Below are 69210 nucleotides of genomic sequence, written 5' to 3' on the forward strand. Positions count from 1 at the left end.
TGCAGTCCCAGCCAGCGCCAAGGAAGCACAGAAATTTGAACATCCGATGAATAGCGCCCATACCGGTTTTCTCTTGCTAGTTGCTACAGATGAGACTGCACTGAAAACGTAAATTATTTTGAAAGTCAATTTGTAAAGAGCAGTCTTTCCTCTTTTTCATGTTTGTTTAAAAATTAAAATTGTAATAATTTATAATTGAAACTTGATAATTTAGTTACTAGGAGTTGGCAATGCTGTTATTTTCCGCTTTCGAATGTTTGTGTTTTGTTTTGACAGTAAATAAGCAATAAGCATAACAATTTACACCCTGTGTCAGTGGTTTGTACCTTGCATTTTTCCGTAAGGTAAGCATTTGAGAAAAAAATTGACTTGTCAAAAATGTGAGTGCGTAATTAACTGCATAACGATGAATGTTCTGGTACACTACTTCATAATGTAAACAGTTGGCAAGGAGGAAGTTAGCTATGGAATTGTCACACCTTTGAAGGCAGTTGCACGAATACCTAACTCTGTAATGGAATCCTATTATTCTGAGCTTATTGTAATAGCGTAAGCAGTGGATAATTGGAATATCAACTACAGTTGTAATAATTTGTACCAGTTTGTAAACGTTTTTTTAAAATTTTTAAGAGTACTTTAGGAATTAACAAGAATGCTATATTCAATGCATCTATTGACGTATGTTCTTCAAGAGTAGGGGTAGAAAAATACAGGGCGCTTGAATTTTTAATTTTTTTTTTGTGTTTCCTTACAGAAATGCCATTCCGTTCACGTAAGGGGGGGGGGGTCAACTTTTGGTATGATTAGGATTGCTATATTTCATAAGTGAAAATCCAGGACAATGCTGACCGGAAGCTTGTTAGTGAGAAGGGGGGGATTGCTGGACCCGGCAAAGTTGTGTATATACATATCCATTGTCATGTTCTATACACTTCTTTAAAAAAAAAAAAAAAGAAATCCACTTCGAAGTGTATCATTAATCTTGCAATTCCTTTCAGGTGTCATAATGAACTAAGCTGCTATGTCACAATGTCGAAAATTTATTTGAGAACTGCAGACTGAACAGTATGGGCACTCAAGCACTGACTTTACAGTATAACAGCTTACTATGCAATAGAAGAAATTTGCAACTGAAATTCAGTGCTGCCGCCGCCAGACAGCGGCGCTATCGTCAAGTCAAATATCTTTGCTGCACGAACATTGCAGCATCATCTTGTAACTCGATAACTCTTGTATTATCGAGAGGGAGCTGTTCAATGTACAGCTAGATTGCTTAGTAAAATGAGCATTTTAATATTACACATTTAAATATAAATAAGGGTCGGGAAAGTATAGTCTTAATCATTTCTTCTTTCCCACCCGATTCCGGGACGAATAGGAAGCCTAGATATGATCAGGCTATCAAAATCCAACCTATCAACCAGGCCATTTAACATTTTGACACACTGTTCCAATAAATGAGGGACAGCCATTTCACATTTTTGGAATAAGTTGTAATTTTGCAATGTGTTGACTGTGTTCAGAGAAACGTAAAGTTTCTACAATCAGTTAATACAATTCCACAAGTCACGCTACTTAGTATTGATACTTTTCTGTCCATCTTTTGTCAAACAACTTGAGAATGTTACGGTGTTTCCCTGGTTTTCTTGCACTGTGCTTTTAAAAACCAAATTCCTTTAAGAAGACTCAAGGGGAAAAAATATATAACGACTTGACAGCTCCATTCTTATCGCAGAAATTCCTAAACTATCAGGAAATTGCAGACATTTGGTCTGCAGTCCCATCTGGTATGTGGGATTACGTAATTTCCTTCTCATCCTATACGTCTCCAATTTAGGAGAAAAAAATAAGTTCAAAGAATCTTTTATGAACAAGCCGATAGAACAGGTAATCTGGTAATTTTACTGAACCAAAAGGCCCCCCCCCCTTAAATATTCCCATGATCATATTGCTAAATCAGAATTATACATTCCATTGTAAAATTTTACACTGTTGCTAGCCAAATGTTGAAATTTGCAGCAATATCGTAGAGTCAGCTATATAATAGACTGTATTCATGCCCGTACCAACTGAGCCTTCTGAAGGCCACTGTAATGAAAGAATTAATTACTTGTAATCCAATCTTGTATTAATAAAATGTGTTAAGGTCGTATTTCATAGCGTATCTTTTTGGATTCATGGCTTTATTAGTCCATATTTTTTTTAAAAAGAAATGGCTCCTGTGAATATTTTTAGTTTTGTCTACCTCTGTTCACAAGTATTTTGTTGTACCTATATATAAGCACATAAGCACAACATATAAAAATTTTATATTTACATTAAATTTGCTTCACCATTATACAGGTTCACTTTTTGATGTTGCTTTCATTCATTTCAGGGTTTGGTTATAGTTATCATTCCTGTTGGATACATTGCTGGGGACTCCATGCCCTATGTCATAGTGAGAGGAAATTTAACATCTCTGGATAACAGTTCAATCCCTTTCAAAGTGTCAGTATCTGGCTTAAAAGGTATGATTTGCTGTTTGATAAATGTAGCATGTAATCAAAGTTACTGATCCAGTAACCCAACTATCAGCATTTCAATTAGAGGATACATATTTATTTCACACATTTTATTTTAAAGGACACAGCTGGGAAGTCATGTAATGGGAGTAATGTGCAATGGTTTCCCCAATCAGTTGAGATTTCGGTAAATGTTCGATCTCGCACAAACACCTATGACTTGTTTATTTCGTCATTTTTTACATTCGTACTTACCGGTTATGCATTGCAAAAGATTCTGTAAGGTGTTCTTTTGCTTTTTTCAAGAAAATAACTTCAATTTTTCACATTACGAGTATTTATTTTTCTTCTTTTTTTCGCTTTGGTAAGACACAATGTGGCGGGCACAGCTTGACTCGTCGTGGATCATGAGTGGGTATGCAGTGTTTCCAACCTTCTTAACCGAAAAATGCCTCACAAACCATTCAAAAAACCCAAACACTATCATGCATAGCCCCAGAATCCATTCACGGTAAGGTTAGGTTAGCTTATGTTAGGCAAACATAGTTAAAATTTGGGATCTTAACCTAAATATGCCCCAAAAACCATTCATGCATAGCCCCAGAAACAATTCTCGGAAGGTTAGGTTAGGCAAACATAGTTACAATTTGGGGTCGTATTTAGTTTTTCATCTTCTTGCAAAACAACGGCGTGGTTGGAAACACTGACAGGTGCAACATTCGGTTCACGTAAAGAAAGCTAATAACATCAACGGAAATTGTGAGTCGGAAAGATACTACATACATGAATTTGCCGTCAAATAGATTGCACAAGGAAAAAAATACATCCACAACCTTTAAACAATCTATAGAAACTCAATTTGGTAAGTACTTTCTCCTGTAAAAATGAAGAAATCTGTTTGTGCTAGATCGAACATTTACCGGGATTTCTTTGTGGAAATTACAGTACTAACTATAATATAATGCCTTACTTACAATCACTTACTGAAATCTCGAATGTTGTTAAAAGTTCACATAACCGTTTTATATATACACACTGAAGTGCCAAAAGTCATGCGATACCTATGTAATATCATGTGGGACCTACATTAGCCTGACGAAGTGCAGCAACTGAACATGGCAAGGACTCTACCAGATGGCTGAAGTATCCTGAAGAAATGTTCAGCCATGCAGTCTCCCTTAGTTCAGGATCTTGTGCATGAATGAATTTTTAGATCATATCCCAAATGTGTTCCACGGGTTCATGTCTGGTGATCTAGGTGGCCAAATCATTCATTAGAATTGCCCAGAATGCTCCTCAAACCAATCACAAACAATTTTGGTCCGGTGATTTGGCACATTGTCATCCTGGAAAATCCCATCATCGTTAGGGTACGTGAAGTCCATGGAGGGCTGCAAATGGTCACGAAGCAGCTGAACATAGCGATTCCTAGTCAATGACTGGTTCAATTTGACCAGAGGACTCAAACTATGCCACGTAAATGTGCCTCACAACATTATGGCACCGCCACCAGCATGCACGGTGCCTTGTCGACAACTTGGACCCATGACCTCATGGTGTTTGCACAACACCTGAACCCTTCCATCAGCTTGTACCAACTGGAATCGTGACTCGTGTGTCCAAGCTACATTTTTCCAGTCATCTAGAGTAAAATCTATTGGTGCACGAGCCCAAGTGAAGTGCTGCTTCTGGTGGCATGATGTTAGTAAAGGCACTCTAGTCGGTCTTCTGCTGCCATATCCCATTAAATTTCACTGAACTGACCTCACATACACATCTCTCGTACATGCCTCATTGACTGTTGATGTGATTTCATGCAATGTCACTTGTCTGTTAGCATAGACGATTCTGCTCAGACGTCGCTGGTCACAGTCACGGCCACTTAGGGTGTCTACCAGTCTGCAAATGCTGGAAAGTCAGGGAATTTACTTTTTCTGGTAAAGTGATGGAAATGTCAGGGAAATTTACTGTTTTTCTGGGAAAATCAATGTGGTAGTTCACTAAAAGTAGGTTTTTGAGCAAAGAAAAAAGGACAAGCAAGATTTTTTTTAAAAAATTAAATTTGTTGTGGACAAACTATATTTCGGTTTGGTATATTGAGTATTACCGGTAGTTAACAGTAGAAATTGCATGTTAAATTAGAGTTGGAAGTGGTCGGGGAAAAAATGGCGTTTTTGGGGAAAAAACAAGTTTTTTCCATGCCTATTTTGGTTGGGCTTTTTTCAGCTTTTTTTCACAAAAGTGTCTCAAAGCAATGACAATACAAGAGTTGGCAGTATTTCTCCTGTTCCATGGTTTTTGTTTATCTCCCTACTGTAAACTAGACACTCATTTCAAAATATAAAACAATTTACAATATGAAATTCATAGCTAGACATAAACAGTGTTTTCAAAGAAGCTGGCTTTTTTTAATAGGCAGTTCTTTCCGAGTGTTATTTTCATATCTTCCAATTTAGTTTTTGCATCTCTGGGTAATTCCATGTCAAATCAACCAAGAAAAAATAAATTTTGAAATTTGATGTCATGAATTTGACTAATTTTTGGTATACACGTTTCTTATCATCTGAATTATAGAAAATATTTTTTTTATTTTTCATGTTGCTAGTTTTTAAGTTATTGAATTTTGAAAATTGACAAAATTGCGCAAAAACCGCTCGCTGCTGAAACTTTAAATACAACTTGCAAGAGATCTGTTTCAACTACAGGGCTGGGCATGGTCTCATTTTAAAGCTTATGAAGAGGGCTTTCATTTGATATACAACATGCTTGGTTTTTTGCAAAAAAAAAAAACAAATTTTGAAAGTTTTTCAAAATTTTATTTTAGAATTTCCAAAAAACGAAATTTTCAAAAAAATTACACATATTGGTAAATATCTACTGAAGGTTCAATCAAAATTCCAAGGTGTTGTCTCTTTGGCATCATATGAAAAGTGAATTTCTTTCAAGACCATGCGATGATTTAAGTTAACATATTTTACATACCTAACCACATTATAAATACAGAAGCATGCATACCAAGAAACTCCTTAGTGATACAGAAAGTCTTTCTTTGATAAAATGTATCATGCTTGTGTCATCTCCTCTTGCTTCAGCTGGTATGTTCTACTAGTGGCTGTTACAGAGTCCACTTTGCAAAGGACTGCGTGTCTTATGATTTTAAGAATATCTTGTCGCCTGGGATAACTAAATGACTGTGGTGGACCACAAGGATTGAAGAAAAACACCTGCACTTCATGTTGTGCATCATCTTTCGAAAGTACACATCCCACCCACCAATTGGCATCATACGCACATGCTACAAAATCTGTGATGTGTTCAAAGGGTACATTTTCAACATCTGCATTAACTTTAACACAATGTACCAAAGTTTCTTCAGATGCAGAAAACAATTTAGTCTGCACTTTTTCTGTGCTTACTGGTATGAATGCATGAAACCTCTTGAGTCCCTGTTACAGCTACAGCTTCAACAAACCGTGTCTGTTAAAGTCTCTCTCCTTCCAAATATTTGTCATTTGTCACATAAAAGAAAGTTATTGATGGAATGTTCTCATGTCCCCACCCAAATAGCTGGAGTGGTGTCATGATTTGGTTTGAAAGAGGATTCTGGTGGCTTTGGCTGCCAGCATCTATACTGTCCCTCCAACACCATCACACACACCTTTACCATGTGCTTACATAAAAATGCCACAATGCCATCAAAATCTATGATGGTTGCACAAATTTGCAAAGTTTTCTTATATTGTGCTGCTGAACCATCAGGTCTACCAGGGAACACCTAGTTGACGGGAAGATCAATTCTCTAGACCTATTCATTACCAAAACTGACCAAGGAATTGCAACCGGGGTTTATCATAAACCGTTGGCAGCAGTAGCGGCTAGTGCCTAAAATAACAGGTGAAGAAGTACATTTATAGGCAATGAAAAACAAATAGTAAGTTGAACTGAATCATGCTTGACTCACCTACGTTTTGTAGATCAAATCGATCCTTCTATCTTTCAGGGCTGCAAATCTATCGATAATGTCTTCATGAAAGGGGTGACGTTCAATAAGTTCGTTCAAGAGCTCCTTTTGGATTGAAACGTTCGCCAAAGATGAAAGTCGGTTCTGTGATGTAGCGCTTCTTGAGTAGGTTTTTATTCTCTTGAGGCACGAAAAACTCCTTTCCACTGATGCACTGGTTGAGGGTATTGTTTCTACCAGGGAGAAGAGTTTGTAAGTTTCCTCGAATACATCTCGATTTGCCCTCAAAGAATGAAGAACTTCTTCAGGTGTGCAATTTTTGTACTTTAAATGATCATTGTAAAAAAGAGACAGCTCATTTTTAAGGCGCTGAGGCTTATTGAATATTTGGGGATAACACTGTTGTAGCTGGCATAGTGCATCGGAGGGGAAATTAATGGAATGTGTCTGAAATTTCGATGTGTCTACAAGACAGAGGAACTTCAATTTGTCACAGTCTTGAAAACGAACACTTATTTGCATCAAAATATTATCAAGTATTTCAAAGTAGAGGATTCTATAATTAAGGAAAACTTCTGATTGTTCTCTTCCTGTAGTCACACTCGTGAGTTTGGCTGTGTTTTCAAACAATGTACCGAAATATTGTTCGTTCCTTCTTGCCGTTAGAATATCAGTCGTACTCTTGATTTTAGCCACGCAGAAACTGATGTCCAACGATCTTTTCTGAAGAACATCGAAAAGAACGTCAGTCATACTAAAAATGTCATTGAAAACTACGGCCAGGAAAGTGAACTGAAAACTGTTATGAAGAAAACCTTTGCTTGATCGAATGGCCTTTTCATCAGATTCTGGATCGTCCATAATTATTTCAAATACATGTTTCAGCCTGTCCCAGTCTTCAATGATCACACGAAACAGTCTGGAATGGGAACTCCACCTCGTCTCAGTTAAAGTTGGAATTCTTTTGGCCAAAACTGAATCAAGAACATGCGTTCGTTTGGCAGATTTGTGAAAAAAATTTGGAAAACCACTGATACTCGCAAAAAATATGCGGAATTTTGAATTGCTATTGCAACTTTGTTTCAGAACTACGTATATTTAGCTGATGGGCTAAACAATGGACAAACATTGCTTGAGGTGCTTTATCCTTAATTCTTTTCTGCAGTCCGTTTAAGTGCCCTGACATTACACTTGCCCCATCGTAGCATTGCGCAACTAATTTATGTTCATAATCAAACTCTTTCAATACACCGTCTAACAAATGAAAGAGTGTTTCTGCAGACCTATCAGCACTTACGTCAAAAAAACCTAAAAATCGTTCAACCAGTTTCCCCTCTTCATTAACATATCTCACAATAATGGAGCACTGTGAATATCTGACAAATATCTGTGGTGTCATCCACTTGAACAGAAAAAAAAACCTGAAGCTTTAATTTCATTCCTAACATATTCCTGTAAGTACTCAGAAATGCATGCAATGAGTTCGTTTTGTAATGTCTTAGAGTCACCACTGAACACGTTTTTTATTTTCTTGTAATGGTTCTGTATTTCTAACGAACTTCTCGATATTAATAATGCAACAAGTTCTTTGAAATTCCCACGATTAAGCGAAGACACGCTTTCGTCGTGACCCCTGAACGCAAGTTCTTGTTTACATAAATACAGCGTTGCGTCAACTATTAATTGTAGGAAAAGCCTATTTAATCTTACATTTTCATTGAACCGTACATTTAAGAGCCTACTATTTTCTTGAAGGGCATCTGCTATGGCATTCCTGATTTTTTCAAAAACTTTGAATTGTAATTTACACTTTAAATGTTCCACCAAATCATTGTGCTTATGCAGAGAACGCGTTATATTGACAAGATCGTTATACCCTTCTTTATTCCACACATTGTATTTGTTGCTAAACAGTAAACAAGGCCAGCAGAACAACGATTGCAAATATCGACTACTACACAACCAAGGAAAGTCGACAAACCAGGAACTTTTAAATTTAATGTTGTTCGATTTCCCTGCCTTTTTGTTCTCTCGCTTAACTGATATTTGAAGAATATCAGTGGGTCGCCCACAATTTAAAACGTCTTTTTTATCTTGATCCGTCCATCTGGAAAATGGTGTCTGCAACAAATTACACACTAAGTCATTTACTGGGTTCATTGTACAAACCACAGCTCAACACATGAACACAACACACGATAGGAAACGCAAAACACACACGCGGAACAAGATCTCGCGAGAACGCAAAGATTTTGCCACAACCACTGGATGCAATGTTTTCTCCGACGAGAGAACTGCTTCACGTAGAAGGCGACACCCGTTCAAGGCCAACGCCGTAGCCGACGGCCAACGCTAGGTGACGTCACCATTGCCATGACAACCGGCTAAGTTTTTCGCACCCTGGCGGCGTTTGCTCTACGACGAACTCTTCACGTGCGTAGCACCGAGCGGCGTATTATTTGAGTATTATCGTGTGCGTTCTGCTGGGAAATAGTTTAATTTAACAAGCAAATGAAAAATGTCAATAAAGTAAAGTGTTCCCCTGTGCATAGCACCAAGCCATGAAGGCGTATAGGGGGTGTGAGGGTAACGCCCCACACTTTCTTGATCCGGTCGTGAGTGGGGGTGATGTGATCAGCATCACGCCCCTGACCGCCTTTACCCCCCAGGGTTTCCCCCAGGTACCCATGTTATTCGACGCTGGGTGGGCGCCGGGGCCGCTTTCACCGTTAGAAAAGTTCCCGGATTTGAACCGGCCGGGGATCGAACCCGGGACCTTGAGCATGGTAGTCAGACGCGTTACCGACTGAGCCACCGCGAATGTCAATATTAATTTGAAAATTAGGTGAAAACATCTGCACTTGTTGCACTTGGCCAGCCGCCACTGGTTGGCAGGCGACTTATACCTCCACAAGAAATCTGAACATTCTAATAGGATAAAGTCAAATGTTTACCTTAATTTTTTCATCCGAGCTGAAAGACTATGTAATGACAAAAAAGAAAAAGAAGATGCATGGATAAAGAGGGTGGGTATAAAAAGTGGGTATACAATACTGGATATGGAAAAGGTGGCCAAGAAAGTGAAAAAAATAATAAGGAGCGAACACTCTTATAGCGTTAAAGAGAAAGAGGTAGATGAAACTGGAATAGGAAAGTGCGGAAATGAAACCCATTTTGTCAGAATCCCCTATTGTAAAGGTGTCCCCGAAAGAATTGAAAAAAACAGTGTGTGGGTATGGTGTAAAATGTGGGATTAAACCCTTCGGAGCATTGAAAAAAAATTCACCGGATATAAAAAAGGGGGGGGGGAATCGGCAAGATAACCCGGAAGGGCAAAAGGGAGTTTATAGGATTAGATGCGAATGTGGAAAGGAATACGTAGGACAGACGGGAAGGAGCATGTGCATCAGCTGGGGTGAACACCAGAAGGATATAAAGGAGGGGATACCCAAAACAGGACTTTTCAGAGCACATATTAGTTAGCGGGCATAAGATCGAAACAAGAGAAGTTATCAGGAAAGTGAACAACAAATTGGATAGGAATGTTTATGAAACAGCTTATATATGCACGGATAATTGGAATAAACTTAATAGAGATGACGGCAATTTGGAAGACGGATGGATTGCATTTTTCAAAAAATGGGATAAAGCTGTGAATAATGACGCCAAGTTGGGTTTCCATGTTACATCCTAGGCCAGGAGGGCCGCTGAGGCGGAAATCGAGTTGACCTTGGACTGGTGATGCACGGGTTTCATCAGGGAAAAACTAAGGAGGGGAAGTTTCCTTCCTTCTCCGTGTTGAGCATACGCTGCACATTCGCTTCTCCCAAGCACTGGCCGGGTGGCTTCTAACAGCCGCTTCGGACGTTTCTTTTATGAGGTTTTAGATTGTGATATGCGTGGTTTTAGATTTGTATGTTGACAGAATTTTATAGCTACAATGCGGGTTCTTTAATAAGTGTTTTTTTTACCATAACCTTTAACCTGTATCCTCAAATAACACTTTCTTAACGTGACACCATGTTTGGTGCCTAAGAATACGCATTAACCTGAAGGAGGAGGCAGTCTTGACCTCTGAAACGTTGTTTTGATCTACAAATCGTACTCACACACGTAAGTAATTGATAGGGAGACAAATTTATGGTAAATAAAATGTTAGATCAGCGGTGTGTATACCAGCGGTGATAAAAAGAAGAAATTGGCACACACTTTTTCATTATGAGAGGAAACAACATACAAAAGAGCTATAAATTGATAAACTACTTCATTTTTATATACTGTACACATACACAAGTACTTAGCTGTCCAACCAAAAAGAAAACATCAACACAAAATCACTTCATTTCTAAATTGCATATCTCAAGTGATTTATTCATTGCATGTATTTGAAGGATATCCTTGCTGTCCAACAAATAAAATAATCACTACTGCACATACACAAACACATGTTGAAAATCACATGATGATAAACAAAATTCATTCATGACTGAACACAAATGACACCATTGTTTCCCTTGATGTGCGGGAACAGCTAGCAAGTTCAATGAAACTGGAAGTTGAGTAGACATTCAGAGGAAGTAAGGAATGCAGCTTGACAGGGAGCGAAGTTTTCGAACTGAGAATATGTGCGTGGGAAATCCAAATTTGCAGGGTCTTCCTGATGTGATGGAAGATAAAACGTTCTTCAGCTGCAAGTGGTAGGAAACTTTAAGCAAACATTTCGTTACAAATCGACACTTTGCGCGCACAACCTCGATTGCCAGTTTTTGCATGTTTTCTACTTAATTTGATGATATTTCACAGTTATTTCGTGAAAAAGCATTCATTTCATGGAAAAGCACACATTTCACATCACTTCGCGAATGAAACTCATGCATATTTCATCATTTGGGGTGTAGTTAAGTGCAGAATGTTCAAAATTGCATCTTTTTTTCACATTTCGCGCATCGCGAAAATTCAGTGTCCCTAGTAATTGATCTTTTTAAAATTCTTCATTATTTAACTAATGAGGCTGTTTCTTCTGGTAAAGTTTTTCCTGGTCTGGGGTCAGGTGAGGACAAAATTCCTTTCTCTTTGACAATTTTTTTTTCTTTCCTTGTTATGTAATTACTAACACCAAACTCCTTTTCAATTTTTCCACATGAACAACTTTTGGGCAAAATAGACAAAATCATGACCCTGTCACTTTCATTTGTAGTTTTAGTTCTCTCTTTAAGATGCTGAAAGGTTTCTGGTTCTGAATTGCTACAGTGGCATTCTTCTTCATCTTTATCACCTCCTGCATTAAAAAGGGATTGGGTATAAGTATTTCTTATTTTCTTTATCTTTTCTCTGCAATACCTTTTCAAACTCTTCAGTTTCTTCTTGCTCACTGGAGACTCACCAAGAGAGATCATAGAGGCATTCAAGTAGCTGATCCCTGTATCAACAACCATATATTCTGTATCTTAGTTACTGCAAGTAGGACCAGCATTTTCATCCGGCCCTGAAGGATTTTCTTTTTCTGGAACGATAGCCTGCTTTTCCTTCCCCAACTGCAGTCTACAGAAAGTCAAATTTTCATATTTTCTTCAATTCCGTAATTTAAAGAAATCATCCAAGCTGCCACATTCCTCAGATCTTTACTACACCAGTGTCCCTTTTTCTTAAAAGAATTACAACAGTAAATGGACCACTTCTTGCCATCCATATCAAGATTTTTTTTAAAAGATGAAGACACTAATATAGCAAGTTTCAAACGATTCACAGCACAGAAGTTAACTGAGATATACACACTCTGGTAGCTACACCACAACTGATCCATTTGGACAAAGAAGCATAGGAGAGCAGGAATGGACATGTCACAGCAGCAAAATTCAAACAATTCACAGCACGGAAGTTAACTGAGATGTACACACACTGACATCTCACCACAACTGATTCAGTTGGACAAAGAAACATAGGAGACCAGGAAAGGAATGACTCACACTTCAGCTTTAACTGTCTTTCACTCATGATACCAAAGTGATACCACCTTGAAATTTTGACTGAACCTTCATTAGATGTGTACCAATATGTGTAAAATTTTGTTTTTTGAAAATTGAAAAATAAAATTTTGAAAAAAATTCAAAATTTGTTTTTCGCAAGAAACCAAGCATGTTTTATATCAAATGAAAGCCTTGTTCATAAGCTTTATTGATTGGTTTGGTGTTTACTTTATGCACAGTAAGGCTAATCTGGACTGAACCTACAGTTTAAGGTGGGATCTGAACCACTTGTGCCTCCACCAGGTATCGAACCCAGGACCCCTTGATTACAAGGTGACGACACTACCACTGCACCATCGGGAAGGCTCTTCATAAGCTTTAAAATGAGACTATGCCCAGCCCTGTAGTTGAAACAGGTCTCTTGCAAATTTTATTTAAAGTTCAAAAACTGACATGGAAAAAAAAACATTTCAGATGACAAGAAACATGTATACTAAAATTTAGCCAAATCCATGACATGGAATTAGCCCTCTATAAGATTCTGACAACAGACACACATCATCAGCAAAATCTAGGTCTTCTAATCTATCCATAAGGCCCCATTGTATTCCTTTTCTTTTTCCTTTTATGAATTCCCTCATTACTACTGTATCTATTACCAGAAGAAGGATAAGAGGCAGCAGAATACATCCCTGCCTCACTCCAGTTTCTGTTTCAAAGGGTTCTGTAACTTCTCCTTCTTCAATAACTTAACTTTTGTATTGTCGATATGACTCCTGGATTATACTTATTATCTTATTTGGTATTCCAAACTGCTGTAATATTTGCCACATTCTTTTCCTTGCTATAGAATCAAAGGCTTTCTCAAAATCTACAAAGATTGTATATAATGTATTATTCCATTCTATGCATTGCGTGATGATAATCCTTAATGTACATATTTGGTCTGTGCAGGATCTACTAGAATGGAATCCTGCTTGCTCTCTCCTAACCTTGGCTTCTATTTTATCTTGAATGTGATTTAGAATAACCCTAGTTAGTATATTACTTGGGACAGACAACAGCGTGATTAATCTCCAGTTGTTACAGTTTGTCATATCACCCTTTTTTTGAATTTTAATTATAAGACCTCTTTTCCAATCTTCTGGTATTTTCCGTAAACACTTCATATAGTATTTCTGCCATCTACTTCACATTTACCATCAAAATCTCTGGTGGGATTTTGTCTATTCCAGCTGACTTCCCATTCTTTTGTTGTTTAATTGCTAATTTGATTTCCTGAATTGAAGGAGGATGGTCTGAAATTCTCATCTCTGCTCCCTCTTCAGTTTCTTCAGCCTCTCTCTCTATTTCTCTCGTTCTGTCCTTATCTCTGATGTTGCTATTTAATACCTCTTCAAAGTGCTCTTTCATTCTCTTCATTTGCTCTTGTTTATCCCTTAATAGCTTGCCATTCTTATCCTTCACTGGTATATTTTTCTTAAATTGTCGCTTTGATAGTAAGCGTGTTGTTTGATAAAGCTGTTTTGAATCACCCTTACTTGCTGCTTCCTCTGATACTCTTGCTTGCTGTTCTATCCAATTGCATTTATCATTTCGAGCACTCTTCTTCACCTCTCTGTCAAGATCTTTATACTGTTTTTCTAGGGAGCTCTTTTGGATTCTTGTTTTTGCAGTATTTAATTCTTCTTTCTTCATTTTTCTAGCTTTAATTTTATCCCATGTGTTCACTGACATCCAGTCTTTCTGCTTACTTTCCCTATATCCTAAAATATTTTCACTGATTTCTATCAAATTTGTCTTGGTCTTCTGCCATTTTTTCTCTATTGTATCCTCCTCTCTTTCTTCTATATCTTCATCTTTTCCATCAACAGTACTTGCAAATTGTTCTCTGTGATTTACAAGCTAAATTAAATCTTAATCTCTAATGAAGTAGCTAACAATCTTCTTAAGTATAGAAAACATTCAGACTGAAGCAACATTTGACAGTGGGGATGTCACATTGAAGTCACAAGTTACTGGGGCCCCTTCAGTCTATAAGCAAGCATTCACCACACATGCACAAACAAGACCGATGCAACATGATATGTGTCATTGAAGGAGCTTTCAGACTGAAGTCACAGATGACAAGTGACACAGTCGAGGCTGATTTTCCAGGTATTTTCACCAAAGCCAAGCATGTTTTCAGTGGGAAATTTGAAATTTGCATGCTGCTAAATGAAATTCTATGCAGGGTGCTCGGAAATTTACCTTACAAACTCCAAGGGCTAGTAGAGGGGACTGAGTAGACAATATTTTAATTAGGAACCCACACGTTTCCATTCTACAACCATGACACTGTATTGGATGTGCCATTGTTGGTATGCAACCAACATGTAGGCAGTACATGACATCAGATCACCTGATGGCATGTGACGTCTAACCTGCAGTGGTATCCTGGTTGGAGCCACAGTCACGTGCCTGTGCGTTTCCGATGAACATGATTGACTACACGTTTGCAGAATACACGGACATGATCCTTCTGTATGGCGCAGCGGAAGGGAATGGAAGAGAAGCTCGTCGGCTGTATCAAGAGCGTTATCCACAACGTGCGACTCCATTGCATACTCTTTTTTGCCAGCATTACGCAACGGCTCCGAGAACGTTGCAGCACCGCTGACAGGAAGTACTGTGGTGCTCCAAAGAGATGCCACATGCCCAAATTGGAAGAGGCTGTACTGCACCACATTGAACGGAACCCATCAACAAGTACGCAAAGAATTGCATGTGCAATGGGTGTTTCTCACGGCATTATGTGAGAGGTTCTGCATGAGCAACAACTACATCCTTACCACCACCAAAGGATACAAGCTTTGAGACCAGCCGATTTTGTACAACGTGTTGACTTCTGCACTGCTGCATCAACGAGCCTCAGTTTCCTCTTTGAGTTCTGTTCACAGATGAATGTAAATTCACTAGGGAGTGTGTTCTCAATTCTCAAAACAGCCATGTCTGGGCAGACGAAAACCCTCATGCGACCATATCCGGGGATTCCAGCACAGATTTGCTATCAATGTGTGGGCAGGTATTCTGGATGGTCATGTGATGGGGCTGTACCTTCTTTCAGCCAGGCTAACGGGTGCCGTGTACTTGATCTTCCTGCAGGAAGTATTGGCCCTGTTCTTGGATGCTGTGCCATTGAATGTCCGTCAGGAACTGTGGTTTCTGCATGATGGCGCACCATTTCACTTTACATGTGATGTTCGGAGACATCTTAACCAAAGATTCGGGCAAAGATGGATAGGCCGAGGTGGTCCAACTGCATGGCCCCCACGATCGCCAGATTTAACGCCATTGGACTATTTCTTGTGGGGTTGTATGAAAAGTATAAGTATGGTGTACGAGACTCTTGTAGAGACAGAGGAAGAACTGCTGGCACGAGTTATGGTTGCTGCACAAAAGATTGACGGGACACCAGGTGTGATGGAACATGATTCGTTGGTACAATGTCTGCAACGACATTGCTGGTTGTCACAGAGCCACTGTTGTAGTTGAGCAGTGCCATATGCGACACATCCAGTGCAGAAGACAGAAACAAATTGTTTTGTTTCACTGTCGACACAAGTGTTATTGTGATCAATGAATAGTACGTTTCTTTTTTGTTTCCTTGGCATTGTTACCAAATAAATTTGTTTGTATTATGTACTGACTCACACATCATTCAATTCTGTACCTTACGTAACACCTCATTTGACATGATTGTAATAAATGATTACACATTAGATCATCAGGTGATCTTCTGACGTCATGTACTGCCTACCCGGTTGCATACCAACTCAGGCACATCCAACACATTGTCATGGTTGTAGCATGTACGTTTCCGGACATGGGTTCCTATTCCAGATATTGTCTACTCAGTCCCCTCTACTAGCCCTGGAGTTTGTAAGGGGAATTTCCGAGCACCCTCTATTACCTGAACTATGAACGTTAGAGTTACAAACGATGCCTCATTTTGTTCAGTATACTTTGGGCTGATGGAAAAGAAATAAATTTTCTGTAATCAGTTAGAAGAAGAGAGAAGAGAAAGTAATAAATTTTTTACATGAAATTTGAAATTCATCGGACCCTCACACAGGCTACGCCAGGACGTGAATCTCCAAAAAGTACACACATAATGCCTGGTATGTTTGCCATTGATGTGGAAAAATTTACACACTTATTGCTAATACTTTTGAAAAGAAAGAAAAAAAAATTGATGCACTAACGCCGAGCGTGTTTTCAGCGGGAAATGTAAAATTCTGCATGAAATAGAAAAAAAAATCCTTCGGACATCGCTCCCTCCCCTAATAGTAACAATGAAATTATACTTTACTAATTGTTAATTACATACTTCTAGACTCATGCAGAACTCAAACCATGTATATTATACAACATTATACAAGTTACAGTATGTTAAAAAAGTAACATACTACGAGGAAAAGCTGCTTGTGACTCAGGTGTCACAAGCCGTCCTTAAGGGAAATACAGGGTTCTTCTTTCCCTTTTGTGCATCTGACGGGGGCAGGTTTAGCGGCCGGCCGGATGCCAACTCCAGTCTAATCGCATGCGATATCTCCGCTATGGAAACAGCTAGCTTCGGAATGACTTCAAGTTCTCAGAATTATGGTTACAATTACATTCAAAATAAGCATGTTAATTGTCACAGGGTATGTTGGAAATGTTATCCTCATGCATCCACATGTTTTTGACACAGATTTAGGAATTTTTTGGGCTGATCCCGGAGATTTGTTTTAAATTTTATACAATAATAGGCTAACGGTTTGCCATAAAATGCCTTTTCTTGTTCCTTGGCCAGATAATGTAGGCGTTTGTGTTTAAAAACCGTTTCGTGACATTTCTTAGTGGTATTGATTGATTGATTGGTTGGGTTGGTGTTTTAAGTCCAGTTTAAACACAGTAAGGCTAATTGGGACTGAACCTACAGTTTAAAATGGGATCCGAACCACTGTGCCTCCATGTGGTATGGAAGTCCTTGATCACAAGGCGACGATGTTACCACTACACCATCTGGGAGGCACAAAAGTTGTAAAGGAGAGAATGCATTGGCGTCCCGTGAAATTATTTGCACCTTATTAAATTAATATTGATTACAGCCTGCAAAAGAATTGGATCCAAAAATTTTCTTGCTCGCAATATATCATTCTTCTCTGTAATGCATTGTAAATTACCAGAACCACTATGTGCCTGAGTTAGTGGTATTCATGTTTCGCAGGTATAGTGTTCTTTTGTGACTGTTTTAGTCACAAGTGCTTCTGTCGAAGATAACAGCTTTTCAGTGCCTAATCCATGAAAATTATTAAAAAATGTTCAGCACATTTAGTTTGATTTGATTTCATTTATTTTACTTCGCTTTTTGTGCCACTTTTGGCTAATTTGCGAAGATGGAGATGAGTGTTATGATGAAATTGATGAATGAACACTCACAAACATCCATGCACAGGCCAGGAATCGAACCTGGGACCCCTGGCATCATAGGGTGATGTGCAGAACGATTAGTAACTATTTTATATTTTGTTCTTATTTGCCTGCTTATTTTGCGAGTTTTAGTGCCTATCAATCCTCATCCTATTTATTAGCCCTTATTTAACCTCCCTTAGATTTGTAATAGCGATGACCGTGGATGGTGTAAATAATATAGGACACTGAAAAGTCTCATATAAAAATTATGTAACATTTTGAAAACAGTTAGTAATTAAAATTGCAAGAATTCTTTCAGTCTATAATGATGAAAACTTTTCTTAATCCCAGAGACTTTATTTCTAAAAAAAATATAACAGGCAAATTATTGTGTGGGTTCGAGCCCCACAGGCTTATTTAACTGGGTGCCACTGGCACTGTCCCTTATTTTTGTTTCACTAAACTAAAATAATTTCTTTACATTATGTGTCCTTCTGGCTTCATGGCAATACTGACGTCGAAAGCGTAGGGACGGGAGGGCACGGCCCTTAATAATTGAGAAAAAAATATTTTGGAAGGTGGCAGATCGGACTCTCAGAGAATCCAATTTTTACTGTAATAACCTGCTATAAATACGGAGAAACTAGTACTCAGTTTTATCCGCGAAGCTGTTTTTTCTTTTTTGATTAATTTCAGTGGCCACTGTCACCATCCTCGTTGGAAATTGCTGTACTGTTGCTTGGCGTGCATCTTTTGTTTGTAGTTTCCTGGCTGCTGCTAGGTGCACTGCTGTTTACTGTGCATCTGGGGCATAGATAAAAAATGGATACGGTGAGATCAGGAGATTGTTGGGCCCACAATCCTTTGCTAATAACCCGGTCTTCAAATATTTCCTGAATGAAATCCAACGACTCCTGAGGTGTGTGTGAGGTGGCAGAGACTTGTTGGGCAAACCCTGAACTGGCATTCAATATCAGTTAGTTGTTCGAAGAATGGTGTGAGTATGTCGTCCCTGTGTCTCTGTGCATTTATGGTATTTTCATAAAATATGGACCCTATAACTCTGTATGCATTTACTGCACACCAAACACCAATTTTCTGATCATGCAAAGGAGTTTTGTGTATAAAATCGGGTTTATCTGAGCTCCAATACCTGTTATTCTGTGATGCAACATGGCCCCTTAAATAGAACCATGGTTCATCAGAGAAGAATATTAAACGTGGATCAATTACCCCACCATTAACATTCCCCAAAATCCAGTTACATAAATTTACCTGACTCTGGTTATTGCGTGGTAGCAGTTCTTGGACAACAGTGACCTTGTACGGTTTCAGTTTTAAACATTTGGTAGCTCACCATGCTGTTGTTTCAGAAATTCCTGTTTCCTGTGCAATCGTCGGAGCAATTTTTGAGATGTATGTTGTAATCTTTCTCCGACTTCGTGAAATTTATCCTCGGTCAGTACATGCTGTTTTACCATTTTCTTCTTATCGAGAATATATCCTGTTTCCTTGAATTTCTTCACAAGGTTTCGCATGGTATTTCTGTGTTGAACAGGCACACCTGGGAATTCTGTTGAAAATCCTCTACGAATATCCCCACAAGAATTTGTAATCACTTACGAATCGTGCATATAAACTTTTTGTTGTAATGTGTACGTATGTGCCATTATTAAAACTATAGCAAAATGCAAATAACACATAACAAACACTTCAGAAAACAATAGAGAATTGCAAGAACACTTGTAACACGTAACCACTTTAAAAATACAACTGAACTGAGATCGTGAAGTTACTGAAATGGAATGGGGTTAAGAAAGAAATCCACAAGTTATGCTCAAAGCCATGTATTTCAGTTAGCACTGTGATGCCACAAGCTGTTAGGAAACTTAAGTGCCCTTTTAGCGTGTCTTGTTACCAAAGCTACGCAAAATTTCCTAAAAACATGCCAAAAATGGTGTGGATGCACGAGGATAACATTTCCAACATCCCCCGTGATAGTTCACGTGCTCATTTTGAATGTAAATGTAAACATAATTCTGACAACTTGAAGTCATTTCGAAGCTAGCAGTTTCCATAGCAGAGATATCGCACGTGATTTGACTGGAGTTGGCATCCGGGCAGCCACGAAGCTTGCTGCCTTCAGGTGCACAAAGGGGAAAGAAGGACCCTTACCTGTTGTGACACCCATGTCATAACCCATCCTTTAAGGGTTAATGCTTTTTTGTTTGTAAAAGTGCAGTTGTTTATTAAATATAATAATTACCATCATTACCAACCAATTGTACACTGTCACTGGCTTGAGTGTCTCGAATGAGATGCATTCAAAGATGGCAGCTGGTATTCCCACCTCTAATTACATTACATTTATGTTTTTATGAACAAAAGTAATACAGAAATATTGGGAACATCCTAGGGAACAATGTGTTCTCCGTGGCCGTGCGGTGTAAGGCACCTTGCTTTGGACGGCTGCTGCATGGGTTTGATCCTGGGTTCAGTCTTCGGGAATTTTTGGCCTGTGTATAGGGCCGGTAGCATCCCACCACTGTGAAGAAATTGGGGAGCTTTGAATGAGTAAGCGTAATCCGGCTGCGTAGACCTACTACAACGGCTGGGGATATGTCGAGCTGACCCCCCGACTATTTCAATCCTCATTGAAGATCTCCATGCTTAGAGATGATGAGGAAAAGCATGGGAGGGAGACCGGCAGCCTGTAGATAAGCTAAGGCCCTTCATTGGCTGTTACACACAGGATTATTTATTATAGGGAACAATGTAATTTATTTCCTGTAGTTTACGGTTATTACAAACATAAGAAAACAGTATGTCGTTGTGAGTTTCAGGAGAACACACACTCCTTTCATCAGACATTTATTTTCATTTTGATTCTACAATGCAAGCAATGCGTACATACAAAAAAAAAAAATTCAAACAGTTCAAAAGTCTAAAAAATAGAGGTGGTGGGCCTGCAAGCCCCCCTTCCCCCCTTTTTGTTAAACTAGAGTTAAAATTGTATCGGAACCACTATGCAATATGTACCCACTGGGATTGGCCAATATCTGGTTCTTGGCTGCTACATCATGTAATTTCTTTTTTATCTAGTTGTAAAATATATCACTGCAAACCTGTAAACTCATAACAGTAACTTCAAGTGAAATAGGTGAGCTGTAATTGGTAAAAAGCTAAAACTTCCAAATTTTTTTCCAAAAGAGCCGGCATTTTATCAGGGAAAAACCATTCATTCAAAAAAGCTAGCTTTTTTGCAACTCTATGTTAAATACTCTAGGAAAATATCATGTTTTGAACTATTTTCAAGTAGAGGTCTAATATGAAAGTGGCATTTACCACTTTCTTGTTGCAATTTTTGGGTTGTGTTAGGTTGGTATTGGTATTGGTATTAATACATATCTTACTAAATTTAACTCTTAATTATTTGTACTACAATTGTCATGATTTTTTTTTTACATGAATAGAATTCTTCGTTTATCAATAGTTAATACATGGTAAGTAAAAGCTCACCCCTGATGCTCCTATCCCACAGTCAATTTTTGTTCAGTTTTCCGTCTTTATTATTACTTTTAATATGTAAAGTGAGTATTCTAGAACTTTGTTAAATGGGGTTCCAAGTCTGGTGTTTAGCTAAAATATAGTGACTGTGTTGCACACATATTTAAGTACATGAATTGTCCTAATGACTTGGTCTAGAAACTTTTGATCCTTGGTCTGTAACACCTGGAAAAGTCATGGAATTTTGTTTTTACAATATTGTAGACACCCTGCCACTGTGCTGTGCATGGTGCAAGGTAATGCCTGCAATGAGGTACTCTTGGTACACCCTTGACACTGTGGATCGAGAAATGTTGAATGCCCAAACAACTTCAGAAATGAAATGTCCCATGTATCATTCCACATTCAGACTGATAATTCTCGCCGTGTAGCCGTAATCATGTTAGAAGACGTATCACAAGAGTACAACTGCAAGTACTGCTAATGCTCTGGCTATTTATACACCTGCTATGCAATGCTAGTGCACGTGAATATTTGCATGCTGCTATCCCATGACTTTTGGCACTTGGAGTGTAGAGTGTACATAAATATGTCTTTGTAGATAAGCTTGAATAAGTTGTAGGGAATGAGAATGAAAAAACACTTGAAAAAATGTTTTGTTTTGTAATAAACGTGTCTTCCACCCAGCAGTGTATTCTGCATGTTATCATGTTTACTGGTGGTAAACGAATGTCTCTCACGAAAATAGTTTTAAAGATTTAGTCAAAATATATGTAAAATTATGCTTTATATATTATGTAAAACTATCAAAGCAAGTGGCTGAATCTAAATTTAAGTGAGATGTTAGGAAATTAAAACTGTTCAAGGAGGGGAAGGAAAAGGTGAGGGTGACTTCTGAAAGGTAAAGAGAAAGTGGTTTTGCTTAGTATTATTGGGAGGGAAATTTTCTTTAACTGGTAATTTTGTAGCCAAGATTTGCTGAGAGGGAAAATCTAAAATGTGCTACTTACAGGGGAATTTAGACAAATCATCAATGCTTGTCCCTATGCTCATTTCCATTTTTTATTTCACATTGACTTCTATCTTCCTGTCACAGTGAAATGAGAAATATGGAGATTTTCTGTTACTATAAATGGGAAACACAGACAGCAGATATCTGTTACATGAAAGTAATTGCATTAGAAAATGTAACTAATGAAAATCCAAAGATAAATATTTGATAAGTTTCATTTCAGAGCTAAGTAATTGATTTCATTGTACGGACTGATTATTTTTTCGATTTCTTGTATTTAAACTGTTGACATGATTATTTCATTACCTAGTTTCTTAAGTAGTGCACTCCGAAATCGACTTTTAAGAATTTTTCTAAAGAACAATACACAGAATAAGGAATTCTAATGTGGGGAAAGGGAGTTTTAGGTTGGAAGTATCTTGGTATCCATTGGAAGAAATTTGTCTGATGAACCTGGAACATCCCTGACCATTGGATTATTTTTTATTATTATTGTTCCTTTACAATGTTGTGCTTCATTGCATGTTGTGTTTATGTATATATTTGTGTAGGGGAGTGGAAAATGACAAGTGTGTCTCATAGTTCCATGTAATGTCATTTTCTGTAAGACTGCATTATTGAGGATGTGCTGGGAAGGCAGTTTAGTTGTAGAGATTTTGCAGAAAAAATGTGCCATAAAAGAAACAGGCAGACCACTCCCAGCCTTGTCAGGGCTGCTTGTGTTGTGCAAAGACAGGAATCTGAAGTACACGGGCCATTTATTTGCTTCCAGGTACTATATCACTTTTGTGATCAGAGAAACACCTGTGTTTTCTCTTCTTAAGCTGCCATTTTCAATAATCAAACTTCATTGGCAAAGCAGATCTAAAATGACAAATTTCTGTTACAATTTTATTTTGTGATTTGAAAGTATAATAGAGACATATTCCATGTATACAGAATTCATAACTGTTTAATAATGTTTCTGGCATCTTCAAGAAACATGATGAATTATGTAGTTTTCATTTTCCCATTCCATTCATGACTTTCTAGTTTTTGAAGGGGGCTCTCTGTCACCCCCACCCCATTTTTCTTTCTTTTATTTCCTTGCTAATTTATTAGCTATCTAGGCTTATTTAACCTACTGCAAAAAGTTGGGCCCGAACTTCCTCTCCATCAAGAATTGAATCTGGGAGCCTTTGAATACAAGGCAAGGGGCTGGGCCCAAGTGTACCTCCATGTAAATTACATTGATTTTTTTTAATCAATAGATTTTGATGTCTTGTGTTACCTAAAATTTATTTTGTGGAACGGGAACCCCAAATAACTGATACATGAAATGTGGCCCACGTAAAAAAAAAATCTTCTATCCTGGAATTCTTCCACTGTCTTTTATTTGTAAAAACTGCATGTATGCACACTCAAAACAAGAACATCACCAAATCTAGCACTCCTAACCTAACAAAATGAGTACACTATATAGCCAAAAGTCACTGGACACCCAAGTGAATGTGGTGGTTGTGTCATGGTCTGGGGCTGTTTTTCCTGGTTTAGGCTGAGGCCATTAGTTTTGGTCAATGGCAACATGAACAGTGGTGTTTATGAGGACGTTTTAGACAATAGCATGCTGCCCACACTGTGGCAACAGTTTGAAATGGGCCCTTTTCTCTATTAGTACGATAATAAAGAAGGGTCCCTTGCATCATGGTTTGAGGATAATCAGGTGTATGTGCTTAGCTGGCCTGCTTAAACCCCTGACTGTAACCCCATAGAACATGTTTGGGATGAACTGGAGCATCGGTTGCGTGCCAGACCAACTCGACCAAAAACCACTCATGCACTATTCCCGAGGCTACGGGACGAATGGGGAAAAAATTTCCACCAGCAATATATCAGAACTTAGTGGAAAGCTTGTCTCGAAGAGTAAATGCTGTAATGGGAGGTTCGACATCTTATTAGTTACCTGGCTGGTGTCTTTGGAATAAACAACACTGTTTGTCTGGTAACTTTTGCCTGTATAGTGTATACTATCTGCATCAAACCTAACAACTTCTAACTAAATAAAATTGACCATATCTGAAGGAAAACCACATGCATTTTCTGCTATGTAGTTGCATGATGAAATGTGTTAAGTAGGAAAGAAATTTAATTTATTTTGGGTGGAATGTCAAGTATCTTCACAGGAAGTAAAAATTTGGACATTAACATCTTACAAATGCAGTTAGATGTGATTGGTCGATACAGGCTTGCCAAATGAATATATTCGAGCAAAATTTAATGTTTTCTTCTTTATCTTCTATGTTCCTGAAAGAAAGAAAACTTTAGCTTTCTACAACAGGTAGTGTCGGCTTTGATTTTTTTTCCCTACACATTAGAAAAGCACACACCTAAAAACTTCCTGTTTTGAAAGGATTTACAGCATCAAAAGGTTCTGTCTGTAAAGGTAAATTTCTTCAGGTTCATTCTACTCCTCTTAATTTTAAAGAGGACATCGTTACTCACGGGTGAGTGCTGCACTCACTTTCGTTTTCAAACACTTCTAATTTGATCGTCATGGAAGTGTGAGAGCCAGCTCTCGTTTACCTTCCCTTCCGAGTATCCCCTTCAATCAGATACCATCAAACCGAAATACAAGTCATCGCTAACACTCTCTCTGAGCCAGCTTTGTTTCAGTTTCGGAGGCATGAGAAGAAGGGAGCATGGTGCTCTCTCGTGAGCAACTGTATTTTCACCTCGTAATGAGTTATAATAGATTTTACTTGCTTCTTAAAGAAAGTAAGTGAAGCATTAAAATATGTATTATTCGTAAACAAAATACACATATATTCCTGATCTGAGTTAAATTCAGCAAACAAAATCAATACAAATATAAAAATACATTGAGCTGAACACCATGCTCACCCGCGAGTAACGGTGTGACAGATCTGACTGCAAGTAGCACCTGGTTAAAGGGATATTTCCATTTTTCATGCATCATGTGCAGGGTATAAATAGTCTCCTGCGCTGATGCATGCAACATAATTTTTGATTAACAACAACCTCCATATTCCTAGTATCAACAATTTTAGAACAATTAAAGTAAGAAAATTTCTATGGCAGTACACTCTGCATTGCATTATAGTAGACTACTGTAAAATGAGTTCTATGTCAGAATGTAGCACTTATTTTACAGCTGATGACATATTGAACTTGAAGAGATTTCAATGCGGGGGCTACCCTGACGATTTCACAATATCTTTCTACCAACACCCATGTGTAATATTGACTGCATTGGAAGTATTAGGATATAAAGTTGTAGCATCATCGTCATCATCAACAAATAAACATGAGTATATGTGGACTATGAGAAAGGAGTTTAGTGAGCCAGAACCTGCAACAGTAAACTCAGAAAGGTACAGTAGCACTTTTTTTCCTTCGAAAGTGCTGTTTCTGATATTGGAACAGTGGTACTCATATACACAGTGTGGCAATTTGAAATCGAGACTGGTGCTGTAAAAAATAAACAAGTCTTCATAGAAAGTTACTTACCTTAGATCATTCAAAGTAGGACCCTCCTGCATCCACACTTCGTAGCGCAATGCCTACCAGTGCATAGAAGGATTGCTGGAATTCGTTTTGTGTAACTCTTTTAAAAATCCATGTCGTAGCCTTCTTGATTGTTGGTACATCATAAAAGTAGGAACCTTTCAGTGCAGATTTTGGTTTGGGAAATAAAAAATAATCACACGGAGCCAGATCCGGTGAGTAGGCAGGGTGTGACAACACAGTCGATTTAGGGTCAAAAAGTTCTTCGCAATCACAGTCTTGTGACTTGGGGCACTGTCATGAAGCAGACACCAGCTGCAATCATCCCGATACTCGGGCCTCACAGTGTTATTCCTTGCATCAAACATTTCAGTACCTCAAGATAAAATGCACCAGTAACAGTCTGTCTGAAATTTCAGTCTTCAGTAATGATTATCCTCACTTTCTCAACCAATTTTAGTGTTCTCACCGTCCCTGCTACACCTGGATGCTCGTTGTGTTCAATTGGCTCCCGTCCTTTACTGAAACGCCTGAGCCATTCAAATACATGCATACAGGATAAACAATTGTCCCTATAGACTTGCTGCAGCATGTCAAATGTTTCCGCAGAAGTTTTACCCAATAGCGCACAAAACTTGATGTTTGCTCTTTGTTCCATTTTGAAATCACGACGCACTTCCATGATACGTGCCCACATTCAACAATGCCACAAGCGGCAATGCCGCTCAAGGTCAACGAGCTCTGCGTGGATTGTTCGTGAGATACCCGTTACTTGTTCGCACCTCAGAAAATCAGTCTCGATTTCAAATTGCCGCACTGTGTATACTTGCAAAAGGAGTTAAGAAGATATTGTAATCAAGAGAGCCAGTGTTGAGTCAAGGCAGGCTTTTGCCTACAAGAACGGCATGAATAATTGTGGTTAGTCCTTGCATATTAAATAGACTTTAAACCATCAAATATTAGAGTGGGGAATTATGGGCAGATCTGATAACGAATGGAAGAGTCTTGGAAAATCACTAACATCTCTGTTGATGACTCAATACTTGTAATCTCCCAGTATGAGTTTTGGGGCTGTTGAAGGCTCTAAGTTACGTTGAAACAAATAAGTGAAGTTACTTATAGCAGCTTTGAGCTTTTGCATATAAAGAATACAATGATATATCTTCAGTTACCCTTTCTAGTCTAGGGCTTGGGAGTAAAACATGATAGGGTAACAAAATGCAGGTTTCAATATGTGAAAGTTGATACGTCAAAGAAATCTGAGTTACAAGTTGCAATAACTTTCTATCCTATTTACAGCAAATGTAACAAATGTATGTTTACTATCATACAAACATGATATTACATCATAAATATTTTGTACTTTGTAACACAAAACTGACCAAAATGTCACTTACCATGTTTTACCCCGGAGCCCTTCATTTTATTAAAATTGAAAGAAAAAAATCAAAAAAAAAAATCATGACAACATTTAACTAAATATGTGAACCCGAACAGTTTAGATATGACAGAGATCAGATTTTCATAGTAATTTAAAGAAAAAATAAACATAAAATTGCAGAGAATATAATCTGGAAATCTTCATTATGCATGATCATATTGTTTTAGTTATTCAGATAGATAAATAATGGCAAGCCCCCATGTGATCTGTGTTTGTGTATTATCTTATTACTTTTGTTTATGTTGCATTCAATTTTTGCGGTTAACAGTGATATCCAGTCTTGAGTAGCCTTTTCAGAAGAGCTGTAGCTACACACATGGCAAGAATAGAATTGAGCACTCCTCCTGCACCAGCATGCCTCCCTTGACCTGTAAGTAGTCCACAACAAATATATATATTTTGTCTCAAATGCATGTGCTACTCAACTATCTACAAAACTCTTGTAGTACAGTTAACCTATTAGGACAAAACTAACAAAAAGTTGAAAGTGGGTATGCATTACTATGTGATATATTGAGTATGGCATGCAATGAATTACTAATGCAATAATATACTGCAACAACAATGCAAAGGTGATGCATGTGTTTAAAATATAATAGAACCCCCATGCATACTTGACGTAATAAAAACTGTCTAATCTTCTGAAGTTGGAATAGTATACACATTCATGATCATTTCATCAAAATGTGAAACAGGTATTCCATATTTTTATGGTTTCTGATTATCACCCCTTCCCTCCCCATGCTGCACATATCATTAGTTATTACTTGGTACCATGCATGTCACATCACAAATCATACGTAACTGGTGCAACTCTTGTTATATTTTTTGTATTGCAAGAGCAGTGAGCAAGAATTTTAAAAAATGCATCTATTTTTTTACAGACTGCAAAAACATCTATTTATAAATTGTGGCATCAGTACTTCCATGGGACACTGCATCATTTTCTCTTTTCCATTTTTTCTTTTTTACTGGCAGCATGGCCCTTTTGCCCCAAATTTTGATTCTTTCATTCCAAACATCTTTTTTACATGGTTTGATTTCTATTTATGTCTGTTGACACATGCTTCAGAGGCTTAGTAATTATTTACTGTAGGTTTTCTTCTGTATACTATACTGCTCTGTTAAATAAATACCAGGAATTGTTCAATATAACGCAAGATATTGGTTTAGTCATCCAAATTTATTTTGTCGCCTTCAAAATAGGCCCCTTTTGATGGGATACACTTATGCCAACAAATAATCCAGTCGTCGAAACACTTGTTATAGACACTTTCCGGTATGGCCTTCAGCTCCTTCTGCGAATTTTTTTTTATGGCTTCAATGGACTCAAAACGTCTTCCACAAAGTGGTAATTTCAGTTTGTGGAACAAAATGAAGTTGCATGGAACCATATCTGGCGAATACAGTGCTTGATCGATCACATTCGTTGAGTATTTAGTCAAAAATTCACGTACAAGGATCGATGTGTGGGACTGTGCAAAATCCAAGAATTGTTCTTCCACAAATCTGGCCTTTTCCGGCAAACATTCTCTCTCAAATACCTCGTAACGCCTAGATAATATTGTTTGTTGACTGTTTGTTCCTCCAGATGGAATACCGAGTGGATAACACCACGATAGTCAAAGGAAACAGTCAACATGACTTTGATTTTTGAGCAACTTTGACGTGATTTTTTTTCGGTTTCAGCTCGTTATCGAAGCCCCATTCCGAAGCTTGTTGGCTGGTTTGCATGTCAAACTCATAAACCCACGTCTTGTCATCTGTTATGATGCAGTTCTTGAATGTAAGGTCCAAATTGGCTCATCCAAGCATGTCTTCAGCAACCTGTTTGCTGTGCTCTTTTTGAAGAAAATTGAGCTTCTTCAGAACAGGCTGTGCCACGATGCATCTCATGCCCAAAACATTAACTAAAGTGGTGCAAACAGATTTATGAGACATGTCCAGATCCTGAGCCATCTCCCTTCAACTTGAATGACGATTTTTTATCACCATTACTTTCACTTTGTCGATGTTTTCATCATTAGAAGACGTTGAAGGTCAACCGGAACGAGGCAAGTGTTCAACCTCTTCTCATCCTTCTTTGAATGCTTTGTATCACTCCTAACAGTTGGGCTGAAAAGTTCGTAGGCTGACTCATAGATGGTGTTACTAGAATTAAACCCATGTGATTTTTACTTAGTACTAACCTTCAAAAGATACGTGTATAAATTTCACAGCTGCCGGATAATTAGTTCGTGAGATATAGCATTGTGAGTGAAGCAGCTTTTGTTATTGTGAAAAAATGGATAAAAAAGAATTTCGTGTGTTAATAAAGCATTGCTTTTTGGCGAAAAAAAATACTGTTGAAGCCAAGGCTTGGCTTGATAAACATTATTCGGACTCTGCACCAGGAAAATCAACCGTTGAGAAGTGGTTTGCTAAATTTAAACGAGGCGAAATGAGCATCGAAGACGATGCACGCAGTGGGCGCCCCAAAGAGGCTGTTACCGACGAAAACATCAAAAAAGTCCACAAAATAATTTTAAATGATCGTAAAGTGAAGTTGATCGAGATAGCTGAGACTTTAAAAATATCAAAGGAACGTGTTGGACATATTGTGCATGAATATTTGAACATGCAAAAGCTGTGTGCAAAATGGGTGCCGCGCATGCTCACAATCGATCAAAAGCAATAACGTTTTGATGATTCGGAGCAATGTTTAGCGATATTCAACCGTAATAAAATTGCTTCCCCATCCACCATATTCTCCAGATCTGGCCCCCAGTGACTTTTTCCTGTTTGCAGACCTTAAAAGAATGCTCGCTGGAAAGAAATTTAGCACTGATGAAGAGGTAATCGCCGAAACTGAGGCCTATTTTGAGGCTAAAGAGAAATCATACTATAAAAATGGCATCGAAAAATTGTATGACCGCTATAATCGTTGTATCGCCCTCGAAGGCAACTATATTGAATAATAAAATCGAATTTTGTCAAAAAAAATATTTTTTACTATGTTAGCCTACGAACTTTTCAGCCCAACTGTTATGCTTGTGTTTTTGATAAAGCTGACTCACCGTAGGCCTTCTCCAATGTTTTCAATGATTCAGCACAAGAAATTTTGTTGGCAACACAAAATTTGAAGCAAACTCTTTGTTCGATATTTTTATCCATATTAAAAATCACAGAGCACACTTGAAGTCGACTAACTTAACCAACAGCTGTAAACAAACTGGGTGACAGATCACGCCAAATCTCTACATGACAATTAGACAATCATTGGTACCAACGTACAGCAAAAGAAAACATTTTTCATACCTTTTACAAGGGCTTTTTAAATTAACAATTCCCAGTATTTGTTTGACAGAAAGTATGATTCTTCGCAAGCAGCCATTCGCTTTGGTCATCTTGTTTATGGACTGCTGCTGATACCTAGATCAGGTGTATGGGGAATGAAGGGGTTGTTTGCTTCGGATTGATGCTGCATGATGAGAAATGCTTTTGTTGTTAGGTTAGGCAGATCAGGTTTAGGGCTCTTAGCATTAACATATGCTCTAAATGGTTCCGTGTCTAGTCTCAATCATGACATCCCTTCAAGTCTTGTGTGTTCAATACAACTGCCGCTCAATGGATGGGAAGCGTGGATGCTTGCATAAGCCACTTTTACATCTTTTTTTTAAACCAATAAATAATACTTTGCAAAACTCTAAACTCACTATATACTTTCTCAAATGTTGAAATTTACTTTCACAATCATTTTCACTCTTCTGCAAATCTTCGTGATTATCCTATGAATCTTGCAAAAATCATTAAACATTTGGAACTGTTACCACACTTGGTTTCACTCTTCCTCGGCTGTACTTCTGCTTGTCAGACTATTAACCGGTAGAATGCCACTTTTAGAAAGAAAAAAATATGTAATGATCCCCTCCATCCATCCCAATTGTCTGTGTCACCAGGCACTTATCAAATAATCTGAGTAGAGACCATACTTGTAGTGGTAAGTTTACAAAGTTCAAAGATTGGAATTTTTTTTCCCCACTACAGTATGTTCTTTAATCATTTTATTCAGGAGATCCTCCTTTCTGCAAAAGGTAATTATTTCTGTAATGTAAGATTGGCATGTGCTGTGTAAGTATAATTTACCTTTTTCGCCTTCATATAGTGTTAACTGATCAATAACCCAGTGATAATGCCCAACTTCTATGTTGCTGTGAAAGGATCCCTGCATGCCGGTGATTGTTCTGTGTTTGGATTAATATCCGAAGATGCAAAAGCACTAGCTCAACATTTCCCAGATTCAACAGAAACTGATGTCGTGAATGGTTTCTATGTTAGAAGTACGTAAGTTACCTGTGTTGATTGCATGCATCTTGTAGTGTTACCACTACGTTAAGCATTAAAGTACAGTAAGTGAATTATTTCATTTGCAGGTTTGGTACCACAGCATGTTTTTCTGGTACTCATTTATAATTATAATGTGTATTTAGATGGTGTGTTAAATGAAACTGAGCCGAAACTCCTTGGTTTCCTGCCATTCATCCATCTTCCTATTTCATTCTTGGAAGCTTTTATGATTTGAACTAATTGAAAAACCTGATGAAGGCTATGGAAATATGGCTGATTTGTTGTGTATCAGAAATGGGACCACTTGTATGTACTTTGGGGGCATTCCATTGTCACAGGTGGGACACGCAGACTACATTTTTGATATTATAGTAACTATTCTACTGATAGGTATAACAGTTAAGCAACATTTTTCATACAGTTTCTGTGCAATAAAATATTAAACTTAGCCTGACACTTTTGATTAAACATAACTACCCTTAGAACACTTTGCCCATAGATATTTCTACAAGTTAACAATTTTGTGTCACGAGGAGGACAAATGAAACATTGCGTCTTCTCTTAATAAGAAATTTATTGTAATTCCTGTGAATTGGCAAATGATGAAACTTAAATTATTTAAGTCAATGAGAGAAGGTAATTGACCTTTTAATATTCTAGTGGAGTCGAAGGGGAAATGTAACAGTTAAAGGAGAAATTAATTGTTTTTTTGATGACGCAAGTAAACCAAAATGTTGAAAATAAGTTAACAATATGTAAAGTGCCTTCTACCTTCTAACTTAATTATGTATAATACTTGAATTTTTATGCAAAAGACAATTTTAGATTGTTCACTCATGAGATAGGATGAAGTTACAGCATTGCCTTGATTTTAAAAATTGATATTCCACTTTCATATGGAATGCCCCTTTGTTATATTTTTCTCACTGTGAAACCGTAATTTTGCAAACATTCAAGAAAGTGAAAAAGTATTATACAAACATTATTTTTGTGGAAATTAAAATGTAAAAGAACAGCTACATAATTGTTACATTAAGTATAATAAAGTCATATCTTTAAAGAAGATTGTGTTTTTTTAAATTGACTGTTTCATGTTTTCTCTAAAATCCCTGGGAATATTAGTTGATTAAAAATGGAATTCTTTCAGAAGTGAAAATTTTCCTTGTATGAAAAAAAAATGAGCTAATTTTCAAGTTTTGAAGCATAAGTAGAAAAGTAGGTATTAGAAACATTGAGGGGTGCTGCATACAAAAACTATCCTGAGACAAGAAATCTTTTTCTTATGATATACATTTTCTGCATGGTACAGGTTTATTTTAGAAATATGTTTGATATACTTTATGTGCTACAATCTTCTCAGTAATGCACATACTTCAAAATAGTGGATATACATGTTCTTATAAGAAAGTGCAATATTTCATTGTAAAAAAAAAAAACTAATTTGAATTTTTAATAAAATATACTTTTATTTATGAGATTAAGGTAGATTTTCCTGATGTATGGCAAAGAACAGTGGGTGTTAAAAACTTTAAGCGGAAGTTGTTGTTTAACCGTAATGATATTTTTAATTCAGTGACTTTTTCTTTCAGGTGCTCCTGTGCAAGTAATCAATGCTTTGGCTGAACTGGGATACTCAGTAGTTTGCAGCACAGGTGAAGCAGAAATCGTGTGGACTTTGCAGATTCAAAGAGATTTGCAGATTCCAAGAGATTTTCAGATTCAAGGAGAAAGAGAATCAGAATAGGTATGTGCAAATTAGAACTATTGTTAACTTTGAAGCCAGCTAGAAAGTATTGTAAAGATCGTAAATTCGATATAACTTAACACAATGTAAGGATAGATGATATATATATATATATATATATATATATATATATATATATATATATTTTGTGGCAGTGTGAAATAAACTGCACTCCATTATTGTCTACTAAAGAACGGTGTAGCAATTTAGAATTGCTCAGATTAGCTTTAACATTAGGAAACAATAGGATGTTACCATTTTCTGACAGATGGTAAAAAATTTTTACTTTTTCTGTAGAGGAGTGTGACATTGTTCACTGAATGTTCTTGGATTTTGCACTATCAAGAAGGTACTACAAAATTTTTATCGAAGTTCCCGTGGCCTAATTATAAAAGTAGAATAAACTGCCCACGGAGTATGAAAGGGTGCCCCCACAAAAAAAATTACAATGCTGTACTTTCCACCATGATTACTGGGAGACTTTGATGTCACATAGAACGTTTCTATGACTTTGGGTGAGTGAAAACCTATATGTCACTTCTGGCACCTATTTAAGAGAAATCAGTGTGAATATTTTGTTTTCAAAACAAAATCCTTTATCACAACACATGTTTACAGAACTAAGTATGGTAAGTATTGACCTTCAGATAACATTATTAACGTTGGTTAAGGCAATTTCAAGATACTGCTAGCATTCAGCAGCTGAAGGAGAAGCAAGAGCGAGTACTTAGCAGAGCAGGAAAATGTTGTTTCAATCCAGAAACAATTTTCCTTGGAGTCCATGAAAACTGGACAAGCTTGTATGTTGTTTAGCATCTGCAGTGGTAACACCATCACCTTGTAATGAAGGTTCTGGGCAGTGGCGAAGCATAGAGTTGCTAGCAGGGTAGGCACAAAAGTGCGATAATATCCATTAATTGCTTGAATCTGTACAAGAGGGGGGGGGGGTATGTCATGGAGATTGGTTCATTGTCTCTCCAAGCTGCTTCTTTACTTGCCACTAACGTGACATTTTTCTAAAGTGTTGTTACGGGCTTTCAGTATGCCAATTATGTATGTCTGTTAGACGTTATCTCCTCCCGCCCACCAGATTTCATCGATCTTGATTTCTGTTCATTTCGGTTTTTTTTTAATCTGAGTGATTTATGCACACACCTCTATAAAGAACTACCAATCATGAGACATCACGAAAATCCAACAAATAGTGGTCGAGCCCTGTTGTCAATTGTTCTTCACTTTTTTTCCCCCCTAAATTTATTTATTTATTTTGATATGAGCTGAAAAGGGGAAGAAGAGCCCCATAATTTTCGGGTCTGTATGTGCCGTGAGCAGACGACAGGATTCAGCACTTTCAGCGACTGTCAGTTTGGTATGAACTACTGTTGCCAACTTAGTTTTTTGGAGTAAGACTTCATCGCACCTGAGGAAAACACCATTGTTATATGTTGTCTAAGCAAAGGAATGGTTGTAGTTAAATTCAGCCTTGGATTTGCAGATAAATGAATTTCTGACACAAGTAAACATATTTTGGTTGTTTTCGTCTCATTTGTTCTGCTCTAGCTTAATCGTGACGATGAGATGTATGGAGAATGGAATTGATGAATTAAAGAGGTTCAAGCAACATTGACATGACGACAATCAGGTCACCTGGCTTTGTAACGTGTTAGGATGACCCCTATGGGGCGGAAGCTTTCAAGAAAAAGCAAAAGTAAAGGTGACCTCTCTCTCTCTCTCTCTCTCTCTCTCTCTCAGTCAGTGTGGAAACTTGCATTGTAGTTTATTCTGCCCATCGTGTGAGCGGACACCTATACGTGATAATAGAACATAGGACCCTACTATGATAGCAACACGGCAGGTTACTATATAACATATAAACAGGTTATAATAGATGTAGTTGCTTGAGAGAAATACAATCCCAATTTTTAGGCATGATTTAGCTCTTTTGTGCCAATCCAATGTGACAACACTGGCCTGTTCTGCCAGAAATGAACCGAACATGGCTCATGAGAATAACCCCGTAACGCTCTTTGACCTAAAACCTGAAAAAGTCTTCCCTTGAATTGTACTCTCATCACCCTCTCCTCTTGTTATCGCTTCAGGGTAAACGAAACAGGGTACCTCTTGGTTTGTGTCGGCTTCATAAAAAAATCTACTCGACGACAGTGTTAACGAATTGAATAACGTTTCAACATCATCTTAATTTTTTAAAATTTTGCTGCCACTTGCCACTGTTACTTGCAAAGGAAAATTTTAATAATGGAGTTGAGAACATTTTAGAAATGAAATATTACATCCTTAAAGTGTTTGTTATAAGAACGAAACATGAATGAACAAAAGTGGGCCCTACCTTACCGGCTACATCTTCACTCAATTAAGAACTCAATTGTTCTTGCATTTCAGTCCAATCAGGCATTTTCTTGCATAAATCTGATTGCTGCACAGGACACAAATCCCAAACAAAGCTCTACCACCACGAACCTCCCACTCGTGGGCCACTCTCCTTATAGCGTCATGGGCAGGGCAAGTTTTCACAGACAGCAAACAATCCCTGTTTACAATAAAAATAAATTATTCTATTTCCAGTGAAAGTAAAACTGCTTTGCCAATATAAGGTGCAACTAGCATTTTAATTTACATAATTTGGGATGAAGACTTATTTTGAGAATATTTTTTTTTAGACTTTCTGTTTACGCTACGGTGTTGGGTGAATTGACAAGGCCATCAACACTCTGACCAGAAAACGAAGTCAGAACTTCAGTACTCCGTAATATTCAATTTCACTTACTCTTGTCGATGAATGGAAGGAAAACCCAAGTTTCGTACAAAAATATGGAGAATGTACAATGAAATAGAAATCTCTCTGCATGAAAACAGGCTAATGTTTATATAAAATGCTGGGATACCACAAATTTCCAATCCTGACGAAAAGACAGTGTTGTTGATATTCTTTCTATTCGTCCTAGTGGGTAACATCGTGAGGCCAGCCTCATGAGCACATTATAAGCATATGTACAATACTCGTAATATTAGGCTTCCCGCATATACGACCGTACGACAGAATGTGAAGAGAAGAGGCCCCAGTAAATGTGCCTCACTCCATGGAAAGTTCGTGTACTGGACAGGTTTAGAATTTTTTTGTAATTATCATAAATGAAAGTTCCAAACTTTTGCATTGCATTACGTATGTTTTGATGAAATAAGTAAAGATACCTTTAAAAGAGTAATGATGTGGATAGGCCCGGCCTCCTGGCCTCATAAGATGCTTCACCACTGGTTCTCGGTTCTATCCCTGGTAGAGGCATACAGTAGTTCAGATCCCACTTTTAAACTGTAAATTAATTCCTGATTACCCTATCTGTACATAAAGTGGACTTAAAACAAACTTTGACAAACTTTATTAATATATTATTGTGGAGGTGGTAGCAGTAGTAGTAGTATTGCAGTTTTATAGGTATATTCTTTAAAGTAGGTTTATACATCGCATTATGATGCCAGGGATCCCGGCTTGGGCATGGATGCTTGTGAGTGTCCATTCATCAATTCATCCCCATCTTCGCAAATTAGCCAATAATGGCACAAAAAGAGAAGTAAAATAATGCAAATGAATGAATTAAAGTAGGTTAATGTATTTTTTGTTTATTTTCTTTAGTTCTTTCTGTATTCATAACCTTTATAGTAGATATGTATACTATACATGCATATGCTCTAACCGTCGTCTCCTTGTGCAGTGGAGGCACAAGTGGTTCGGATCCCACTTTAAACTGTAGGTCCAGTCCCAATTAGTGCATAAGTGGATTTAAAACAACAAATCAACCAACCAGCATATGCTCTAACCCTTTTATGGTCTGTAATTCAAGCATTAGCATCATCAATAATTTTGGCTGCAGCATTAGTTATAATTAATTCAGTAAATTTCAATATACAGACCCAGCTCCACTCTGCTGTAGGCCATGGCAACCTCAGTGACATCTCCTTTTATTTGTTGCTCTTGATTAAGTTGATATCAACTTGAACAATATTACATATTCCAAAGATTTTACTTTAAAGAAGGTAATTTGCCCTGTTGTTTTACTTCCAGCGGGATTATAACACAGGAATTAATTACATTTGCATAGTACCTTGTATTTATGCATTCTCCATTCACCACAAGGATGAAGTTAATGTACACGAAACCTTGATGACTTCTGAGAAATTGTTTCTTTCCTGGATATTAATTCTGGTGTTATTTTCCACATTAATATATTGGTTGTAGCTGTACAGCTTATAATATAAGGTAGTGCAACTTCAATATACCTAGGTAGTAGCTACATTGAGTGGTGAGACTTCACCACAATTACTACATTCCTATACTCAAAATTCTTGCACAGCTGTTCTTTGGACAACCAATAGTTTTTCCAGAAACTAGGCATATTTGTTTACGTTGACTTTGTTCCTAAAGTGGAACACAGAATAAAGCTTAATTTATGAAAAATGCAAAAATCTGATTCTGTAGTTTTCACCCACTTTCTTTGTCCTGCAAGTATATCAGGGTGGCTACTCACCAGGAATTCTGTGTGAATTTTTCCAATTCAAATCCCATTGAATTTATATGTACTTAAAAATACTCTGAAACAAGTTTTTCATAGTTTATATTTTATTTCTTTCGAGGAAGTAAAAGAAAGCTGCATGGAAAATAAAACAGAATTTTCTCAATCCATTTACTTTGTTAGTGTCCTTTGCAGAACAACCTATCTGACAGACGGAAGATTGCAAGATAAGATATCGTCAAGTTTATTAGTTAAATTTGAGTGTGAAATTCTTATACAATTAACAAGATTAGTGTATCGTGTAACATTTGTGACTCGTGTTTGTAGATGTATTTCGAGCCTGAGTATGTGAAATTTCAAAATTTAAACACCGCATCTTAAATTAAATATTTAAAAAATATGTATCATTGAATTGTGTTAGAATTTTTGGATACATTCGAATCACACAGACCCTGTATATTGTTAATATAACTGTGTGTGTATTTGTGTGGGTTGTGAGAGGTGGTAATACGTAAGGTTGAAATAGAGCTTGTACCCTTGAGTTTTTGGAAACTGGGAATTATACTTCAATTTTGTCATGGTCTTAGAGTGGCCACCCTGTATACACATTATCGAGAGTTTGCCCTTATGAATAATATTCTATTGTAACGTACTCAATATACTTTACAGGAAAGCACAAATGCCTCACATAGTAGTCAAAGGCAATATTGATGGCACGGAAACCAAGATCTTTGGTTTACCTCAAAAGGAACTGCACACTATTCAAACAAGCTTACATGCATTTGGAGGAAGAGTGGGCCAAGATGGACACACGTTTCTTCATGCACCAGTCCAAGTGCTCGACGTCCTCCAGATGCTCTTAGGGTACATCGTTGTGGCATCCTGCTCCACTGGGGCTCAGAATTGTCCGATGTGGACCCTCCACCGCAACTTTGGAGCATAGTTTGTGTGGTGCCTGGATGCTGAGTTAATGCAGTAGACTTGTTTTTTTGCACATGGCACTGAACATTTTTTTTTTTTTTTGGACATTGTAGAGTGGATCTGTGTGCTTGACAGTAACAGCACATTGAGTGTTTTTTCTATTTAAACTATTGACTGAAAGGAATGAAGAAAATCTCAATAAACAGGTATGGGAATTTTTTTCTTTCAAGTACATTTTCACCCAATTTTTTTAAAATTCCATATTACTCTGGTATTGTCATCAAATTTTCAGATTATTGGGCAGTGGCTAATTTCCCTTACTTTTTTTTGGGGGGGGGGGGTCAGTTAATTTTATGCTTTGTTGCTCAACCATGAGTGTCAATGGATTCTTGTTTAAAACATGACATGTAAGTATGTTTTAAAGTGTTATGCTGTCGAAAATTTTTCACATTGAAATAAATGTTTTGATGCAAAAATAAATAATATTCTAAATGAATTCAGATTGTTTTTATGATTTCTATTAATGACGTTTCTCGTATATATGCTAGTATATATAATTCCTATTGAATTAAATTTGGTGACCAAATCATCAAATTTTGGATCTAAGTCTTGGACATTAATTGTCAAACAGCACTTAAATATTGAAATACAGCTTCGAACGTCGATAGTGTTGTATTAAACTTGGATGATTTTTATTGTTTGAACATTATTTTATTAACTAAAACTTCTTTTTTTAAAAGTGGCCATGGTGGCTCAGTCGGTACGTGTCTGACTACCATGCTCAAGGTCCCGGGTTCGATACCCCAGCCGGTTCAAATCCAGGAACTTTACTAACGTTGGAAGTGGCCCCGGTGCCCACCTAGCGTCGAATGACATGGGTACCTGGGGGAAACCCTGGGGGGTAAAGGCAGTCAGGGGCATGATGCTGATCACATCACCCCCACTCATGATTCATGGCATTGTGCTAAGCACAGGGGAGCACTTTACCTTTTTTACCTTTTCTTTTTTTTAAAAAAGGAAGTTCAAATCCCTTCTACATTACAGTAATCTCACAGTATTCAGTTTCTGCAGTTCTTTGATTCATTGTTGCAGTGTTTGTGTGAAAATAACTCTTAATTTTGTATGAAAGTAGCATCAAAAGTTGAATAGTAGCGATTTTGACAATCCTTTTTGTAAATTCCAGGAATATTTTACAGTAAGTTCAGGTATTGGGACCATGAAGTGAATGCATATTGTGTGAGAATGTAAAATCAGGTTCCATTTTATCTGTTATGTTTTTTTTCTGCTATCTGCAGTGGATCTTAGAACATGGTGGGACTACTCTATCTTTCTTCAACTAGCTATCACTTTCATATTCATTGTCTCACAAAGGGAATAGTATAACTTTTTTATGAAAAATCTAACTTGATAGAATCAACCAAAGGCAGGAAATGGCAAAGGATGATGATGATGATGAATAGTTGAATAATCTCCAATCATTATGCTTCACTTGTTTATTTTTTTCTTGTATGTATGTATTGCTTGCATTGTAGAATTATTTCTCTTGCAGTTTGTTTCTTACAGACACGCAAACATAATTTTTGCTGTTATGTTTTGGGAGAACTCCTTCATGAGACGTAACTAAAAATTAGGGATGGTACAGATTAATTGGTACTCAATTGGTATCAGCCTATATAGGCATATCAGTTTATCTGTAAAATTATCGATCTGATATACCGGATGTTTCATAAATGCTTGAGGGGTTACAAATATTTATTGCAAGTATAGTATTGAACTTTCGTTAATGAAACCAGTCCAGAATGAAGGAGGAACTCAGTTATTTTTAACACCTACAAATGTTCAATGTGCACCACAGGTGACACAACATGCATCAACACGATACTCTACTTCTTGTAACACTCGCATCAACATGGTTGTGTCGATAGTGTCTGTCGCTGCAATGATATGCTTCCTTAGGGCTGCGATATCATGTGGCATCTTTTTTCGTGGTATTGAGATGAATATCCTGTCTTTGATGAAACCCCACAAAAAGAAGTCAACGGTGTAAAGTCCCATGATCTTGGGGACCAAAACATTGCACAAGACATACTGTGAGTTATGTGGGTGATTTGAGTGTTGCCTAGCAGCAGGGATATGAACTCTCAACTTAACAAAACATGCACGCACAAACTGTTTATGTTCCTATCATGTTGATGCGTGCCGTGTACCCATGGTGCATACATTGAACATTTGTAGGTGTTCAAAAAAACTGAGTTCCTTGTTCGTTCTGGACTAGTTTCATTAACGAAAGTTCAATACTATACTTGCCATAGATTTTTGTAACCCCTCAATTATTTATGAAACGCCTGGTATCTATAAATATCTTATATTTTAGTCAAAATTGTGCCATTTTCTTATAATTTTTTATGGATACTCTCCATGGCCAACTTTTTAAAAAAATAAAAGTCTAAATATCTAACTTCTTTTACATTGCAGTCACCTGGAAACACACATTTATTAAAGAGGTCAAAGGTCAGGTTCTTCAAGAACCATTTGGAATTTTAATATCGGGTGTTTATGTGCTTATACAAACCATAAACTGCGAGAGAAATAATTGTTTATTTATGATGTAAAATGTTACAAAGCCATGAAAAATAAATTATATGTAATATTCCTTGTAGGGATGTCTGGTGAATGCCATGATCATTGCCATCCAGTATCCTCATCTGTGCATCAAACTCTCGATGAATTGGACTTCGAGCGTGGCATCTGGTATGCAGGTAAGCTATTCAGATTTGAAATGTAACACATAACAGTTCATCTGTCTCCTGTACAGCTCGACAGGATAAAAAAAGAGACATCATCGGCCCATGGTCAGTCTAGAGTGGGGTCCATAAATATTACCAGGCAAATTGTCCATCACTATGTTCATATGTGAGACCGGCAGTCAGTAGGTAGTCCCGGGCTGGATTTTTATTACGTTGTTATTATATTGCTAGGATATATTATCAAATAATTTAAAAATGACAAATTTTCAGGTTAAAGAAACTTTTTCAATTAATACTCGAGTACAAAATTCCCAAACTTATAATCAATAGCACTTCCATATGTGTTTCAAATATGGGTGTGGGTGACAGAGCATTTTTGGTTGCAGCAGGACCAGGATGGGGACAAAACAATGCAGACATTTGAGATGGGAAATGTTCTCCATTTGAAGACAACTTGTAAGCTTGTAGAACTAGAACTTTTAAAAAAATTTAGACTGGGCAAATCTCAAATTGCACATGCTGTTTCTTCATTCATTTCTTAGTTAAATATAACTTATTTTATTAGTCCATATAAATTTGTTTGCTACTTTAAAAAGGAGCTTAAAGGCTGTGAAACACTAAAGTTGTGTAAAGGCTATAATGAAAGTCAGCCAGGAAGGAAGTTCTAAGGGTTATTATAATGTATCCTAGTAGAATATTGGAACCACTTTTAGGCAGCTTTCAGACCAAATGACAAGCAACACCAGTACCTCCAGTCTGTTACAGAAAGCATGCCAACACACCAAGGCGTGACAATGCACACTATTGAGAAAACGGCCCAGTCCAAGAGACAACATGCAGCTTGTCATGTTACTCGGGTGTGAAAGGTTGCATTTATTTGTAAAGGTTCATTTCCAAATGACATGTCACTAGTCACTTTGTTCTGAAAGCTCCTTTATGGTTTACTTTTTTTTTTTGTTTTCTTTCCGTATCATTTGTGTCTTCTGTGGGGATCGAAGACATTATTTGTAGGAATTTGCTAAGGAAGGCTGTTCAGTTACTGATGATGAACCATATTCCTAAATGGAAGGATGTGTAATGTTGCCATCAACTAGGAAGTTAGCCTGTTCTGTAAATGGAGAAGCAGCTCGTCAAACCAAGAGTCAAGTGTAGTCGGATATCTGTCAAGTTCTGCATTTCAGCACACATACATATGCAGCTGAATTGAGGATGTGTGGATTGTCTTTGTCCCTAATCCATTCACTGTTCATCCAGAAAGAAGGGTGATTTTATATGAACCCTTCCACTAATAGACTTTGTACTATGAGGATATTTGTCCACAGGCTGGCTTTGTGTGTATCTCTCTATCTCGCTCACTGACTGACTGAGCCAATACTTTGCTCTCGGCAAATCCACAAAATGTATTTGATGCTTTTGTATATAAATTTTGTGGAAAAATTAGTTTTATTTCTAAATGTCAGTTATAGTGGCCGCGGTGGCTCAGTCGGTAACGCGTCTGACTACCATGCTCAAGGTCCCGGGGTCGAACCCCGGCCGGTTCAAATCCGGGAACTTTTCTAACGGAAGCGGCCCCGGCAACCACCCAGCGTAGAATGACATGGGTACCTGGGGGAAACCCTGGGGGGTAAAGGTGGTCAGGGGCGTGATGATGATCACATCACTCCCATTCATGACCGGATCAAGAAAGTGTGGGGCGTTACCCCCACACCCCCTATACGCCTTCATGGCATGGTGCTATGCACAGGGGAGCACTTTACCTTTTTTTTTTAATGTCAGTTATTTTAATAAGTGAACTTTGAAGTAAAACCCAGACACATTGATATGAAATAGTTTTTTTTAACATTATGGATGTATTATCGTGCATAAGGTTCTGAACATACCATATTTACTCGTGTTTAATGTGCACTTTTTTTGGAAAATTTTTGCCCTCAGAAACTGGTGCGTAATATGCACGGAGTAATTTGGACAGCCAACATGAAACTACGTATTTTTTTCACAATGTTACTGCATATGACACACATATATCAACAGGTGCAAATACAAGTTACCAGGTTGGATTTCTTTAGAAATAATATTAAAAATATATATATTAAAGTGAAATGGCCATTTCCCATGATTTTTCACTTCATAACGGAACAATTTGTGACACCGAGACAAGCCACGCTGTTCTGTCAGAATTCGAGCGTGCACCTTCATTCGCTCTTGATAAGCATACTGTTTGACCAGCGATCCGAGAGCTCCAGTTGGCAAAGTGCCAAGAAAAAGGGGAAGTTGGTGATAGGAAGGCAGGCGGGAGAACGCTGCTCGCGGTTGCACGTTGAACAGTGTTACCAATCTGCGAGGATGCTTATCCACCAGAACATAAGTAACGAAAACCGAGGGACATGCACAACCATATCCGTTTGTCCTTCTTACAATTTAAATAGAAGGATAGTAGGGTAAAGAATTGCAGTTTCACTTGGGTTACAATTATTAGAATAAAAAAATAATATTATTGTAATTTATAATAAAGGCTCTCACGAGTATAGTAAGATAAAAACTGCAAGCATACCCCCCAATTTTAATATCCAGTCCCCCACTAAAATTCCTATGTCAATTTTAGTTTCACTGTTGGTATTGAAGAGTTGAATCTCGATTAGTGTTATTGGGCTGTGCTATTTTTTTTACATATATTATAAAGACCATGGGAACAGCGCTTTGCCGAAAAACAGGTGGTGGCCATGGACGTCCGCAGGATTTTTTCCAGGGAGGGGCAAGGAAGGTATGTTTTTCCAGGGGGGCAAACAAGGCACATTTTCTCCAAAAATAGTGCTGTTCCCTAAAAACACATAGCTGAAATTTAAATTTGTGGTGATCGTGCAATAATTAACGCATATTATTGTGGCTAAAATGAAATTACGTGTGCGAAATACATAATTTTTGGTTGACTTTCATTTTTCAGGGGGGGGGGTCCCCTTGCCCCTCCCCTTCCGGATGCCCATGGTGGTGGCTCGAAACCAGATACGGGTCCAGTCGGCTTCCTCTGGGGTTGGGTCAAGGATGCCGAACTGGCACTACGTTCAAGACTTCAGCTTTTGCAAAGATGCCTCTCTACGGCCAGAATACTTCCAATATCTTGTGTCAATATTCTCCGGTTGGCAACATTGCTCGTGTTTCAGAGAAGCGACTCCGCAAACTCCCCCAATTTACGAGTGGACTCGGCTACTTCGGTCATGCGCAAAAAACTCGAGAGCTCTCGGATCGCTGGTCAAACAGTAGCAACAACTTCATGACCTACAACTGAAAAAGCCATTTCTTGAACCTGAATTGTACAGTATGCACGAGATGTAATTTTTTTGTTGCTTTTTGTACTGCACAGTATGTACATGATATAATTTTTTGTCACTTTTTATACTGTGCAGTATGTACGAGATGTAATTTTTTATCGCTTTTCCTCATAAAAACCATGGTGTACATTATATACCCGTATATATGGTATTTAAATTGTTGGTTCAAATGCCAACATTGATATACAGTATGTGGGAATTTGCATGGGTATGTCTTGTAAGTGATATCGGCTTAGCCCTACGATCACGTTAATGATGTTTAATTTTTGCCATTTCTTTCCTACACAGCTCAAAACGGAGACCTGAAACGTGTTGAAAAGCTACTGGATCAAGGATGCCACCCAGATAAAGTTGATTCTGCTGGCTACACTGCACTGCACTATGCTTCTAGATCCGGCTACATTGATATTTGCCAAAAGCTTGTGAAAGATGGAGCTAATGTAAATGCCACAACAAGAGCTGGACAGGCTACACCATTGCACCGGGCTGCGTACACTGGGCAAAACAAGATCGTGGATTTTCTCCTGTCAAAAGGAGCCGATGCAAAGAAAATAGACAGTGATGGTAAAACAGCTCTTCACAAGGCAGTTGAACAAGATCATTATGATGCTACGAAAATCCTACTGGAGTTCTGTGAAGACCTGAAACACATAAAGGATGCAAAAGATAAAAGAGCTGTAGATTATGCACGATCCAAAGAATTGACTATTTTGCTTTCGGATTAATTACATGCATGCAATAAATTGTGTACTTAAGGTTATTTTGTAATGTGTTTTCTAAGCTTGAAAAGGGATTGTGCATAACAGATACTTGATGGATGATATTAGATGTGAATTATATGCTTTCTTATTAATTGTTGCTTATTGTTAAGCACCTAGTTATGTTTTATGCTTGCAAATGTGAAATCCAGTTATGTTGAATAGCAATGGCTTGCATGGTAATTTTTTCGCTTGAAGACTAGTCCAGTTGATAAATATCCTTTTTAAGTTATACCTTAAATTGTAGTTAATTTGCAACAATCTAAGAATTGATATAATAAAAAATGCAGTTTTATTCTTGTTACTTTGAATTTGAATAATTAGAAAAAAACATTTTGAGTATGAAAGCACAATATATATGAGTATAATTTACAGCATCACTGTTGACTAATGTAAAAGGGAAAAAAAGGACAGCAGTAAACAATAAGATGCTTCATTTTGATTAAAAAAAATAGTACTTTACTAAATTTTTGCAAGAGACAATGAATGGAATTATCAGTCAGTCATATTATATATATTTCACCAGTGATGGGGGGGGGGGGTGAGATATCTATCTCATTAAAAACAGTGCAAGGACAATTTTGTCTTCAAGAATTCAAAATACATATCATGGTTATTTGGTGAATAAGGGGTAAAGAAATAACAACCACAGTTTAAGAACATTAATTTATCTACCGACTGTTCAAATAAAATCCTTGTTGAAATGCTATTTAGATTGAAGATAATGATAAGATTTTGTACACCTCAATGGATATTCTAGAAGTTTGTTGGAAATAATGCACCTTGATTTTTGCTTAATGCCATTGATGAAATCATACCAATGCATAAAAGCAAAGTACTCCTCTCTGCTCTATGCCAGGGAGCAGTTTGGAAAGTTACTTTATAAAAGTAACCAAGTTACCCCAAAGTTACTGTTACTTTATTTTAGATTAAATGTAACTTATATAACATGTTCCATGCTTGAATTGTAATCATGCTGTCCTTTTTTCTCTCCATAGATTACATTAAAAAATAACATTAATTTTCATAAATTATAATCAATCTTGAATTTTTTACTGTAAAATATAGAGGTTATAAAATAATAAAGTTTGGTTAATTACTGTTGAACCAAGAAGCTGTGGCATTTCAAGGATTATTGTCAGAATTCTATGCTCTAAATTAAATACACGTTGGGCACACGTGAGTGCCAATTTTGGCAATGTAAGTTAAACTTTCTTTCCTAATGTAAATAGTCGTGAATTGGCCCATTCTCTCAGGTGGACATTCGGTTCAAGATATAGCTCAACTGGTTGAAAGAAATTTACTTCCATGCAAAAGCAAAGAAAAGTAACTCTTCATTTTGTTACTACCGGTAGTTACTTGTTAAAAATAACTGAGTTACAGTTACTAGAAAAAGTAACAGTCACTTGTAACTGTGTTATAGCTAGCTCATTACTTCAACATTCTTTACTGTGTGGAGGTAGGGGCCCCACACATTTGATCTTGATCACATACTAAAACACAATTAATACACTACATAATCACAATAATTACATTTTGTTTGAATGGCACTGTGTGTGATTGTTCTCCTTCCCAAGAAGTGAACTTTGTTTCATTTAATTAATCTTATACATGTTGAAATTATTGATACAGGTAATGTATTTTCAAGATTAGAGCTGAGAAATAAAAAATGTACTTTGTGCCTCTATTGTTGTGTATACATGTAAAAAACAAAATTCTTGCTAAATTTTGCAGTACATGAGAATTAAGTAATGTTCATTTATTGATTTGACGAACTCAAAATTTAATCTCTAACATGTATTATGTTGGCTAATTGAACGTAGGTAATATAATCTGCAAACATGAAGATGATATTATTTGTATTCAATAGTTTGAATGTATTGCAACTTCACTAATAAATTTTCTTAACATGGCAAAGATACTATAAAAAATTTGTATCCTTTATTACATTGTAACTACTCTATTTATGGTATGCACTATGTATTGACAGATTCACATTCTTGACAAATGCTACATTTTTTTTTTTGTCACACATACAGTGGTGAATGCTCTTTTGCGTAAGGGGGGTTATACTTTTCTAAAGAAGTGGTCGCATCTATTCGAAGATAAGATACAAATCTTATTCATTAGATGAGCATATGACTAACATCCTTTTTTTTTGAATTTACTCAAACCAAATATTTGCTCAAACAAGACGAGACACAACAGACCAACTAGGGGGGTATGATGTACTCCTTGTACTTCACCCATAATTTTCATAACTTTGCAAGAGGGTGTTCGGAAAACTACGCTAGATGGTACTCAGACAAGAAAAGCCTCTATTTCCTCTCAAATTTCGAGACGAGACTGAAATAAATCTCTGCAAAATCAAAGCGAGACAATACTTCATTAACATTAATTGCTTAAAAATCTAATTTTGATATTGAATGCAACACAAACACATTTTAAGTTAAACTCTAAAGTCAAACTGTAAGAAAATCACATTAGTCAGTTGAACTCGCAAGATAAATGAGATTCACTGCAGGTTCTATGGTTTGCCAGTTGGCTTGTTAAGAGCACTGTGGTGCTTAGACTTGGTCCAATTTCTTGCAAATTTTTCTGCATGAAAGCAATGCACTGGCTGTCTATTTATTGAAAGGAAAAGTAGGTTTAAAACTTCTAAATGATTTCTCTAATCAGTTAAGGTTAGGTATATGGCATTGAACCCACTTTAACATTCGGTTGTAGATATTAGTAGATTTTGGATTGGTTTCACAAGGTCTTTGGGAGTGAGATGGGAATGTCTGATTGATTTGGTTTATTTCAATTCGCATTTCTGCCACTTTTGGCTAATCGCGAAGATGAGGATGAGTGATGATATTGAAGGGACACTCACAAATAACACCCATTCCCAGGCTGGGATTCAAACCTGGGATGTCTATCATTGTAGCCAACCACTCTGCCATGGAGGCCAGCAAAGTGGGAATGTGTTTTGGATTTTCTTTGTAGATGCGAAAATCTTTAACTGTGACGTGCACATGCTCTTGCTTACATTAAAGTTCACCTTGTCACATAAACGAGGAATTGACCTGTCACCTAAAAAAAACACGCATGTATCTGCATTTAATAGAACTACATACAAAAATAAATCTTGGCTGGCTCTTAATATTGTTTACCAGATTGAAAAGAAAAAAAAAAACTTTCGAGTGTATGGTTTTCCTTACTTGCTACGAGATCTGAAGGATTTTGATTTTGTATTTGCAATGATAATACTTTCAGTGCTTGAAGAGCGTCATTAGGTACAGCTAATTATATTACAAATAAAGGTTTTGTCAAGTGTTTTACAAATACGAGGATTGTTCAGAAAGTTCTAAGAATCTGTCAGAGATGGCGTTGCAATTGGAACAAAAGCATGTGCATTAGAAGGCCACATCTGTTCTGAACGTGCAGGGAAAATTTCATCGCCACTCTTCCAATAGTTTGGTTTCCATAGGCAAGTGAAGGAGCAAAAGGGCAAGTGACATGACAGCATGGAACAAAAGGAAGTTTGTGTCGTCATCAAGTTTCTGGTGAAGAAGGGATTAAATGTGACAACCATCAAAGCCAAATTGGACGCAGTGTTGGGAAACTCTGCTCCATCATTTGCCACTGTTAGCAAGTGGACGACGCTGTTCAAGCTTGGACAGGACAGCATTGAAGATGACCCCCGTAGTGGACATCTGCCAACCGCCGTCACACCAGAAACAATGATAAAGTCCATCCTATGGTGCTGGCTGACCGAAGATTGAAAGTGTGAGAGATGGCTCATGAAGTGGGCATCTCAGTGGACCGAGTACACCACAATCTCACTGAAGAGTTGGGCATGAGCAAGCTTTCGGCGAGATGGGTGCCGCACCGCTCACACCGGAGCAAAAACGTTCGTGCAGTGAATTCCACAGAATGTTTGGTGCTTTTCCAGAGGAATCCTGAAGAGTTTCTGCGGCATTACGTCACTATGGACAAAGCTTGGGTTCATCACTACACACCTGAGAGCAGTGCAAGCATGCAAATTCCCTGCCACCAAAGAAAGCAAAGGCAGTTGCGTCGGCAGGCAAGGTGATGGAGTCAGTTTTTTGGGACTCGAAAGGAGTCATCTTGATAGATGACGATGAAATTTTCCTTGCACTTTCAGAACAGATTTGGCCTTCTAATGTACATGCTTTTGTTCCGATTGCAACGCCATCTCTGACCAATTCTTAGATCTTTCAGAACAACCCTCATATTCCAAAGTTCCTCTTACGAATTGATCGGATACCATATCAACTGTCTTTTTTTTTATTATTATTATTTATACAACGCCCTCTAGATCAGTGTTCCGCAACCGGTGTGCCGCAGCACACTAGTGTGTCGTCACAAGGTGAAAGGTGTGACGCGAACTTTTACCTATTATTGTAATATTGTAAGAAATTAATTGTTGCTTTTAAGTAGGAAGGTGCTTGTTTATTCTTGCTGATAACTGTTATATTTTCATAGAAATTAAATGTAATTTATTTACTCAATATTGTTATAGTTTGCTCATCTTATATGTATTCTCGGTGGTGACAAAACATGCCCAATCCCTGAGTGTGTTGTGTGTGGTGAAAAACTCAGTAATGCTGCTATGGTTCCCAGTAAATTAAAACGACATTTGTCAACAAAACATTCCTCTCTGTTAAGTAAAGATGTGAATTATTTTCGTCGGTTGTTGGAACAAAATAAAAAACAAGTGACACTTGTGACTACATCGGTACGTGTTTCGCAAAAAGTACAGGAAGCCGAACTTATCGTAAAGGCCAAAAAAACACACACAATAGCAGAAACGTTGTTAATACCCGCGTGTAAAGAAATGGTAAAAATAGTCCTGGGTTCAGAAGCTGCTACTGAAATTTAAAAAATTCCTCTCTCTGCTGACACAATCAGCCTCCGAGTTAGTGACATCTCCAGTGACATCGAAGACATTATGAAGGAGAAAATAAAGAGCAGTCGGAAGTTCTCACTTCAGATCGACGAGTCCACTGATATTGGCGGTCACGCACAACTTCTTTCCTACATAAGGTATGTTGATGGGGATGTAATTGCAAGTAATTTCTTTTTTTTACCCGAGCGAGCAACCGGTGAAGAAATATTTCGTAGGACTAATGAATATTTGGTCCGTAATGAATTAACATGGGAGGACTGCGTTAGTGTTTGTACAGTGCTTCTATGACAGGCCGAGTGAAAAGATTTGTGGGTAAAGTACGCGAAGTAAATCCTAACTTACAAACCGACCATTGTCTCATTCACCGTGAAGCCATTGTTGCTAAGTCTTTGCCATCTCCTCTGAAAATTGTGATGGACGAAGTAGTAAAAGTCGTGAACTTCATCAAATCGCAGCCCCTAAATATGCGGCTTTTTAACGTTTTGTGTCAAGAAATGGGATCAGAGCACACTACACTTCTGCTACATACAGAAGTACGATGGTTATCTCAAGGTAAAGTGTTAACGCAAATGTTTGAACTTAAAGAGGAGGTACTTTCATTTTTGACTATTGAGGGGCATGAGTATGCAGATTTATTTGCAGATGATGAATGGGTATCTAGAAGTTGGCATATCTTTCCGATATTTTCGTAGACTTGAATGAACTAAACAGAAAAATGCAAGGTAGAAACGAAAATATTCTGACTAGTATGGATAAGATTCAAGGATTTATTAATAAGTTGAACTTGTGGATACAGACAATTGAAAATGGATCGTGTGAGATGTTCCAAACTGTATGGCCCCTTGCTGACGACAACAAGGTGTTGATGGACTTAATTAAAGAACATTTAGTACTCTTGCAGAAGACTTTCAAAAAATATTTTGGAGAGAGCGTAGAAGATTTTGACTGGGTTCGTGATCCATTCAGTATGGATTCGAAATATCTTCCGAAAAATTTACGCTTACAAGAGGAACTGGCAGATTTGAAAGCAGACAGAACATTGAAATTAAAATTTTTGGAAGTTAGTGAATACCCGGCTATCTCCGAGATGGCAGTTAATGTGTTATTACCATTTTCAACTACTTATTTGTGTGTACTGGGCTTCTCGACGTTGATGCAATTAAAACATCAAAGAGAGAGAGACTCAAATCCATCGATGAAGAAATGAGGCTTGCTTTGTCAACGATTCTGCCAGGAATCAGCCGTCAGTGTGCAGCTAAGCAGGCTCAAGTATCACATTGAAGGTATGAGTAAAGTTATTTACTTTAAAATTCGTATTAAAAATGTGTATTTTCTACAGTGAATTAAAGTTCATAAATTTTTAATAAATGCATAAGTCTATTCATGTTTTATAATAATAATAACAACAACAACGATAATAATAATAATTGATTACATAACGACGTAATATTTCGTAATTATATTAAGATTCATGTGATTTTGAGGGGATTTTGTGCCGTGTTGTGTCTAGGCCCGTCTGGGGTGTGCCGTGAGTAAAAAAAAGGTTGCGGAACACTGCTCTAGATGTCTGAGAAAATACTGAATACATGGCTTCTAAAAGGCATCTGCCAAAAATTGTTTAAAGATATTTTTATGTGTAGCTATGGGACTTTAAAAATAACGAGAACTGAACTGAAGTTTAACTCTGTATGATATATTGAATAATATGGTTTCTATATCCAGTGGGTGGGAGATGATTATTCCTGTTTGGGATGGCTTAAGGTAATCATATTTTGTGTGAGGGGAGGGGAATGTAATGTTTTCATACATTTGGTTGTTATTAATTTTATCATCACTTCAAGGTTAAGATGTCAGGAATACTTAGGGTATCATAATTAGTAAAATTCTTAATATCTGGGCATGTACTTTTGTAAGATCTCAACTTTTGAACTCTGAATAGGAAGGCAATAACGGTTACATATAGGTTTAAATAGGTAAGTAGTTAAAAATTAGGTTAAACTATTAAAAAGCCTACAAGACCAGGGAGTTATGGCTAGATGATTCCTCCACTAGTAGCTGTGATTCATCCAAGGGCTTCTACAGTATGGCACCTGCACTTACGATCTGGTAATTAAATAACGTGCAGTCCTGAACTGATCCTGAAATATGTGGCCCAAACTTTAAAAAGCAGGACATAACTGAAAAGCTAAAATTCTTATCAAATGTTTTTGCTGTTGTATCAGAAGTAAAATATTGTTAACACTTGCTCACACTTGCATGTTCCAATCTTCAGGATTCCATTATTAAGCAGTTTATGAAATGCTTAAGAGAAGCAGAAGAATGTAGAGAAGGGTCTGTGTAACTTCATAATAGGCATATGGTTTCAAAACTGATAAGTTGTGCAAATTATCAATGTCAGTACACAAAAATACATGGGCAACGTTAAGAAGTGGTATTGTTGAATGTATATGGTGCCCTGATAGGGAAATACGTCAAAAATTGTAAATGGTTAAGATGTTTGAGTGACACTTCATTTTGTAGGGCACTTACTTAAATTAACACTTGATTCAATTACTTTCAAACAACGTTTGTATTGTGCACCCAAAACTTTTTTATAAAGTTTTAATAAGTAACTGTAAAAACTTGATACAGTGGAACCCTGATTTTACATTCCCAAATTTTACATTTTGAAAATTGTATCTGCTACAGGGTAATTTCAGCAAATTTTATGGGAAACATTTACAAATGCATGAAGTGTTGGCATGTTGCAAAATTACAATGTGAATGAGAAAAAGAACTTCAGGACACTAACCTCATTTAAAAATTTTCCAGCTAGTTTGACACCGTGAACTTTCTGCAATTTGTTCCCAGTTCTAAAAAATATTAACTTCTTACAAAGTTAGACAATCACCGAAACCTAATTTTATGGCACCCATTTTAAACTATAGATTGAATCAAAAAACGTTTCCTACAAAAGATGTTGGAAATTAATTGACCCATCAAACGAAGTGTCACTCAACCCCCTTTACTATTTAAAATGTTCAGTACACTAATGCTAATCGCTAAGAGGTATTTTTTTTTGCAAAATACAAGTGCAGGGGCTCATGGCAGATATTCTGCCAAGTACCAAAATAGATTGTAAAATAATGCAATCTCATCCTTACACGCAGAAACACATGCATACAAAATGCACAGCAACCATACCAGGAAAATAAATCGCACAAGTTATTGCAAAAATTTAATTTGCAATGATTGTTTAAAATCTCTTATGCGTTGCTTATAACATCAACTTTCATATATCAAGATGGAAAATATTCCAACATCAAGAATCTCCATATACGTTTTTTCTCAATACTAACAGACAGTACAACTTCACAAATATACTTCTCAGGTCTCTGCAGAATACCTTATACAGATAAATAATTACAAATTCTTTGATTTCTTTATAAACATATTTGACATCTGTTTGCAACATGATTTACAAAACATTAAAAGCATTTAAATGAAGAGATGGTAGTTATTTGCACTATTGTTCGCCTTCCTGGATATCTTCTAGCAATAAATACCTCTTAAGTCTCTCAGGTAATCGAGATTGTGCTACTTTCTCGTAAACCCTGCTACCCAATTGCCTCCTCACACAAATTCGGCACATGTCTGCAAGTCCCATGGGATTCTGTTTCATGTATATTAGCCATCCTTTCAAAGTGTCCACCGTGTACGAATGACCAACTTCACTTGGCAAAATTTCCAGCCACGGAGTGTTCTTTAAATTAAAACCGGCCAACACGAGAAGTTTGGCCAAGAAAAAATTGTTCTTTTGCCTTGCCAGACACAAATTGTCGACGTTGCACGAGTACACGTTTCCCAGGTTGACGTTGCTTCCGTGCCGTATGAGCAAAGCAGCAGCTCGATTCTTTTCCAGGAGTAGTGCTCGGAATAATGGTGTGTCTCCAGATGTGAATGTCTCCACGTCGAGCCGTGCTCCGAAGTTCCTCAGCACGGTGAACATGGCTTCGAATGTTGTGAAATCAGACTCCCTAATACCTTCCACTGCTTCATGTAATGGCGTGCTTCCTGTTAACCCATTAGGGTAGCTAACAATAGCACCTGCAACAATTTAACAATAATGATTAGATGCACATTGTTTGTGGTATCAATATTTTGGTACAAACACAGATTATTTCAGGTTCAAAATTGATACATAAGGGGGATTTCACACCGAAATGACATGCGACACATTCTATTTAGGAACGAGCCAATCAACAGCAACATTGCTCACTGTAGCGGCATTTCTGGCTGCACAAGACTGTGTTCGATGGGTGAAATCCCCAAGCGACATGTGTTGCCTGTTGCTTTGGTGTGAAATTTCCTTAAATTTAATTTTGGTGTTATAATTGAGAATACAATTTCAAATTAGATTTAAAATGTACAGTTACTGTACAGAACACTATGATATTTTTGACATTCTGCATATTCAGCTTTATAAATGATCACCAACAATGAAGACAGATTTTATCTGAAATGAACCCCCCCCCCAAAAAAAAAACAGAATGAGAGGAGGGGGAGTTCATTTTATGGAGAAAAAAAAACAAGTGCTTAGAAAATAGCAAGAGAAGAATGTGATCTCACAATTTCAGCAGAAATACCTAGTTCAAATGGCCCATCCATCTCTGAAACCTGCTGGTACATTAGACAAATGCAAAGTGGCCACAGATGCAGTCCATATTTTAACTGCTGCTAATGAAATACTAATAGTAGCTAAAAAAATACATTCATCTTCTTAATGGATATGACTATCATGCTGCAAGTTTTGCTTGAGAAAAAATTATAAATGTGTTTTAGAAAACAATGCTGCATGAATTATTTCTTAATATTTATGATGATGAAAACATTATGGTTCCTGTATGGACCCAATTACAGACTAATCTTGCCAGTGCAACTACCTTTGAGGGCCGTGGCTCTTCATGGGCTGACGAATGGTCAGTGCATCAAATCTTAATGTAACTTTCATCTGCCTTTTAAACCAGAATGCTTTGCAGCACATCTCCAGTGCATGGGTCAACAATTTTTCTCCACCACTGGGGATTGAATCTGGGATCATTCAAGCTCAGTTGGTTAAATTGACTTTTTATGTCCATAAGTTCATAAATCGAGAGTATTTGAAAATAAGATCCTTAGGAAAATATTTGGGCCTAAAGGGGATTAAGAGACAGGTGAGTGGAGAAGGTTACATAATTTAGAAGTACATAATATCTATTCATGTCCACATATTATTAGAATGATTAAATCAAGAAGACTTAGGTGAGCAGGCCATGTGGCATGAATGGGAGAGGAAAGAAGAGTTTAAAGGATTCTTGTTGGGAAACCTGATGGTAAGACCTGTAGGAAAACCAAGGTGAAGATGGAGGGATAACGTTGAGATGGACCTAAAGAAAATTGGTAGGGATGGAAAAGAGTTACTGCAGCCATGAACCTTCGGGTTCGGGAGGGCTAGAGAGTTAGTTAGTTAGTTAGGTAAGTTCATTGCAAGAAACAGATGAGAGGATGATGGAAAAGAATTGACAAGAAATTTGGGTGAAGTATCCATGGCTTTCATTAAGGTTGCACTGGACATTTGGCCTGTGGCCGTAAAGTAATTTTTTTAAATTCCTATCCTTTAAAATAACTGCTATGATATTCCAAAATCTGAAAAATTACATGAGCTTTTCAATGGAATCTTTATGTAGTTTGTTTTTGCTGTTATCAAGGGTATTCTGTAATAGTTTTGTGGCTGTGTAAGCCTATTTTCTACCACAAGTGACAACAGCAAAAACAAACCACAAATCATCAAATCAAATGAATGCTGTAGAAGAGCATTAAGAAGAAAATAATAAATCCACGAGATTTTTAAATTTTCGAAATCAACTTTCACTACACAGCCCCAAAGGTCCAGCATAACTTTAAAGGAACCATTTTAGGATTCACCTGGAGTTATTGAGTAAAGCCATGGTAAAAATCTCAGGATGGCTAGTCATGGGATTTGAACTTTTCAAGCTCTCAAATGGGAGTATATAATCTGACTCAGTCTCAGATTATAGGTGAGACTGTTAGGCTATGTAGAATTATGCTTGTACGGTGTCTATCAGTCCGGAAATCCTGGAATTTACTTTTTCTGGGCAGGTTATGGAAATGCCATGGAAATTTACTAGTGATGTGACAAAGCTGAAAATTAACGATGGTGATGTATACACCGATAATTTTTGGAACCGATACCGATGCCAATATTTAACCGATTCCGATACATAAGATTATTCAACAGAAATGGAATGTTATTTTCAGCATGACAAAAGTAAATTTTCTATGTACATTTCTATTGACATATATATTCTCAGAGATTTAACATTAGTACACAAGCAGTTCTTTGAAATGCAAAATGAATTCTTGTTCTTAATTTTTCAAATTTAATGCTCGCAGATTCAACTTCAGAAACATGAGTTTTTGAAGCACTTCTGGAAGTAACCTACTTCTTCTCTTATCGCAAATCTGTCCAGCAACATTGAACATTCGTTCACTGAATACTGATGCGGCAGGTATCCCACGTACTTTCTTGCCATTTGGTTTAGGTTTGGATACTAATTTTTTTTTAATTTCCAATACAACAGTGGATCCTGGTCACGTGGAATAGTCAGTTCAGCAATGTACTGTTCTATTTCTGATTTTGAGGTAGGTTGTTCCTCTGAATGAGAGTTTGCAATAATTTTATCACAAAAACTCCACAGTGATGAAGATCCATAATCTAATTTTCAATAAATCTTACAAAATTAAAATGTAAAATTTATTAGAAGGCAAAGCTCTAATATTATCAGTACCAATTTCAATATTGGATTTTTGCCGATGCTGATACCGATTTGCCAATTTCTGCCGATATTCATACATCTGTAATCGGCTTCGGCACATCCCTAAAATTTACCCCTACCTCTGGAAAATCGTTTTGTAGTACCACAATAAAAGTAGGTTTTCTAGTAAAAAAAAAAAAAATAGGTAAAGCAAAATTTTTACATTTGTTGTAGAAAATCTATACTTTGCTACAGTGAGTATTGCAGATATTTACAACAGAAATTGTATATTAAACACCCAGGAAGGGGGTCATGCTTGGAACTCTTTTCATGTAAAATCTACTACAATAAGTGGCGGCCATTGGTATTTACCATTTGTTTCTTGCAAGTTTTGAGGGTGTTTGGTAGATAGTTATCTGCAGATATATTACTAAATTTTACTAAAATTGTGTATTATTAATACTGTAATTGTTATGAATTTTTAGAAAAAAATAATTCTTTGTTAACAATTAGTTTCAAATTCTGAGACGAGACCACTTGTAAAAATCAAGACTTGTGACAAGACACTTAAAGGCAGGCACTTACAACTCAAGATGAGACCAACACAATGCAAAGTCTCGTCTCACATTCATACCACCTCTAACACATAGACAATCCAGGAATTTCACATTGTTCACCATCTATTATTTTTATACTTGAGTATTATACCTGCCATAAAAACAATAGAAATAAGGTGCAGTTTACAGAAAGAATGCAGATTCAAATGCTCCTCCTAATTATGCCACTACGCTTTTCTCTTTGTCAATTGTTTAGAACTTTTCTCTTAATTAATTTGCCTTGTAAAGCCCGACGCAGCTATCTCTGCTGTTGTGCAGATACAAATTTTCGTTTTGTCTTCCTCTCTCTTAGCATCACGTGTTCTATCCTGCTCGCCAACCTTCGCCATTTTTGCCATATTGTCATTCCATTCCTGACACGCAAACATCATTGAAAACAATTGAATAGCGCTCCAGCTCGCAGTTCACACCGTTCGCCAGGGACGGTAATGTGGCAATACAGCATGGCGTAGTGGTTGCTTCTTTTATGCAGTGCATGTTCATTGGTTAGCTAGTGACTAGTGTTGCCAAATGTAAATATGAAGCACTATTTCTGTTACGAAAGGCAAAATGACAGAGTTTTGTGGGATTGTAAATACCATATTTTTATTTTAAGTATTTGACTGGTTTGACATTGTGTGCGTGTATTGTGTGTGTGTAAGTGAAAGTGCATGTGTTTGGTTAGTGAACAACGTTAAAATCCATAATGCTTCCAGTACTATTGTTCATATTTCATCACTTTAGAATTGCTCAAAAGAAATAAATTATGTGGATGCATGAGCATTTCAACCCTCTGCTCCGGCACCGGCAAGTGTTCTTGTAGGAATTGTATGATGGAAGCTGTTATTTTTCTTGCTTAATGTGATGCACGTTTTTTTTTTTTTTTTGTGTGTGTGTTAAAATTGGCATGTTTTGATGGGTGAAAAGGTCATAACAAAAGAAAAAGCCGCGCAGCTTATCGACTGTACTTCTTATTCTTGTTGCGGAAGCCGGCATCGTTTGTAAATGTACAACAAAGGCAGCCGACAGTCGGCCATCACAGAGAGGCAATAATACTGCTTAAGGAGGAGTCTTTGTGGTCCAATTGTCCCTGTTTAACATGTTCGTAAGTTACACTATTCTACAAATTTTCACTTTTTTCTGTTACAGAAAGGAAAGCAGCTCTTTCTTACTGAAATTGACCTCCTGAACACAAATACGAATTTCATTTTCTAAGATTGGCTCTTAATTTGAGTTACGGCATAATTCATGTTACCCATAAGCAATGCGTTGGTTCTTATTTTCCAGATAGCATAATTCATGTTACATAACAATTAATCATAATCAATGTAGGCGTAACTTAATAAATATATTAAGAGCGCCCGCAAAAGGAGGCCAGGGAGCAGTTGGGAAGAATTAATACAATTCAAATTTTGAAATTAAAGCATGAAAACATAGATGAGAGATGCCGTGAAAGACAGATGCAAATTAACTTAATGCTGCTGATGCTTTATGATAATTCTCTTAACTGGGGAAAGCATAACTCTGTTTACTCCACTTTAAACACTTCCGTATTAAGCATCCTCATTAGTAAAGATTGGGTACTCTCATTTCTGTAACAAAACGCGTGTAGAACAGTGTTATTAGTTCTCAAACCAGTGGTAGTGTCAGTCGTGCATCACATGTCGTTGCAGTTCCAGTACCAGTATGGACGGGCTTATAGGGAGTGAACAGTTAAAATGCCACCAGGTTCATTAATGCAATGGAAAAATAATAAATTGTTTAATTTCATTTGAAATCACTATGAAGAAGTTTTCTTTACATCATTTTGGGTAATTTTATGCAAGGATTAGTTCACATTTAGCAGTTTTAGTCCATATGTATGTACACACAAAACCACTTGTTAGCACATATAAATCCCAGACCTGGTTATAATGCATGGAGTTTAAAACTCAACGTTAGATAGAGCTGAGTTCTCTAATTTCCTTATTCTACGAACAGCTGTGCCTCGGCACACTGTAGCGATTTTTCTATCGAGCAGATTAGCAACACTGGTTCTCCCATTCTACTGCGCCAATCACGGCAGAAATATCTGGGTTTAACTATAATCTTACTCTTAAACGCAATGTAATTTTTATTTTTAAATTTCTGGTGATGACATGTTCATGTGTGCAAGTCAACAACTGTGAGGTAGTGGCATATTTACGAGTTTATTTCAGAATAGGTTAAGTTTCTTTTGTCTGGGCTGATTAGTGTTTTCTGCATACACTCCACAATACATTGATACTGCTTTAATAAAAGGCAGCCATTAGTATGTAGAAATTTCAAAATGTAGTTAAAATTTTACATTCAACAAGTGATAACTAGCGAACTTGGGATCCAATTAGGCTATTGCATAAATGAATATTTCTTTACCTTCAAGTCTTGAAGTCTATATATTTGAAGGATATAAACTTATTTCAGTGTATCTGAATTACTATAACAAAGTACTTATTTGTGGGGATAATAGATACACAGATAAATTTTGGGGGGCACAGTTCCAACCACCTATTAATCTAATGACTGGGAATCACCCTCTAAGGATGCATATATGGAATAGTTTTAAGTCAGAGGGTAGGGTCTCAAATCAGATAGCCCTGACATATATCACTTGATATTTTGATTTGAACTGATTTGATTTAGTTCATTTTCTGTCACTTTTGGCTAATCACAATGATGGAGATGAATGATGATAAGATAAGATTGATGAAGGGATGATCAGAAACATACATATCGTCGATGTTTTCACGAACTGGCGAATATGTCAACTCCCCTGCATCACGAACTGGCGAATATGTCAACTCCCCTGCATCACGAACTGGCGAATGTGCAAAATTTGACATTTTGAGTTTTTGACGCTGTATATGTTGGAACAACTTGTACTTTGCTCTCACAAAGTTTCAAGTTTCTATTAAATATTGCTTAGGAGATAAAGATGGACAACGTTTTGACGAATATGAAAACTAGTATTGTGATAATTTCAAGGACCGGCGAATATGAAATTTGCCGCTTCGTGGAGAAAAACATGATATCATTTTACAATGCATTCAAGATGGGTCAGTTTGACTACATTTTGCCTAACAGATGCCGCTGTAATAAAACGTTTTATATTTCATTTCTTTCATAAGAAATATAACCCATTTGTAAGACATCAGAAAACATGTAAGGCACAGTTGTTTGTGTTTCTATTGGAACAATGTACAGGGTCATTCCATGCCATTTCAACGAGGTCATGACACTCACCAACTCCGATTTAGATGAAATTTGGTATACAACTTTTCTTTATGGTTGAAAGAAACCCCCTAAATTTTTTTCACTCTATCTCAAACTGTTTTCACTTTACAGCACTTTGAAATGTCATCAAATCAGTGTTGTCTGTCACTCTTGAGACACTCGACACAAGATTTCCTTTCTTTAATTTTATTTATTTTCTCCTTAACCAATCATCAGATCTCTTTGAAATTTTACACAAAGTTCAATGAAATAATGAGGATTTCAGAAAAAAATACATCAGAACTCAAAATTTTTTTTACAAATTCCTATAAAAAGACTAATAATGGATTTGTAGCCTAATTTTTGAGGAGGGAAAACTAGGTTACGAAAATCTGAATTTTCATCATGTGGGTATGATGGAACCAAAAACTTTTGATATTGAAAATCATTGCAAAGACATCCTCTTTCTCTACAAAAAATAAAATTTTTGGTTTCTTTATTCCTTCTAACGAAAATTTTAAGTTTTTTTGGAAATTTCCTACAATTTCAGGGTCAATCCGTACCAAATGGTCCAGCACTGGTCATTCGACCATTTATAAAAATTTTCACTTGTTTGTCGTTGTAACCCCTGTACAAAGGTAGTTCAAAACAGGCATTATTTTTCTAAAACTAGACTTCGTTTGAAAATGGCGGCCATTTTTGTTTCATGACTTGTAACATTTTTGGCCTATGCAGACAGTTGCGATAATTATGATAACTCAGCTAAGAAAAATTATAGAAATCTGGAGTAAAAAACATTTGCAAAGATGTATGAACTATTCAAGAAAGAATTTCCGAACAGCTCGGCATGTTTCTCCTTATACAGATCAGTTTTTAAATGTATGAAGTTAAAATTTCGTTCTCCAAAAAAATATCTTTGTGGTTTGTGTGAGACGTACAACTCATTGAAATCAGCTAATTGTTTATCTAATCATTCTGACTTGATTGAAAAATATAACAGGCACATACAGGAAAAACAGAAGGTGAGGGAAATTAAAGATGCGATGAAAAATACAGCTGTACAAAATCCACAGGAGTTCCTGGCTGCTTGCTCTGACATGGAGCAAACGAACTGAACTGCATTACAAAAGAAAATTATCAGCCTACAATTTTACAATGAATTTAATTTAATTTTATGAATTAGCTAGTAAAAGCGGTCATTGCTACGTTTGGCACGAAGGATTAGCGAAAAGAGGTCCGAATGAAGTTGCAACAAACTTAAGGAAGTTTCTGCTGATGAAAGATGAACAAGGTGTAAAACAGGTAGCGTTCTTCGCCGATGGATGTTCATCTCAGAATAAAAACAGTATCCTGCCTTCTATGTTCGTTTATTTTTTAAAACAATGAAGCACAAAACATCAACACCATTCATGTTTTCTTCTTCGAAACGAGTCACGGACAAAGTGAACTTTGTCCGTGACTCATCCCGACTCATCCCGGTAATCAGGATGGCAAGAAAGAAACAACCATATGCTGTTCATCAGTTGCATGCTAAAAACGTCATAGATTGGAAACAATATTTGCAGTCTGCGTATCCTAAAAGTTAGAACAACAAATGAGGGTCAACCCGCGGACTCGACACAAGTCATGCAAATTCACTTCCTAATCCACGCAGTGCTAAAGGGGACAATTTACCACCAAGGGCTTTTACTTTGTTACGTGCTTTAATTAACAAACTGACTAACTAAACTAAACTAAGCGACAACGACAAAGCAACGCAACAACGCAGAATCACTCCCCCGTGACACCTGTCACGCGGATTAAACATTAAATGAATTATAATACGGTCAGGATAAGTGCCTACAGTCGGAGTTACCGTGAATAAACCTAGGAGGAATTGATTTCAAGCACCTGAAATGATGTTACATAAAAGTACGGTGGTTCTGAATATACACATATATTAAAGCACATATAAATAAACAGTACATCTTGCCCTCTTTCTCTCTCTCTCTCTCATTCATACACACATTCCATGGCATATTGTGACAATATGACAATTACAAAGGTTAGATTAATTAATACTTTGACTATACTCATGCTATTTCTTGGCTACATTGCCTTTTGCAATTTACCGTTTAGGGTTTTAAGTATAACGTGAATAATTGTTCCTTGTGCGAACCCTACTATCTTTTCTGAAGTTATAAATATATTTCAATGAACTATTGTTTGCTGTTAACATAAACTCTGATCTATAACATTGATTAGTCCGCCGGAATAACGATGTCTAGTTATGCCCTAGAACTGATTTAAGTTATGCAATAATTTGATTTACGCAGATTCACGGTAGATTGGCGTCATCTCTCTCACACACGCACATGCTTGGATCTTACCTTCGCTGCATTCCATCTGACCTGGGTCGGGTGAAAGTGGTCCTACAGTTTTGGAAGACGTCCACACTCCAGCGTTGTACTTCGCTGTTATCCTGGTTGGCGAAAGTGGATCAGTCGGCAGCTCCATCTGGCATCATCGGATCCTGGCTTCACTCGTTTACTTTGCAGGGACGTCCATGACGGTACACGTACACTGTCTACTCCATACGACAACTAGCGCAGTAATAGGTCAGTCCTTCGCGGTCACTCGTACGTAGAGATACGTGGCTTGGGCGATGACACGAACATACGCGATGAGCGATTTGCGGTTTCACATGGACACACATGGCTATTAAATGTTATTAACTTTCTCGTACTGACTGTTATGCACTTCGGTATTAACTTTTCTATCAGTTGTTATTAACTTCTGCTACTTCGGAAGTTGTTCGGACGATTGACACAGGTGGACGTGTCTGGGCTTTATCCTCACATAACCACACGCATTTGCAAGGATGCGTTGACGTCGAGGGGGAAAACGACCCCCTGGCTCTACTCTGATCTACTCCATGGCTCTAAACACACACTCGAGTAAAAGACAAATCCAGACCACGGATCTGATCGCGACTCTGAGCTAGGTCGCGCGTAGCTCACACTCCGGTGGCGATTCTAGGCAAACTGTGTTCTCGCTATTCCGAATCATCTCTTTTATTCCAGATTTGAATGAGGTGACGCTCTTTTATTGTTTCTGGTGCTTTGACCGTTGTCCTCCTATCCTGGTCAACACTCAGTCCAGCCCTTAACCTCTGGTAGCAGCCCCTCGTGCAGAGATTAGGCTAAATCCTCGGCTATTGTGTTCGACACGTTCAGCAAGGGCCATCTCACCAGGATACCGTCTCCCATTGAATCCAGCGATGGATCTTTAATAATTCATAACTCCCGTAGTTCTGTTCTGATTATGCTGAAATTCTGGAATCTGTACTTTCAAGATGTGGTCTTCCGCTGGTTAAAATCTCATCCAATTCGGTCCATTGGTTTAGAAGTTGCTCTTTTCCTGCTATTCCCCATATGAATGCATGTAAATCCGGATTGGGGCGAAAAACGGTGGTTGAGCAAGCTAGCGTTGGCTAAGGCAGTCGCTAGACACCTTTATTCGCGACGGATTTTAATACTACCAATTGTAATTAATTCTTAATAACGGGTAATTAGATTAATTACATGTTACTCAATATTTGACCGTTACAACTTCAAAGCCAAAACTGCCAATGAAAAAATACCAGGACTTGCTGTCATTATGTCAAGGAGTAATACCAGTAATTTCTCATCCTGATTATAAATACTTCTATGTCAGATTACCTCACTAATTGTACAACCATTTTACAACCAGTCTAATAACTTTGTATTTGATAACAGACTATTGTTACTATTTTGTTCCTTACATTTTATTTCCTGAATTTTATTATTCTTGAAATGTATTTGCGGGTACGTCTAGTGTTGTGTGAATTTCTCTGTTTCTCACTGTTATGTATTAAACTGTTATGGTGTATGTAGTGTACTAAGGATTAGCCTAATATTTAAGTCTGTATAAATATCCAATAAATAAGTTGAAAGATTTAGCCTTGAACTGTAGAATTCGCAGTTTTAGTGAAAATTACAATGACAAATCAAGCTAAAAATATTCCAATTTTTTTTCTGTTTTCGTAACGAACTGTGAAGTTCGTGGGATCTTACCAAGAATGTTAACCAATTAATCAATGGCTGATGTAGCTTATTCATCATTCATGAGAGCATTCGTCATTAACATGACAAGTTAACGCTTGGCAGTGCGAAAGGTACAAGTAAGATTTAGGAACTTAACAACTAGAAAAGACAATGGTCACTCATTGGGTTTTATGAACCTTTGAACCTGAATCATGGCTGGGTTTAGGATAGTTACCTGTCTATCTGATGAAAGACCCTGTGGCCGAGTGGTTAGCACATCGCGCTGCGACGCCAAGGGTCCTGGGTTCGAATCCCGGTCGGGCTTGGTTGTTTGTGAATGTCCATTCATCAATTTCATCATTTCATCACTCATCCCCATCTTTGCAAATTAGCCAAGAGGCACAAAACGCGAAGTAAAATAAACTAAATCAAAAATGATGAAAGAAGATAATTTCGAAGAATAAAAATAAACTAAGTCCTCTGTAGGCTTCGTTACAGGTTGACCAGCGCGTCGTCTCACTTTTGCTCCACTCCTCTCCTAAGCTCTTCTCTCTCCTCAATCCCAATCCAAAGTCCCCTCTCAGCTTGTCTCACCTCTATATCCCTAGGCCATGGAGCTCTTCCTCCATGCCGAATTGTATTTTTAATTGCCACTTATGCAAACCACTGACTCCATAGGCAGAAGAAACTACCTGTTTCCTGAATAGCTCAGGAGGTTTGCATAGCACAACACTGTGCATTGTTTACATGCCTCAGAGGTTGAGACAACTGAGAAAAACAAGTGAATGCCCTGGTTAACATGAAGCATTCAGAGAGGCTTTTATGAAATAAACATATAATCTTAGAGATTGATACGTTTTCAAGAACTGACGAATAGATTCAATGAAATACTTTCTTCATTTATTGTGCATTAAAATTCTTTCTACGGTGTTCTTTCTCATGTGAACTACCTACTCACACAGCATTTATTGTTATCTCAACATATAGTTTAGCTCGGATATTTTTTTTAATGATTCGCAAGTAACGCAAAATTGGCTACTTTCAACTTCGTTTTTCTCAAAATCAATATTTTGCACATTCACCGGTTCGTGATGCAGGGGAGTTGACACATTCGCCAGTTCGTGAAAACATCGACGATATGGACAACACAACACAATTCCCACAGAGAATTATACTGGCTGGGAGTCCAGACACCAGAGCCTCCTTAGTCTGCAAAATGCAATCCAGGGTGTATTACATGGAAGAGAGGTTGACATCTGGGTGTCTGCAAATTGTTTGCAGAGGTCACCCCCTTACACCCAACATCACTTGATATGGGAGTAAGTGAAGCATATATGACTCATGGTGTCATTCCTATTATGCAATGCAGAAAACAAATTTGTCAATTATATTTGAACTGATATGATTACTTACCATTTTTTAATAGTAGTTCAACTAAGTGGACCTGGCCCGTTCTTGCTGCTAGTGTAAGAGGTGGATCTCCATTGTCATCTCGAAGGTTAACTATCGACCCAGCCTCCAGCAACTGCTCTGCCATGGCTACATGGCGATGCAGAATCGCGTAATGTAACAAGTAATGGGACTGGGTTAATTTGGCACCAGCATTGAGTAGCATTTGTACAAGAGAAACCTTCTTCTCCCACACTGCCTCACAAAGGGGAGTGTAACCTGCAAAATACAAGTGTGTTTTAGTGAGCGTAATGGCACTGACAATGCTGAACATCATTAAAATATTCTTGTTTGTGGTTGAGAAATAAATTACGGAAAATAGAAAAGCAATGCTAATTGCATATAGCCTGTTCATATAAAAAAAAGAGTTGAAAGTGTAATAGAAAAACAGAGAATGCAATTCGATACTGACATTTTGGTGGTAACAAATACATAAAAAATAAAACTGCAAGGTGTGTACTACACTGATAGACTTTCTTTCCTTTTCTGCAGACATAAGGTACACACGTTGGTTAACAGGCTCACCTCACCTACAGTCGAATGCTTGATTGATTGATTTGGTTTCTTTCATTATTTCACTTCTGTGGCACTTTTGGCTAACCACAAATATAAGGATCAAGGATATGATGAAATTGATGAGAGACAATAACAAAGAATGCCCATGCCAAGGCTGGGATCAAACACAGGACCCATGGCTCAGTCGAACGCACTTGTGTCACTAGTGTGGCAGTCTTTCAAAGCCCTCCTAGTCCCATTTTACTTATTACAAACACTTCCTGTTTGTAGAGTACCACCGAACTCACCCACCAGAAGCGCTGTCAGCATTGTTCTTGAAAATGGCTACTTTTACTGTCCACTGATGTGAAACGTTGACTCATCACTAAAAATGACATTGTCTAGGAATGTCTCGTTATCTGCTGGCGAGCGACTTTATCTGCATCTGTAATGTGTTGAACCATTGTTAGTCTTGTGAAACCAAAACACACAGCAAGCATATTCCGCACCAGTAAAAGTAGCCATTTTCAAGAACAATGCTCACAGCTCTACTGGTGGGTAAGTTCGGTAGTAATGGACTACGTGAGTCAAAACCTGATGTGTTTTGTTTTGCAATGGCACCTCAACCCACTCTGTAAATTATCTGAATTAATTTCTACATACTTTCAAAGTTGTAAAGTTCTTTTTGAATCCCCCTGTACTTAAGTGAATGCTATCTGTATCCGTTGACAAAATTCTGGACTGTGAGTGTTCCCAGCAATGACTATATGCCCCTACAATAGGATTTTATCACTCAGCCCATATAACTGGTATTCACAGACATTACATGTGACCAATATTGATTGCAAATATCAGATTAGCATGACATCAGTCATGAAACTTTTAATCATCAACATGCGAAAGAAATTCTCTTCTGAAATTAGTAATTTTTCTTGTATGTGCGCATTGCTTGCATTGTAGAATTATTTCTCTTATAGTCTACGGTTGTTACAAGCATAAAAACATAGTTTTTGTTGCGACTTTTCAGGAAAACACACACTCCCTTCATCAGACATTTATTTGTAGTTTCATTAAAGATAGAGTTATAACAATGGTAAAAATCAAACTAAAAATAATTGTCTGATGAAGGAAGCGAGTGTTCTCCTGAAACATCACAACAAAAACTTGTTTTCTTTTGTTCTTTTTTATGCTTGTAACAACCATTGAACACAAGAGAAATAATTCTACATACAAGAAAAAATCTACATCTCCATAAATAGCAAATCAAGATCTATGAACACTTCATAGAATCAAATTCTTGTGAAGATGCAATTTAAAGCAATGGAGTGCCAAATTTCTTGAAGTGGAAAGTTAGAATTACTTTTTTGTTAAAAAATATTAAACCTTGTTATAACTGTATCTTTAATCAAAAACTAAAAATAAAAGTCTGATGAAGGGAGCAGGTGTTCTGAAATGTCACAACAAAAATGTGTGTTTCTTATGATTGTAATAACCGTAGACTACAAGAGAAATAATTCTAAAAGTAGTAATCTGAAAAACCAATTCTTGCCTCATTAATTAAATTATGAAGCTTTGTGTGCACAATAAATTGACATGAGAAAGTATTATTAAAAATGCCAAAGGATGAGGCTTTCACATAAAAAAAACAGCATAAATATCACTTGTTGTTTTCAAGTTGTTATTGACAAAAGTTAGGGTTGAGTAACTTTTGAAACAGATTTCCTACGTGGAACAATATTTCTTTGCCTTCAAATAAAATGTACAACATGCACAATTATGAATATAAGAGAGGATGTACAAATAAATAGTAATAATGCATGTAATACGTGCATACGTTCTAATTTATAAATGGAATTTAGCTTTTTCTGAGATGCCTCACATAAATTTTGCTTATATTCATTTATTGGTTTGTTTTGCTTTTATGCAATATACATCAAATTTAGATATATTTTTGTATACATTCTCCTCTTGTTAATGATAACCAGGATTAGTAACTTAAAAAGTC

At 37.2% G+C, this 69210-nt stretch overlaps 2 protein-coding genes across 6 annotated transcripts in view; one reads left to right on the forward strand and one right to left on the reverse strand.

The window, feature by feature from the left end:
* Positions 1–2379: 2379 nt before the first annotated feature.
* Positions 2380–47594, forward strand: LOC145987902 (uncharacterized). 5 transcript variants are annotated; one of them, XM_083122698.1, is made up of 4 exons: positions 2380–2510; positions 33247–33401; positions 41509–41607; positions 45210–47594. In XM_083122698.1, the coding sequence occupies exons 3-4, from the start codon at positions 41511–41513 to the stop codon at positions 45644–45646; spliced, it is 534 nt and encodes a 177-aa protein (XP_082978824.1). In that variant the 5' UTR covers positions 2380–2510; positions 33247–33401; positions 41509–41510; the 3' UTR covers positions 45647–47594. The 5 variants fall into 5 exon arrangements, with proteins under 5 accessions (XP_082978824.1, XP_082978827.1, XP_082978825.1 ...); XM_083122701.1 differs by lacking the exon at positions 45210–47594 and adding an exon at positions 31476–31650; XM_083122699.1 differs by lacking the exons at positions 41509–41607; positions 45210–47594 and adding exons at positions 31476–31650; positions 38597–39021.
* A 6216-nt stretch (positions 47595–53810) lies between these two features.
* Positions 53811–69210, reverse strand: part of LOC145987904 (uncharacterized) — a 53190-nt gene continuing 37790 nt past the window's right edge. Inside the window, exons 5-6 of the mRNA XM_083122702.1 lie at positions 66675–66929; positions 53811–54680 (exon numbers count right to left, since the gene is read on the reverse strand). Of these exons, the coding sequence (XP_082978828.1) occupies positions 54100–54680; positions 66675–66929 (836 nt within the window). The 3' untranslated portion in view covers positions 53811–54099. The remainder of the gene's footprint in view (positions 54681–66674; positions 66930–69210) is intronic.

The sequence above is a fragment of the Lepisma saccharinum genome, chromosome 5 (genome assembly GCF_977018435.1).
Source record: "Lepisma saccharinum chromosome 5, izLepSacc3.1, whole genome shotgun sequence".
Lineage (NCBI taxonomy): Eukaryota > Metazoa > Arthropoda > Insecta > Zygentoma > Lepismatidae > Lepisma > Lepisma saccharinum.

Bases quoted from the DNA above. Each gene is read 5' to 3' on its own strand.
- LOC145987902 (XM_083122698.1), top strand. From the start codon at position 41,511: ATGTCTGGTGAATGCCATGATCATTGCCATCCAGTATCCTCATCTGTG. The intron at 41,608-45,209 runs GTAAGCTATTCA...TTTCCTACACAG, and splicing joins GCGTGGCATCTGGTATGCAG to CTCAAAACGGAGACCTGAAA.